General features: G+C 39.1%; 1 protein-coding gene and 2 long non-coding RNA genes across 6 annotated transcripts in view; 1 reads left to right on the top strand and 2 right to left on the bottom strand.

Moving 5' to 3' along the window:
* The first annotated feature begins 16,220 nt into the window (after positions 1-16,220).
* LOC136845581 (uncharacterized) lies at positions 16,221-29,565 on the top strand. The gene is made up of 3 exons (XR_010855194.1): positions 16,221-18,348; positions 24,238-24,288; positions 26,741-29,565. It is a non-coding gene; the product is annotated as an uncharacterized lncRNA (long non-coding RNA).
* On the bottom strand, positions 26,793-51,201 carry LOC136845573 (uncharacterized). Its single transcript, XR_010855190.1, has 4 exons — positions 51,037-51,201; positions 47,221-47,378; positions 41,031-41,168; positions 26,793-30,168 (listed from the first exon to the last, which is right to left on the bottom strand). It is a non-coding gene; the product is annotated as an uncharacterized lncRNA (long non-coding RNA).
* A 16,648-nt stretch (positions 51,202-67,849) lies between these two features.
* Positions 67,850-72,089, bottom strand: part of LOC136845601 (luciferin sulfotransferase-like) — a 25,036-nt gene continuing 20,796 nt past the window's right edge. For all 4 annotated transcript variants that reach the window (XM_067115779.1, XM_067115784.1, XM_067115766.1 and 1 more), the window contains exons 2-5: positions 70,414-70,597; positions 70,045-70,224; positions 69,186-69,466; positions 67,850-68,797 (exon numbers count right to left, since the gene is read on the bottom strand). In XM_067115779.1, coding sequence (XP_066971880.1) covers positions 68,593-68,797; positions 69,186-69,466; positions 70,045-70,224; positions 70,414-70,485 — 738 coding nt within the window. In that variant the 5' untranslated portion in view covers positions 70,486-70,597 and the 3' untranslated portion in view covers positions 67,850-68,592. The remainder of the gene's footprint in view (positions 68,798-69,185; positions 69,467-70,044; positions 70,225-70,413; positions 70,598-72,089) is intronic.

The raw sequence follows: 72,089 nt of genomic DNA on the forward strand, positions 1-72,089 counted from the left end.
TTTACCTAGGAAATTGATTTTTTCCTATGCTTTTAGTGTTGCTGATGAAGGAGGTGGTGGTGTTTATTGTCGGTTAATTATTATTAACCTCGTATCTCTATCCAACATGGTTGGGGACCCTTTGGGAATGAGGGGTTTTGGGTGGCAGAAATCATTGGGAGAAAGACTGGACTGTCGTGTTGTTATGGAATGGTTCCGCGCATGTGCAAGTTGTTAGAGAGCTATATGCTCAAGAAGGGACTGGCTAAGGGGTAGAACTAAGTATTAGCTCCGTGTCGGGTATTACCTTGGAAATTGACTTTTTCTGTAGTATTTTGGTTGCTTATCAAGAACGTACCTTTATTTTTTGTAATTAACCTGTAATTAACCTCAGAACTGATATTTTTGCCATTGCGCATGTGCAGTGTTACAGGGGAACTTTTGGTAAAAAGTGGTTTCCTTCACTGGGGGGTCTGGGGGGCAGATTCCCCCCTCCTGGCTAAGTAAAACAGCCCACTAGGTTAGGTTAGGTTAGGGTATGTTAGATTAGTATGGTTCCTCTTATAATAGACTTCCTTAGCCAATCCCTAATGTCTCTCGTATTTGAGAGTGGAGCTAATACTTATAAACACTAGCTAAGGAAACCTATTTATAAAAAGACATACTAAATCGTGCTAACTAACCTAAGCTGAAAGGCCATGCTATAGACCCTGGTGAAAAACTCATGTACAAGTTCCCTATAACACTGTGCCTGGATGATAGTATTCCAGGATGGCCAGCATACAATAACATATCAGTTCTGAGGTTAATTATAGTTGACCACCAAAAAATAACGATAAATTGTTAATAAGCAACCAAAGTACTATGAAAAGTCATTTCCAAGTAATACCCCATCTAGTTATTCTATCTATGGATTCTACCTTAAAATATATTTTAAGCATCATTTCATCAGTTTTAACCCTTGGGAATGACATAATTTATCAATGTGCAGCACACAGACAGGGAAACTTTGAGTCGGCAAAATAAAAAAATCACATCAGTGGAAAGAGTGACACGTACTATCGCCAGCAAATTAACTAACCACCAGTTTTGGCTCAAGACAGAAATTTTTTCTGAAGTAACATTTAGCTCCTCTCAACCCTATAAGCTTTATGTCTCCTTCACTTTCCTCCTATCATTGAATTATTTATGGTCTCTATTACCTTGGTAAGCATTTGTGAATACTGTAGTTTATCCATCAATTTAATGAAACTCTATTTACATTGAATTTATCATATTTATTGCTCATGCTAATACAGAAGTTTCTTATTGTCCTTTCCTCTCCTCCCCCTTTTTCTCTACTCGGCTTCTTCAGCCCACGCCCTACTCCCTCGCTCCGTTCAGGTCTCCTTCCCCCTCCCCCTCCTTCTCCTACTTAGAGCAAAATGGTAATGGAAGAAAGCCAGTACAGATCAAACCCTCTACCCACCCACCATTTTGTCTGTGGGTGTTTTAATTTTAATCAATATACTGATAATTCCATTCTGATAAAAATATGAGCATTGGTCATATTAGAAAACTAATAAGATTAGAGTAATTTCAACCTTGGTAATCAATCATTCCATGAATTAAAACTTACCACTTTCTACCTGCATAAACAGAATGTTCTTATATATGTTTTATGCTTTTTACAAGTAAAATCATATAACTGCACAGGTATAACTGAGGCCTTCTCATTTTAGGACATTGCCTGATATAAAACCAGGGGATGCTAATCGCCACCATTTTCTTCCGAAGAGGCATTTTAGGCTACATGGTGGCGCAGACTTTCATAAACATGGATTGTTTTTCAGGTTCACTAAGCTCCATTAAGGTGTATCATATTTCATTCTTGAAGAAATTTGGTGATTGGTGGTTGTTGCCCAGACTGTTTTTTTCTTCAGAGAAAATGCCCACGTACATGAGGCAACCCCCGCTAACACGATTCCTAAACTCGACAGCCAACCATGTTGTCGTCGATTTGTGTTGTTGCCTAATGGCTGCCCAAGTTGCAGGCAATCCACTAAGAGACGCTATTTCAATGTGTGAGGACTAACTCTTCTGGACATATTCTGTTTGGAGTGTTGTCTATCTGTTTGTAGGTGTTTAGTGATTGGTAATGACCACATCGAGAAGACCGTTGATCAATTGTCCTCCGCGGTCGAAATCTTTCGCAGGCTGTAGTTTCTTCACCGCTTATCTTGCACTGCCGAGTGATGAATTTTTGTCAGGAGAAGGTTTTACAATCGCTTGTCACGTCAGGCCAGTGATTTCTCTTTTTGTTTTGGTCTCGGTTTTCTGGTCCTATAAATGTCAGATATTTGCAAGCATGACGCAATGTCGTAGTTATACAAAGTGTTTTCGCCTGTGTGTTGGAGGTGGTCATTGTCGGAGTATGCTTGGGGTTTCCATCGTTGAATGCATGACTGAGTGCCAAAACGAATAACCTCTCATGTCCAGTGTTGCCTGATGGTAAAGATTGGTTTTTAGGCGTGTAAAACCCCTATTGAACCCCATTGTGTATTCCAGGATGATTCTGCATGGCTGTGTTTTGTCCATCAAGAGATTTGTTTAGTTGTGTGTTGGATATGGCGGAGCTGCACCTGGGAAATAGTTTATTATGGAGGAACGGATGTCAATGTTTTGTATACTGTGATCCAGGCCTTTCTTTTTGATTCCATCCAAATGTTGTGCCTGTTAAGTGCCTTAATTGCATTTTAGTCTGGTCTGATTTCTTGATGATATAAATAAGGCATGGCTTAAATAAAGCATTGAAGTGTTGTATGTGACTCTAGGATTTTTGTTTCATGTGTGACACGGTCCTCGTGGGTTGTTCAGCGTTGCTGTCCTCTGTCTGATATTCTTTGTTGTGACTAGTGAGTAGGTATCTTGTGGATTTTGTTGGTGCTACCTGTAAAGACTTTGTGTAGAGCCAGTTTTCAGTTTTTATGTAAGTCACATCCTCCACGTTTTGTCTCAGCACTATTGATATGATTATTAGATCGTCTGCATATGAGGGATGTATATGTTGTTAGAAACCTGTTGGTATGTCATGCCATGCTGGTTAAAAAGTGTTGGACTTAGGACGGAGCCTTGTGGGACGCGGGTCGTTTGGGATCTTTCTGATTTTGGATGACTCTCCATTGTAGTGTACCGGCAGGTTTTATCTATCTGAAGGTTTTAGTGAGCCAGCGTTGGTGTTGTGTAGTGTTGTTGTAAACTGTTGATTTTTTTTTTCTAGAGATCAGCGTCAAAGGCCCCTTTCTTATGTCTATTTGATTATTCAGTGTTCTTACGTGGTGGGCGTCTGGATTAATGCCATTTCATTTTTGTGTGAGTTGGTGAGTAGTGTTGTTGTGAGTGGTGTGGTCTGTAGCCATGTTGGCGTGGGTACAGTGGTATGTGTGGTGTGGTTTTAACGTAAGATGAGACCGTTCTACTACTTTTGATGGTGTGCAGAGTAAGTTATTGGGCTCTGAGGAACTGCTTGTGTAGGTGTTTTGTTTGGTTTTAAAGTGCTATTAACTTTAACCCACAGTTTCCAAATGTGTGGTATAATGCAGTGTGCTTGAGAGTTGGCTATGTTGTCAAGTGTTTGGCAATGAGGGATCCTAGCATGTTTTAAGTGAATGTTTTGATGCTATCGATGCCCAGCTGCCAGCTTTTACGGGGTTTAATGATTCACTTGTGTCTCATTGGCTATCCATGCCACCACGTGTAATCTAATGCCCGGAACTGTTTCCAGTCCTGCGTCTGTAGATGTGTCTGCCTTCTTTTCACGAATTTGACGAAAGTGGCTGATTTTGCAATATGGCTACTAAGATGTGGCTTGTTGTTTTTTCGTGAGGATCTTGTCAGATGTTTGATTGGATGAATATGTTCCTGTTTTGAATTGATGAGACTGTTGAAGCCGTTTCTTTGTAGTTTTGGATAGGTTGGTTCTGTAGTCCTATCTGCACCTTGAAAAGTTTGTCCAGTTCTCTGTCTGTTTTAAGAGTTATTTCAATTTTGTTATTTCTGACTTTAAATCATGTTGTATTTGTTGCAGATTTATCCAGAAGTACTTGTTGGTGTATTTCTTACAGCATTGTTTCGTTCTGTTATAAGTCTATGTCAAAGGCGTCATACTTTGCAGTTTGTAGTGTTTTCACCTTGCCTTTAGGAACGTTTCTTTTATCTGCATTGTTTATTATGTCGTTGTGTATTATTGTATTGTTTAGTGTCTGTGGCATGATGTTATGTGTGTGTGGTTTTTCCGGGAAATGATTCAGTGGTTTCAGCCATAAAAGCCAGCTTCATGAGTTAGGGAAATTGTCTTGTATGTGAGAAAGTGTCATGTAGTAAACGGAGTGTTATTAAAATAGGAATTTGTCTGAATGGTCTGTTTTGTGTTTCCATGTGAATGAAATGCTTGCTATGTTTCAGGTAAAAAAATGTTATGTCTGCACAACAGTGAGACTAAAGTTGGCTATGGTGACTGGTATGTGTGCAGTGCATATCTGTCTTGTTTAATGTGTATAAGCTGAATCTATGTGAATTAGAGATGTCTGTGCCTCTTTGTGTGATGTCTTGGTGGGCCTACCAGTCTGTGTGTTCCTAAGCCAGTGAAATCTTAGCCACAAGGAAAAAATATCTGGTGGGGAATTCAATGCCTGGTTCTAATTAAGAGATTTGCTAGTAAACAAAGAAGAATATTCTGGAGAGGATGTATGTACTGATGATTGTGATATATTTATTTTCCCCCTTTTTGATATTAAATGATTGTAGTTCTGCCTTATTGGGTCTACTTGTGTTAGCCTTCTGAGAAAATGCTGACTTCAGTTTTTTCAATGGAACGATATGTTATTAGTGTATGTGAGCCGGGGTTTTCCGCCATCACCATGGTGTCTATCTTGTCTGAATGAGGTGTTTTGTTATTTGAGTGCCCAGGGCATTTGTGTTTCAGTTTTTTTCTTGAATAAAGCTATGTGGATCTTTTGTTTGTGCATGAAATGTTTTAGTTCAATGTGTTCTATTGCCGTCAATGTTTAATTGTAAGATGTTTTATGGTTCCCGATTATGTCTAAGTGTGTGAGTGCGTGTATTTAGTGGTGCATTTCTGTGGGCGTTAGGTGAGTGATGTGCTATTGGGTGTTGGGGTTTGTGACACCCATGTTTTGATTTGTAGGAATGGGTGATGGTGCTCTGGGATTGGAGGAAAGTGTTAGATGTGGGAGATGGTGATCTGTGCGGTGTTGGTTGTTTGGTGTTTTGTTGGATAAGAAAACTTGTTGTGTATTGTTATTGTTTGTTTGTGTGTGTGTGTGTTACGCATCATGATGCACTTCCAATGTACATTGTAGTCTTTTAGTGTTCTCAGTGTGGTGCACCGAAAGGTATCCACCCACCAATCACCTGAAACACAGTGGACTGATCCAGCCCGGCCTCAGTAGCTGTGACTGGTGTGCTGCAGATGGGACATGTGTAGTGGCCTGGGTTTAATACTATGTCACCGGCTATAGGATTAATTGTACAGGATATAGTAGCGGGTTACCATATCCCTTCAGAGAAAAACTGGAGATCAGCTGCGCCGCACCACCCGGGGCACAGAACCCTGCGGGCATTGGAAGAAACTCCAGTCTTCTCCCTCCTTGTTTAATAATGGGGGTTGTATTGAGGACATTTGATTCAGGCGGCAGTCGTTCCACACGTCTCTGGAAGGTCCCATGCTTGTTTGTGTGAGCACAGCACTCCGGAACCATTCTTTGCATAGTAAAGGGTTTTTATGCTGCAAGGTTCCCATCTGTTCTGTCCTATCAAGCTTGCCTATCACGTCAAGTAATGCACCCAATGATGGCCTGGTATAACATTGAATATAAAACCTGAGGTTTCAACACAGAGATTCAACATTGAATATGAATCACTTGCTGCTGATGATGTTTTATATTTAACAATGTTTTGACTACATATACATATATATAAACATGTTCTGATAAGGTCAAATAGGGATAATGTATGATTGACATTACAGTTATTTGCAGGAATCATTTAATCTGATGAAGCAAGAATTTATTTCAATTCTTCTCTCCGAGATTTACACAAACATACAACAAAGTTCTGCTGGTGCATTTGATCAAAGACAAATGGACTAGGTTAGAGAAACCAAGATATTATAAAAATGTAATAATAATAATAATAATAATAATAATAATAATAATAATAATAATAATAATAATAATAATAATAATAATATATATGTATCACCGACTTAATAAAATTTTACAAATTAATAATGAGTCCAACTTCAGGTTTATCACCTCCTGCAGCCGGTCAGGGAACAGATGCAACAAGTTTGTATATGAGATCGGTATTCCTTCTAAGTAGTTCCCACTCAGTCATGGTATGTTGTAAAAGCTGCTGAGATGTCCTCTCTGACCTTTGCTCCCATGTAGTTGACAATAGCTCCCCAGCAGTTCTCGATGGATTGAGATCAGGACTGTGAGCTGTGTATCTAAGACCAGACGTTGGATGGTCTTCAAACCACTCTCTGACAACTCTGGCTGTTCACAGGCAACTTGATATATAACGTCAAAAGATTACCCTCTAACATATATTAGGTGCATGATGATGGCAGTGGTGATGATGATGATGATGATGATGATGATGATGATGATGATGATTTATTATTGTTATTGCTATAGTTGTTATTATATTATTATATTATTATAATTATAGTTATTATAGTTATAATTATTAATGATAATACTAATAGTAAATGACAATAATAATGATAATGATAATTAATAACAACAACAATAATAATAATGAATACTAAAAATACAATAATGATAATTACAATAATAATAATAATTGGAATAGTAGTATTAGTTGTGGTAGTAGTAGTAGTAATATAACATCACTGTTGCTGTTAATCAGGTAAATTATTTTTATATAACGATTCAGGATACTCAATGCATAAATATCATCTGTCCTTCAGGTATAGCCATGGCAAGGACAGTGGGCAGCATTACTTCATCCAAAAATTTCAATATATTTCTCTGCCGATCGCGGACGTTTATCTCTGCCAGTTCTCCTATACGTGAACATGTGAACCCATCCCCACATTTACAAATTCGTGTCCACTCCTGGCTTCTTCATAGATATTCTCTGTTATATCTAGTGTTATTAGGCCTCCAGCAGTGCAACCGGCTGTGGGAAACTGTAAACCTTCTTGGGATCACTAAGCTGAAACAAATTCATTTACCAAGACGGGTGTCGTTCCTACAGTTTCCCTTTCAGTGCTGGCCTTGTGATGAACACCAGACTTGTGAGACGCATACTCGCAAAACTGTATAACTGGATACACCAAGGTGCAAGGATCCACAACAATGCAACTGCATTTGTGAGGATTTCTTGTTGCAATCTAGGATCCCTGATCATCTGCAGCAGTGTTTTCCTAGGTCCTCACATCTGAATAAATCAGAGATCTCCTTCTTCCTCCATCTATTACACCACTTAAATACAGTATTCCTATGGTCCAATCCAAGGTCTCTTGCAATGCTCGATATTGATGCACCTTGCTCTAATGGAACTATCCAGTTGCTCTGTGAGATCTTGGTAAAGAAAGTCTCCATAGCTAAACAGAACAACAGGTAGCTAGAAACATCTGGGTAAAGAATGATAATGAAAGGTGAAAGAATTGTTGTCAACTTCGTTTCCTGGAGGAGGAGGAAGGGAGATAATCCCGGGGGAACGGGAGGTAGGCCTGAACGGGGAGCGAAGGGTCCATGACCTGAAGAATTCCTAGAAAATGGGGAGGAGAAGAAGGGATAACAAGAAACTTCATTTGCATTAGCAAAACATAAGTATATAAATTCAATGTAAATGATTTTGTTCATGACACTTACCTGCCAGATATATATATAGCTGTATTTCTCCAATCCGACAGAATTTCAAAACTCCGAGCACACGCAGTGTGGCCAGGTGGTTAGTACTCATTCCCGCTCGGCTGGGAGGGGAATCGAACCATTCCCATTTTCTATTCAGATTTTCTCTGTCGCCGTACTGTTAACATTTGTTACAGTACTCTCCGCCTCTGGATTTCGTTAACTTGCTTATTCCCGCTTAAGTATTCTCTTGACTTTTGGTTTTGATTCTTGGACTGTGGATTGGCACGCTTTTGTGGTCTGTTTTTTAGATTTTGCTTATGACCTGGTTTTAACTGATGTCTGGTTCTAGTTCTGCTAGTTTCCGTGTATGTTGTATGAATGATTGTAAGGTGAGGCTACCGAAAGCTCGGTAGACCCTCACTTTGTTTGAGGTGTAGGGGGTATGTTTGTCTTATAGATGATCGCTGCAAGGAGCGTGAACCTTTATCGGAAGCTGAAGTCTTACGATTCGTATGTTCACAAGTTGGAGCGTGACAGGGTTAGGAGGTCTTCTCCAGGAGTGTGTGCAAGAGTCAGGTTATTTCCTCTCCTGATAATCCTAAGCTAGAAAGTAGTTGATGTTGCACCTGTCCCTGTGGTTTTGCCTTCGGCCTGATTTTATTGTGTCTGGGAGGGTACTAAAATTGAACGTGATCATAATTATAAACTATCCGTGCTCGAGAATCAAAGTGACATCTCTCCAAAGTGCTGTGAAGTGTAGTGCTCCCAGTGTTGTGGAGGGGCATCAGATCGGCCCCATAATGCCTCGAGGCCTGGACCGGCTGTCAGACTCCCAGGACTCAGGGAGAAGGCATGTCGAAGCCGCAAGAAGGGCTACGGGGCTTCCCACCGATCTGGCGTCCCTTCGCAGGTCCTGTTGTCGCTTCCAGGCTGCCAGGAGATCGTGCCGCGCCGCATTCTCAAGGTTTACTGCGCCCTCCGGGCGCCCTCCCGGCAAGGGGTGGAACTTCGGAAGGACTCTCGCCTCTCTCAAGAGAAGCTGTGTTCAAGAGGACGCTTCGCCAGTCTTCTTCGCCGGCTAGTTATTTGAAGCTTTCCACCGGCAGAAGAAGTCTAGACCCGAGCGCTGATGAGGATGTTTCGAGCGCCCCAGCCGCTCTATGGAGAACTTTTCTTGCTCGCTGAGGAAGAATCAGGACGCCCCTTTGGTTGCTCATCGTCTTCCCAGAGGATTGTCTCTCCTCCCAGACATGATTCTTCTCCTTTCTGACGCTCGCAAGAGCTGTTGGAGATGCAGCGCTCAGGTGTCTTCTCTTATTGCAGAGATGGACGCTGCTCTCCAGACGCCATCAGGACTTGGTTGTTCAACTGACGCTCAGAGCAATCAAAGACTCCTTCTCCTGCTCGCTTTAAATGCCTCCTTCTCTGCGTCTTCGCCGCCTTGTAGCCTGTTAGCTCTGCTTGCTCCGCCGTGGACGCCACAACAGGACGCCGCGAGCTTCTTCCCGTGAGCGCCAGCCGCTCTTCAGGACGCCACTGTTCAGAACGCCGACAGGACGCTCTTCTCGGTTTTTTGGCGTGAACGCCTGTCCAAGACGCTTCAGGAGCGCTCTCAGGACGTTTCGGTTAAGATGACTTTCTCAGGACGAAGGATAGCATTCCGTTTCATCTGAGAAAAGAAGATCCCTTCTTCTCGTTTGGACCCTCGCGCCGTCCCCTAAAGTGTTGGGTGACTCGCAAGCCAGGCTTGTGGTACGGACCGAGGTGTCTGCCGATTCGGATCCTGCTGATCGAGCTCTCGTCTGCTTCCTCTTCTTCGGATTTATCAAGGTTTTAACCGGCTTGCCAAGGACTTGTTCGGGGACAAGTTTAAACCTTCGGCTCTCTTTCTCCTCCTTCTCCAGCTAATTTCCTCCAAAGCTTGAGAGACTTAGACATTGAAGATGACTTCCTTCTATCACCAAGAGGGAGCTTTCAAGAAGTCAACGTGTGTGGATGGAGGAACTAGAAGTCCCATGGCAAGAAATTTGTTTTTATGTGCCTCCGTCTAACGTTTTGTGGCAAGGCTGGAGAGAGGTAGAGAGAGAGGAGAAGATCTCAATTGCCCTAGAGTGGTTCCTCTTCTCAAGGATTTTACCAGTCTTGTCGACGCTTCCAGAAGGTCTAATCTGCCTACTGGGAGGTTTCTGGACAGTTGAGGTCAGAGACTGACCATCATCTCAAAGGTCTCTTCCGCACCATGGATGGTGTTTAATTTTTTGGACTGGTGCTTGGGAGCCTTAGATCTTAAATTTTGTTTTTGTGGACCTGTGTGCTGGGAGCTCTCAGTGTCCTTTTACCATGGACAGCAATCAGTTAGGGATGGATTTGTTTGAAGAACTGGCTGTCTCACTTGGCTCGGGCCTCTTAAAGAAGAGGGCCTTGTTTTGTGACTTCCACACTAAGTCTGTCTCTCCTTCGCAAAGGGCAGAATTATTGTTCGCTCCTTTGTCCAACCATCTGTTCCCCAGTCCTTGATTGGGGACATTTCGTAGTCTTAAGGAGAAGGCCCGCAAGATCTGTTGGCTCATTCTTCTAGACGTCCTCCAGCTTCTTCTTCTTCTGCTTCAGTTTTGTCCTCCAGGAAGAAGAAGCCCTTTAGGTGGAGGAACTTCTTCCTCTAGATCGTCTCCCAGCGAGGAAGAGGTTTCACCAGAGGAGCGGCCCCCCTAAACCTAGGGAAAAAGTGACTTCTTTCACCTCAGACACCTGTAGGAGCCAGGCTTTTTATTTGCGGGAGCCTGGAGAACAAAAGGAGGACTGATGGTCTCTAACTGTCATAGAGAAAGGTTGCAAGATCCCCTTTCTCATGTTTCCACATCTGTGCATGTCGCCCAGGGATCTGTCGCCCTTACCACCGGAGAGAAGCAACAGATTCTTTTGGACCTCCTGGAGCAGTTGTTAGAAAGAGAGCCGTGGAACAAGTTCTGAAGTTGGATTCTCGGGGTTCTACAACAGGCTTTTCTTAGTCCCAAAACAGTCGGGGAGAGTGGAGACCGGTCCTAGATGTAAGCGTCTTGAATCGCCTTTATTTCAAAGGACAGATTCAAGATGGAAACGCCCAGTCGGTTCTAGGGGCCTTAAGACCAGGGACTGGATGGTCTCTGGACTTACAGGATGCGACTTCCATGTTCCCATTCATCTCAATCAGGAAGTACCTGAGATTTGTGTGCTGGGGACGAGTCTTCCAGTTCAGAGCTCTCTGCTTGGGCTTGTGCTCTCCACATGATCTTCACGATCATCATGAAAAACGTTCAGGTGGCTTCACCTGGCGGGTGTTCAGGTGTCATTCTACCTAGACGACTGGCTCATTGAGCCTCTTCTCAGAAGTGTCTGGAGGACCTGACTTTCACACTGAATTTGACGGAAGTCCCTGGGACTTCTTGTGAACCAAGAAAAGTCCCATCTGATCCCGACGCAGTCCATCGTCTATCTGGGGATTCAGATGGATTCAGTGGTTTTTCGAGCTTTTCCATCCCGAGAACGCAAACGGCTTTGCTTAAAAAAGTTTCGTCCTTTCTGGGGAAAGAAACATGCTCGGTGAGGGAATGGATGAGTTTGTTGGGACCATTTCCTCGCTGGAGAAGTTTGTTTCCTAGGGAGGCTCCATCTCAGACCACTCCAGTTTTTCTTGGCGGAGAACTGGAGGAAAAGGAGAATCTGGAAGAGATTTTGACGATATCTCCCTTTTGTCAAGGATCATCTGAAGTGGTGGTTCACCCCCTTGAAACTTGCAGAAGGGTTTCTCTACGTCTTCAGAGCCCCAACCTAGTGTTGTTTTTCCGCTGGTCCAGGAAGGATGGGGAGCAACACTAGGAGGGGAGGAAGTGCGAGGCACCTGGAGGGGGAACAGGTGTCCTGGCACATAAATCTCAAAGAATTGGGTGCTATCTTTCTGGCTCTTCAATTCTTCAGAACCCAAGTTGCAGGCAGAATTGTCCAGTCAATTCGGACAATACCACAGCTCTAGCGTACCTCAAAAAACAGGGGGTACTCGATCTCGTTCCCTGTTCATCCCTGCGAAGGGAGATCCTGCTCTGGACTCATGCACGAAGGTCACTATTCTCACGAGGTTCATTGCGGGAGTGGAGAATATCGACAGGACCTTCTCAGTCGGCAAAATCAACTGCTACCCGAAAGTGGACTCTTCACAAGGAGGTATGTTTAGAGTTTGTGGAGGTATGGGGACGTCCTCTAGTGGACCTCTTGCCACGTCCAGGACGGCAAGACTCCCCCTTTATTGCTCTCCTGTCCTAGACCCAGGAGCGTTGGCCATAGACGCCCTCCTCTGGGACTGGAAAGGCCTCGACCTTTACGCTTTCCCTCCCTTCAAGATCCTGGGAGTGATAAGGAAGTTTGCAACGCCAGAAGGAACAAGGATGACTTTAATAGCCCCTTCTGGGCAGCGGATTGGTTCCCAGAGACCCTGTCCTTCCTGGTGGACTTTCAAGAACGCTTCCATGAGGGTGGACCTTCTCAAGCAGCCGCATTTTTGAAAGGTTCCACCAAACCTCTCCGCTCTGAGTCTGACTGCGTTCAGACTATCTCAAAGTTGGCAAGAGCAAGGAGGCTTTGAGAGCTGTGGCAAAGGCCATCACTAATGCCAGGAGACCTTCTTCAATGGCGGTCTACCAGCTCAAGTGGGTCTGTTTTAGAAGATGGTGCAGAGAAGGAGGTTTCGACCACGACCTCTGTACCACAAATAGCTGACTTCCTTTTTCTTAGGCATAAGAATAAACTGGCAGTCTCGACTATTAGGGTTATAGAAGTATGTTATCGGCAGTTTTTTTGGCACAGAGGCCTGAACTTGTCACGACAACAAGGATCTTCACGATCTACTGAGATCCTTGAGACTGTCAAAATTCCTCAACTCAGGACACCTTCTTGGAATCTGGATGTTGTCCTGAGTTTCTTATGTCTAGTACTTTGAACCTCTGTCTTTGCCTCACTCAAGAACGTGGCGAGGAAAGCTGTCTTCCCCTAACTGCTCTAGCGACAGCTAAGAGGATTAGTGAAGTGCAGGCTATTAGCAAACATATTGGCTTTAGGGTCCCAATGCTGCATGCTCCCTAAATCCTTTGTTCTTAGCCAAGAACGAAAATCCTTCAAACCCTTGGCCCAAGATCTTTTTGAAATCAAAGGTTTGACGGAAATACTTGGGCAAGAGTCAGAAAGAGTCTTGTGTCCTGTCAGGGCTCTTAAGTTCTACTTAGCCAAGACCAAGAAACTAGAGGCTCATCGGACAATCTGTGGTGTTCGGTGAAGAGACCTGATCTTCCCATGTCTAAGAAAATGCCTTAGCATTCTTTTTAAGAAGCACTATTCGAGAGGCTCATTCCTCCTGCCTAGAAAGGTGACATGAGACTTCTGAATGTAAAGGCTCATGAAGTTAGAGCTTGCTCACGACTTTATGGCTTTCAAAAGAATATGTCTCTGAATGATATTCTTGGTGCTACCTTCTGGAGAAGTAATTCAGTGTTAAACGCTTCGATTACTTGCGAGGATGTGAAGACGACATTTGAAGACTGCTCTTCGCTGGGACTGTACGCGTTTCCAGAGACACAATGTTGGGAGAAGAAGGCAATACTCATCCTATCCTTTAGGGGTTAGGTAGTATTTTTAATCTTGTTGTTGTTTTATTTCTGGTTGTTGGGTGGCCATTGAGGTGGACGCCCCAATTTTTAGCCTATGCTAGGTTTTTACCTTAGATAGGGCGGTCAGGTGGTTGGTCGTCGCTCCTTCTCCCTCTCTGCATGGTAACATGATCTAGTCCTATTGTGGTCACGCCCCTTGGACAGGTCATCTGGATCTCTCCAGCTTTATAGGTCCCTACCTGCTGGAGACTCTGGATAAGCAGAAGCAGGCTTGGGTGACAGATAACCTCAAGTCAGCTATGCTAACAGGTAAGGAACCAAGCGTCATTATTCATGCATTTATTTGTTTCCTAAAATCCTATTCTGTCTCTTCCCACCTCCTACGGTGGGATTCTGCCTATATATATATCTGGCAGGTAGTGTCATGAACAAAATGATATTTTAATAATAAAATAAGGTTTGTTCATACTACCTGGCAGATATATATTTTAGTCCCTCCCGCCTCCCCTCTTGAGACAGTGGCACTAGAAAATCTGAATAGAAAATGGGAATGGTTACGATTCCCGCCTCCCAGCGGCGGAATGAGTATCAACCACCTGGCCACACTGCGTGTGCCATGAGTTTTGAAATTCTGTCGGATTTCGGAGAAATACAGCTATATATATATATCTGCCAGGTAAGTATGAACAAACCTTATTTTATTATTAAATATCATTTCATTAAATTGATGGATAAACTACAGTATTCACAAATGCTTTATCAAGGTCTAGAGACCGTAAATAACTAAGGAATAGGGAGGAAAGTGAAGTGGGAGACGCAAGGTAAGCGATAGGGGTTGACGAGGAGTTCCAATGTTACCAGAAAAAATTTGCCCGAGCCAAGACTTGGGTGGTTACGAACTTATGCTGGCGATAGTACATTTTCCCTGCCTTCCACGAGAAGTTGAAAATGACTATTTACAACCCCTTGTGGGGCCTCATTTACATGACAATCGTAAATTTTACCAACTTGTATATGTTTTTTCTAATAAATAAATTTATTGTATATTGTAAAATTATTATTACTGTTCACACAATATCAAAACAGATAAGAAGTAAAAGCAGTAATAAATTTTTGGCATATTTGTTGAAAAATATTCATGTAAATTTGCAAGAAGGAAGATTCAGTAACTTTTTTTTTTTACATGCTTTTTCTAATATTTCTTTGCAATTTTCTATGTAAAATTACATTTACAACCGACATACTATCGTAAAAGACAAAACAAAAACAACAGCAACCTTCGTATATTTACAAACAAATTTACAAAAGACTCGTGAGAGAGAGATGCAGTACTTTCCCTTGAAGTAACAAGCATTACTGATACTGGCCTAACTCTCACGTCTGTATAAAAGTTGCCATTAGTGAATTTATAGCATATAGAAGTATTGGCACCTTTGTTTTGAATCATTATTACCTTAACGGTGCGTAATTCTGCTTCACACTGAAGCTCAATCCGTCCACCTCCCCAAACCTGTTTCACTTCACACTGAGGCTCAATCTGTCCCTTTAGGGTTAATTCACGTTGACCTGCTTGGTAGGGTGCAAGATGAGAGCATGGGAAAGTAAAATTATTTTGCTTAATCAGAGGTGACAAGAGAGTTGTGTTAGAAGTAGTGACCATATTACTTGTGAAATTTAGTGTTGCAGTTGCATGACTGGCGGTTTCTTAAGAGGGAATTTTCTGTAACTTTAATATGAGTGGATAGGCTTTTAAAACAAACTACACTAAACTCGGTTTTTTTACCGAGGCGCATTTGCACTCACTCAGGGGTGCCCTTTTAGCTCGGAAAAGTTTCCTGCTATAGTCAAACTCAGCCTTTTTGGCCACTAAGGCGGTGGCCGCGTTAAGCCGAGAATTTCCGTACAAATGCCACAATTCTCTAAACAGTGATGACGAAATGTCTCTTGATATTTTTATACTAACTAAATATAAGGTAATTACTCTGTTTTATAATAAACTCCATATGTTTAAGAATGACTAAGTTTTGCTGGGAAATTAAAATTATTAAAAATGTTTTCCCTGAGATTTGACAACACCAGCTGTGCTGGGTCAGTCTTCCATTGCCACCTCAGCCAGACAAGGTCATTCGTGTCACTAACCCACCATGTAAACATCTACTTCGCTGCCCCCGCCTGCACAGTCAAGCGGCTTGGAAATAATCTACAATGTCAATCGGTTTTTTTTTATGAAAAGGCCAACGCAGGCGCACCTTTGTTACCAACCACTCAAGCCCTTGCTCGGACAGCCAAAGCCACCAAAGTAAGCGAAAGGACAGTTAGAAGGATTTGCTCCAAAGCAAATCAAGAATGGTGGTCAGAGGCTGAACACAAGAAACCTATCTTCCATTCACCCACAAAACTCAGCCTACAACAGTTACAATTTTGATGACTTGGTAAGTGTGTCCTGAGAAGAACTGTAGTGGAATTTTACGAAAGAAATGAAATCCTATACTCTACAAAGTCACGAGAGAGAGAGAGAGAGGAGAGAGAGAGAGAGAGAGAGAGAGAGAAAACCTGGGAGACATTGGCAGCACGTGCAACGAAAAATCCAGGGTAAACAAAGGCCAACGCCTTAGCGGACTAAAAGGCTGAGTTTGACTATAGTTGATTGGTTGCAAGTATTTTGTCCGAATAGCATCATTGTTTTTAAATAATTACCAAGTAATGTGAATCAAAACTTATTTACTAACCTAAATTTCTCCCTCAGATATATGTTTTGTCAATAAATAATGTTAACAAATAAAGAGATTATAAAGTATTGTTATGGTAAGTCTAAATTTAATAACAACACCCGCTGAAGTCAATGACAGGAGCTTGTTTTCGAATGCACGCTGCATAATTTTTTTACTTTTCACACATTTTAACACCAATTGGGATAAATTACACTAAGCATAAGAAAGGGATTTTGACAAAGGAAAAATCTATTTCTTGGGGAAGACCTGTGTCACCCAGTGAAATTGGTTCCAATTAGCACATTTCTAGGTATAAGATTGCTATATATCCCAGAGAAAAAAGCTATGTAGAATGCTGGAGTTACTACCTCCAGTTCGATCATCTCAAACAGATGTCGATATATACCAGGGGTGAGCTATTACGCTTCCACAGGCCTTCGTCCAATAGACTTCTCAATTCTCAAGTACCAGAATCTACTAAAAACATGGAATTAAAACTCACTATTGGTGAAAACTTCTGGGGAGGTAAAAGGAACAGCCCTGAAATTTAGATTTGCAAAATCAGCATAGTAATTAAGATATTGGTAATACAAAATATTAGAATCATGAAATTATTAAGAGTAAAAAAAGGAACTGTTTATGAAAGGTATAAAACATATTAGATAGTATGTGATTTATGTAAATTTTGATCTAGTTGTGAGATCTAAATGCAGGCTGCCTAGTACTCTACTTTTCCTTGTTTTTTGAGGAAACTCCTACTAAAAAGTTTGAAAGGATTAAAAAAAATCAGTGCTTATAACTGAATAGATATAAGAGTACAGAAGTGTGCTGAATGAGTGTGGCAGTGTGTTTGGTTATTGATTTGTTGATTAGCCACTTTATTAGTGATGATGTTTTCGGTTTATATATAAGCTGCCATCTAATGTTATATAAATGTTTTTGTAAACAATCACCAGAGCAAGTGAATGAAGCCAATCAGAGATTGAAGAAAGCTTGCACAGCCAAGAAAGTTGATCCTGCAGAAGTAGCTACTGCTCAGGCTCTTCTAGAGTCCGGGAGTGCAAAATTTCAGATGAAATTGCTTCTCTAAACAAGAAGAAAAAAACTTGAGTGATAGTGCATCTCAGTGACTGACAAATTATCGTAGTAATTTAGTTTTGAGATGTTAATGTATTGTGAAGCTCATTATATACAGGCTCTATTTTTGTAACTATTGATATTTAATCTGATTGATTATACCTTTTTGTTTGCATATTACAGTACTTAAGTATTGCTGAATGCTAGTCAAAGGCATATTTCACTGAAAATGTGAAGTGGATAATGTTGTGTAATTGAATCAAATAATTTAATAAAAAAGGGTGAAACCAAATGCAAGGGCCTTGTAACTTTTGTTTTATAATTAGTTGTAGAATAGAACAAACTAGGTATTTTTTACCTATTGTTACTAGGTTGGTAAGGGGTGGGCCTTGGTGGGGTTTCCCCCCCTTTAAAAAAAGTCTTTATTTAGTATAATGAAGCAAGTAACACCTGCTTACTTGTACTGATTAATTATTCTTTGATAATGAATTTTAAACGTTCCTACATGTATGCATTTAAATGCTTAAAATGTCACATTTGAAATATCACTTTATATCCATGTGACACTCCTACATGTATGCATTTAAATGTTTAAAATGTCACATTGGAAATATCGCATATCCATGAGCCACTCCTACTTCTTTAAGATTATAGCTCCTACCTTTTTTTGGTCAGACTCCTACTTTTTTTTCAGGGCTGCTAGGAGGCCTGTAAATGTTTGTGCATGTGTTGAATGAGTGCTGATAAACACAGATGTGACAGTTTTGACAGAAACTCTTAAACATGTGAATAAATCACTGTTTCATTTATTTTTGTGAAATTAACTGGGTTGTATCAGATTGTTGTTGATGTACTGAAATTATTTCAGTTTTGATCAAAACGATGACGTAGTGAAACGATGGGATGCCCACCTACTCATGCAGTTTTCTTACTGTTTAGAACTGTGGAGGGAGCATTGTGGAGGAACCAGGACCCACTTTAACATCAAAATATGCCAGCTGACATTGAGGTATAATGCTGTTCAACATTCATAAGGTAGAAGTCAGCTATTGAAATCAGGAGGTAAGTTTATTTTTTTGTCTAATAAGATAATCAGGACCAATATGAGTGCAGCGATATATACTTTTAGTAAAATATGCATAAGTCATATTTGCCATAAACACTGACATTACTGAAGGTTTTTATGTAGTTCTTATAGAAATGCATGAACCTTGAAATAGAAATATGGTATGTTAAAAAAGATTGCCACAGTACAGCACAGAAGTCTAAACTTCACCAGAAGTATCATTTTCAATCATACAAATGTCACAAGGCAGAGGAACTGTATTCTTTATTTATTTTTTGCTCATGTATTGTACTCTGTACAGAAATGATATATTGATTTTGTAAGACAGAGTAGACTACTTAACCAGTGTGCAGAAATATTCCTATAAACCCCATTCCATTTAAGCTGTCATTTTGATTGATACTGTGAGGTCCAGAGCTGTTGCAGGGACCCTCAGGCCATCCTCACTTAAAAACAAAAATCTACATGACGCACTGAGACTCTCAGGTAACAGATCCAGTGTTCTTAATTCAAGCAATCTTTTATGCATTTTTCAGAAGATGCTTTATGTCCTTGTCAAAACTGTAATTACTAATGTATGTAAGGCATTGCAAGCTTTCTACCCATAAGTATTTGAAACCGCTTCCTAATTTGTATATAGAATTGTTAACCATTCTTCAGGTGTGAGAAAACACATCTGACTGTGTATAGACATCCCTCCGTTTTCTTCTAATGTCAAATTCTACTTTTCCCGCTTGCAAGAGTTCTTGACCTGTGAGAGATTTTGTATCATTAAATTAAATACACCTTGACTCTGTCTCTTACTCGCCGCCTCGTTATATTGGTGACCCTAAAGATAACTGAAGCAGCCACCCTCAGCACCAGCGACAATGCTTCAGCAGCAAACATCCACCTACTGCCCTTCACAACCCACAACCCAGAGGCCAGATTCTTCAGAGCAGAGACCATCTACAGGTCGAAGAATATCTCCTCTTCATCCTGCAAAGCTGACATCGTCCTTGAGTTCCTTCCAGACAACGTCTTCAAGCAGTTTGAAGAATGGCTCATGACCAAAAGGCAACCATCACCTACGAAATGCTGAAGGCCCAACTAAGGTCATCCTTCAGCATGCCGCCCATCCTCAGAGCTAGGAAATTCCTAGACAGTGTAGGGGCAGCAATAGGAGACCAACAGCCGTCGCATGCCTACAAGCAACTATGCCAGCTAAATATGATCCCCACCACAGATGGCTGCCCAGATACTACGTTGGACCTTGTGAGAGAGGTCCAACCTACAAAATTACCCTGCCAAACAGTCGCGGCCATCCCCAATGCGTCAACCACGGACTTTGACGATTTCCTAAAGACAGTCGACGCCACCCACCTGTCCCACAAGTCGATGGAGCCTATACAACCAACTGCAGCAACAGCTGCCCCCCAGCCACAGCAGCAGACTGACACAGAGACTGACAGCAATCCAGAGGGCCCCGCTGCCTCCATACACCACTACCAGAGCTCCAGGTGGAAAAACAAACCAGAATACAAGCCCAGAACAGAAGAACAACATCCCAGGGGTATTTCTACCACTGGAGGTTTGGGAGCAAAGCCCAAATATGTGAAAATGATTGCCGCATGTCAAAAAACATGCAAAAGGGTCGCAGCAGTGACCCAACAAAATAAACGTCAGCGGTGGGGAGACTGGTTTCCTTGTAAGAGACACTGCACCTGCTTTCCACTGTGTTTCTTCCAGGTACAAGCAAAAAGATTGTAAGTGTTTTTTCATTGTAGATGAAACTTCAAATATGGAGTTCCTGGTCGACACCAGCACATTCAAATCATTCATGCCAGGCAACCCGCACGAACGCCTCAGTCCAACACCCAGCACCCTACATATGTTAACTGTCAGTGGAGCCTCACTGAAAATATATGGGATAAAGGCCATGAAAGTGTCGTTTGGCGTGAAGAAGTACAACTGGACGTTCATCACAGTAGACATAACAATCGCACTTTGAGGAGCAGACTTCCTAAAAGCCCACAACATATGGGTAGGCAAAGCGAAACAGCAGCTTATCACACGACCCACCCCCGTAGCCCCACTCGCTGACTCCAGCACCGGAGATAAGTCTCCTCCTACAGGAATTCCAGGAGGTATTTACAGATGACCTACAGCACGACCTGACCAAACCCGTAAAGCACCACGCCCAGCACCACATAGTCACTGAAGGTCCCCCAGTGCACACCTGTTTCAGATGTTTGGCCCCAGAAAAACTCGCCCAAGCCAAACAAGCCTTCTGGGACATGGAACAGGCAGGAACATGCCAAAAAGCCTCCAGCCCCTGGGTATCTCCCCAACACACAGCACCAAAACCTGATGACACATGGCAACCTTGTGGCGACTACTGGAAACTCAACATTAAGACAGTACCTGACAGGTACCCACTGCTGAACACTGCCGACACAACCAACCAGATGGAGGGTGCCAAAATATTTACAAAGATCAACCTGGTGAAGGGATACTTCCAAGTCCTGGTCGAAAAGGAGGACATAGAAATAACGGCCATCATCACCCCCTTTGGCACATAACCTTCAACTACAGCTGCTTCTCCCTTCATAACTCAGGTGCGACCTTCCAATGTCTGATGGACGAAATCCTGCGCAGCCTACCCTTCTGCATCGTTTACATCGACGATATACTGATATTCAGCTCCAACATCAAACAGAGAGACGTCAGGCGGGTCCTGCACATATGTTAAGAAAATGGACTTATACTCCGAAGAGACAAATGCAAATGGGCAAAACTAGTACAGGCACTCCCTGCTTACCAGTGGTATTGGTTAATGGCCATCCAGTTTTATAGAAGTTGTCTAGCAACACTGTTAACTGGATTTTCGGCACCAATCTCAGTTAGCAGCGCCAATCTCTGGTTAATGGCGCTGTTAAGTGGGTCATCAGTGGCGCAGATCCCCAGTTAGTGGTGCCGATATCCAGCTAATGGCACCGTTAAGCGGATCATTACTGCTATTGTCACTGATTTTCGGTTAGCGGAGCTCAGCTGGGAACGGAACCCCCAACATTAACCAGGGACTGCCTGTAGTGAAATTCCTTGGCCACCAAATAAGCCCCAACGGTATCAAGCCCCTCCCGATGAAGGTCCAAGCAATCACCGACTTCCCAAACCCAACAACAATCAAAGCAGTCCAAGAATTGATGGGAATGAGTAGCTATTACCACCGTTTCATACCTAACCTTGCTGAAATAATGGCCCCAGTATATAAGTGTTTAAAAGGAAAACCTGAAAAACTATGTTGGTATGAAAAACAAGATAAAGCCTTCACACTAGCTAAAAAAAAGCAATCACCTCTGCTGCCACACTAATCTTTCCTTTACTCCATGGGTCCCTCACCTTAATGACAGACGCGAGTAGCACAGCAATGGGCACGGTACTTGAACAAGACACAGACAATGGTCGTCACCCGTTGGCATTCTTCAGCAAGAAGTTATCACCAGAAGAAAAAAAGTACAGTACTTCATGTTCAACTGAGAGTTACTGGCAGTCCACAGAGCCATCACCACTTCCAACACACGCTAGAAGGACGACAATTCGTGGTGCAGATGGACCACCAACTGTTGGTACATTCCTTAGCCAAAAGCAGAGACGGGTGGTCAGCAAGACAGCATCATCACCTATTGTTGATAGCAGAACATTCTTGCACTATCAGATACTTGAAAGGCCCTTTCCCCAAACTCCATCAACACCGTCCAGATCATGATATATCCTGAAATAGCACTGGCTCAGAAGGATGACATGGACCTACAGCGACTTTGGCGGGAGAACCCTGTCCTTACATGGAGTGACCTGTCCATCAACAACGGAGAGATGACCATCACCTTCGAGATGAGTACTGGACGCCCTCGCCCATACCTACTGTTAGGGTTGAGAAAGAAAACCTTTAACCTCGCTCACAATCTGTTCCACCCATCAGGCAGATCCACCACCTGAAACTTGTCAGAGCGTACACCTGGTGGAGAATGAAAGCGGACATCAAAAAGTAGGCAAGAGAATGCCTCCCATGCCAAACGTCAAAAGTAACAAGGCACACAGAGGTGGGGATAGGAGAATTCCAGACAACAACATCGACAACAGGCCCACATCCACGTTGACATCAGGAGACCCCTGACCCCCTCCGAGGGGTACAGGTATCTCTTCATGATCATCAAGAGGAACTGGAGATGTCCAGAAGCAATACCAGTAAGGCAGCAGACAGCAGAGAGTTGTGCAAAAGTACTAATAGACTGGGTCAACAGGCATGGAGTATCGCAGTACATAACAAGCGACAGAGGGCTAACTTCACCTCCACCTTTTGGAGCTCCCTTGCACCCAGCCTTGGGACAAAATTCATTCATACTTCAGCATACAACCCAGAAGAGGACAGCACGGTGGAGCAGCTGCACTGCTTCCGCAAATCAGTACTCACTGCCAGATGTCAGGCGGGAATTGGAGAAAGTAATTACCGTGGGTCATGCTGGGATTAAGAACAACCCCACACGCAGCATTCAATGCATCGCTGGCAGAAGCACTCTGTGGCCAATCATTGACAATACCGGCAGATGTTCGTAGAGCATTGGAAACATCATGCTGGCGAAAACAACATACAACATAGCAAGAAAAAAACACACCCCAAAGACCTTAAAATAGCAAGGTATGCGTTCATAAGAATAGACGCATACAAACCCCCCTCTCCAGCCTACTTGGGACCACACTGCAACACAGAGAGAAAGTGTATCAGCTGACAGTGGAAGGGAAAATCACCTGGGTCTCCACTGACAGATTAAAACTGGCCTATATCCCAAACTATGACCCACTCCCCTAGGTTTACTTTTGGGAGGGAAGCACTCTGAGGTCCAGAGCCATCACTGGGACTCTCAGGCCATCCTCGCTTCAAAACAAAAATCTACATGACGCACAGAGACTCTCAGGACAAATGGATCCAGCTCCTGATTCAAGCGATCTTTTATGCAATTTTCAGAAGATACTTTATGTCCTTGTCAGAACTGTAATTCCTAATGTATGTAAGGCATTGCAAACTTTGTACCCATATGCTTTTGAAACCTCTTCCTAATTTGTATATAGAATTGTTAACCATTCTTCAGGTGTGAGAAAACTCATCTGACTGTACATAGACATCCCTCCGTTTTCTTCTAATGTCAAATTCTACTTTTCTGCTCGCAAGACTTCTTGACCTGTTAGAGATTTTGTATCAATTAATTAGAATACACCTTGACTCTACCTCTTACTCGCCACATCGTTATAATACGTTTGTTGTGCAGAACATATTTTATAGAGATATTCATCCTTTGTGTTTAATTTGTCTCCAAAACATTCTGTTAACATAGTTTGTGAAGTTTTTTATGTAATGTGGGAAAAATAGAAACTCAACTGGTTTCTTGGAGGTAATTAGTTGTTGTTTCTTGTGAAGGTGTCCTTTTGACATTTATTGCCTGATAAACCAGTTAGAGACCACAGGCAATTTGGAGGGTTTCTACTGCATTGCTGAAAGACTTCCAGCATCTTGTTATTAAGACATTATCACAGTATCAACCACATTGGCTAAAAAAGCATAGACCTTCTTTCATATTTACTATTCTTATTGCATCCTACAACCTACCACCCTTATAACACAGCTCGTGGTAAAGTTCAATGTTTTTTATGTTTTGAGATGCTTATCTCAGAATTCACCTTTCCTTCTAACTTAATTGTGTGCTATCTTTTTTTTGCACACATACTATACTGTACACTGGGCAAAGGAAGCACAGACAGATACCTTTAGACATCTTAATCTTTGGGAAAGTGTTGGAAGTACTTTTGATGTTGTGTAGTTATTACTGAAGGAATGTATTTTATTTCAGACTCAGGACTGAATTGCAAGCAGCAATGAAGGTTGCTGGGATAGAATTAAGGTATGTCTCCTCAGAAATTTAAACATTTCCCAGGATATATGAGATAGTTTTTTAAATAAGAAAAATTAGCGGCAGTGGTTATACTGTATAGGCCTGTGCAGAAGTGTTACAGTATTAGCATTTTGGTGCTTGTATATCTAGAGATATTAAATTGTTGAAGTCGATAAAAAGAATTTTTTTGGAAGTTATTTAGTTCTAAATTTCTTAGCTTTTATAAGTGTAAGGCCTTGAACTGGCATTGCTAGATATAATAAAACAACTTTTTATAGTTGTTCCAATTTAGGTGATTGGATATCATAGATTCGTTTTAGATTATGGTATGTGGCGCACCTAAAAAAAGTTCTGTAGACCCCCTCCCCTAGACTCCAAGGCCTTTTTTGTGGATTGTGTACATAAGAGAGGAGCTACCTAAATCCAACTGACATTACAGTACTCAGATTTATGTATTTTCAAACTCCATTTTCATTGACTTGTTTTGCCTGATGATTTTCAGTTAATGGACCACATGTGTCATCAGATTTAATCAAGATAACTGAAGCGTGGGAAAATAGTTCAGTTAGCTTCAGAGCTGATGATCTTGGTTTATTGTAGTAGCTGATCCGGAATAGATATCTAGCCAGGATTCTTTTCTAAAACAAGAGGAGAATTCCAGTAACAGTTTCAGAGAAAAAGTCACAATTGTAGAGTTTAGGTTATAATCTGAAACATTTCATCACTACAACTCTTTGAATCTAAAATTACTGGCTCTACATTTATAATATTGAGGTTCTTATCTTCATGCAATAGACAATTTATGTCATGAAATATATCTGAAATATCCCCAATAGTATAAACCCTAGTCCATCAGTTTCAGGATCTGAAAACAAACATTCAGTAAATCTTGTAGCAACTTTTGAAACATTCAAAATTAGGTCTTGATAAAATTGTATTTATTTTGGCATTTTAAGGCCTGTAACACTCTCTGGTTCAGATAAAATAGACTTATAGGAATTCCCACAGTTCAGCGTAATGAGAGTCACCCATTTGGTTAATAGGCCTTTGAAGATGACCCAATATTAATAGATTTTGAACTCTCAGAGAGGGTAGGTTGATGGCCATTAACTATGACCATGGTTCCAGATAAAATGATTATAGTTGAAACTTCCAGATGTATGTATTTTCCATTTTGATATGGCTGGATTTTTAGAAATTATTGTATGTAACCTTGGAGTACAGTATAGAAAACTGATTCAGGTATAGATTTTGCAAAAACTGGATACCAGAACTTTTTAGCAACACAAGGTACACCGATTTCAGAATGATGGAGTCATCTGATATTGTACAGTATTTGATTAATCTTTTAAAGAATGTTTGGGTATAGGTGATGGATTAAACTTGAAAACAAAAAGTCTCCATGAACTATTGAAGAGATTGATACTGAGTTGCTGAAACTAACATTTACTGTCCATCATTTTTTTAATTGGAGATTTTCACGCAGTTGTAACCTGCAATGATATTAGAACTGCCTTTTAGAAACCCAAGAGGGCTGGGCAAGATTTTGGGCAATGTCTCTTGACTGATGCAAGGCAAGTATTTAAAGAACATGAAAATGGAAAAATTTAGTCTTCGAGAAATGTAGAACTACAGAAGTTTTAATGGCCTGTGTTGTGGTGATTTTACTTACCAATTACTAGAAAAAATTTGCATGAAATACTCATGTTTATGGAGAATGTTGATACAGGTATGGTTCTTTGCAAAATATTTTTTCTCTAAAAACTTTCCACCTCTATATATCACCTTTGTACAAAAGCAATATTTGTTGGAAGGGAGTAGTGTAGAGTTATTTGATGGAAACTCAAAAAAAGTGCAATTTAAAGTGTTGCACAGGCAACTGGGAATGACACCCAGAGACAGAAAGAATGTGGTTCTAAGTATAGGTTATGGACTTAGCACTCCAGTAGCTCTTAGAATAGTCGTCACAGAGGAAAGCTTATCACTGTACATAATTTTTATGTGAAAATAAATTGTTATTCTGAATCTAGAAGTTCGCTTTAATTTCAACTTTCCCACCCAGATTTTGGGAAATTGCCAAAAGCCTTAACAAGGTTATAACTAAGGCCAAGTACTTCTTTTTCCTGACACTCCTTTTGTTCAGAGAGATTGGCATCAGATGGTAGTGCTGTAACATACTTATTCGTAGCAAGCCTTGATGGAATAATAATAATAATTTATATGCATTAAAAAATGTCTGTCAGTTTGTAGTGAAATTTAATTCGAAGACCCAAATTGATCTTTTTAAGTAGTTACTATTGCAAAGACCCCATGTGTAACCCCCCCCCCTCTGCCCTCTGTAACTGAAACCTGTGTGTAGGCTGCTTTAGGCCAATTTCTAGCTACTTATGTTCTAACTTTGTTACCTTGTAATGAGAAGACCTCAACTTTCCATAATCTAATCCCTTTCTCAACCTTTCAGGTTATCCATCTTGAAGAGAGTAACTGATGACTTTTGAAGAAAATTACCCAAAGTTGTGTATCATTTTATTAAAGGTAGGTGTTTGATGGACACAAAATAATTATCTCTTGGGAGATGTGACTTGGATAAGATAAAAAAAGATTGTCCAGATAGAACTAAAACTACAGATTTTTCTTTTTAGAGCTTGGTTTTACAAAAACTCAAAGCAATGCAATTTTAAATTTTAGACTTTGACCCAGGGACTTTGACCCAAGGCAGAAAGGAAATAGTGAGATTAAAAGTGAAATTGAACCTTGTGAACTCGGTGCCAATATAAGTCTTAGAATATTCTTAAAGAATTAATTTTGATAAAGAACTTTAATTACAGTAGCAAAATGAACTAGGGAAGCAGATGATTTCAGGGTTTGTAACCTTTATATAAAACATCTTGGTACAGTATTATGAAATTTTGAATTCTGCAAGACTAGTTTGATTTTCTTTGCCATTTACCCTGTAGTTATGGACCAATTGTAGAGTACAATGAGAAATTCAGTTGGTGAGAGCTGTAAATGTCTCTTTGGAAAAGGATTAAGCCAAAAAGAGTACTTGGAGGATTTAAGACACATTGGAGAGAGGCGAGACATTGTTGATGCTGTAAAATTTTACCAGATATGTGAATAATTATATTTAAGGTGGGAACTTTTTGTTGTAATTTGCTGATTGGCACATTTTAGTGAAATTTACATTACAGTCCAGTTTTCATTTACCAAATATTTAGTGTCATGACCAAATCAAATTTATTTCATTAAGATGTCCTTGATAAAAGACTACAGGCATTTAACACTAGTCTTAAAAACAGCCTGCTTCTGTACCCGTTAATAAAAGGGGCTCAGGTGTAGGATGTTTGGGGTCTGTTTATAACTTAAGTAAAAAATCTCATGGTGACATAGCAAAGTAAAAAATCTCATGGTGACATAGCATCAACTACTTCCTCAACTCTCCAGGAAAGTGTGTAAGGCTTATAAGCTTAAAGGGAACAAATTTAAAGGGACTCAAGTCTCACTATGGAATTCTGCAGGTATCTGCTATGAAAGCAGTACATTAACATGAAGAGGCTACTAGTTTTATTTATCAATCTGTACAAATGTACCAGAATGTACTGATTACTGCTAGAGAGAGAATAATCTTACTTTGTTTGACTATTAAAACTAGAGTGGATAATAGTTCAGCTTTGCTTCTTGTACTTTCTAAATAGGAACTGCAGTTTTTATCACGTGTTAGTTCACATAATCTACAGTATCACTGAAACAGAAACCTGCTACTGGTTCAGTATTTCATGGTGTATATTTTCTCCATTCATAGTTTACTTTCAACTTTAATTTCTCTAACAGCTATAAAGTAGCTCTGTTTTTCGGGATAAAAAATACTTAATTTTTTTATCAGTTTTACAATAGCTATATGGCACCTCAGTATCCTTGGGGATTTTTGGTCTTTTTGATGTAGAATTGGCCATCAGGTGGCTCATTATTTTTTTTAGTGAATAGGTTTGTAATGCAAATTTCTTATCTGTTTGACATCAGTATTTAGGTATTCACTATGTTTTGGGATATATAATTTTTTATATGAAAGTAGTATATGTTTGATACCAGTTACAAGTAACCTAGTGTTTCTAGATATTATAGGTAATTTAAGTTTTTGGTTCAGTGTTAACTACCTGGCATGCTTCAGGTCATTCTTATACTTAAGAAGCATATCATCATCTGTTTGTTTCAGGATACATATTTTTTGTTTACTTAAAATATCTTATAAATCTAATACAGCTATGTTTCAGGCTACATATTTTTTGTTTACTTAAAATATCTTATAAATCTAATACAGCTATGTTTCAGGCTAAACTGTTTTCACTCGAATTTCTTAGCATTGTAGATATTTGCTATTAAGTAGCTTGATACATTTCAGGGTACAAGTTTTTTACCTAGAATTATCATCTTTTTAGTAACAGCTATCAGATAGACCAGGATGTTTCAGGTTACTTAATATTAAGCATGAATTTATCATTATAATATCAGCTGTTAGGTAGTCATGGCTATATTTTGTATACAGTATTTAATTTAAACTGAGAAGTCATGTATGTTTAAGAACAGATTTTTTACTTTCGTGTTACTTGTTTGTATTATAAAAAAGCATTCAAGTACATTAGTCAACTCAGTTTTGATTTGCAGTAAACAGGTCATTGTTTGATACTATACATTTGCCTGGGCTCAAAGTTAATGTGAGATAAATAGTAGGTTTTTCTGATTTTCACTCTTTTTCCCGAAGCTGATATATGATCAACAACAAATAGTTAATTAGTAAGGAGGAATGGGCCCTTATTGGTTTCATGGAATATCTTCATTGTGGGCAGTATAGTTAGAGGTAGTATTGTGGAATAAAATTTGTGAGGTATGACCTTCATAGAATAGAGATAATATTGTTGGCAGGAGTACAAATGATTCCTGATAGCTTTTCTATTCTCAAGAAGTCTTATAGATAATAATATCTTGTCATAATAGGGACTTGGAGTTGAGCTTCTTGAATACTCATTGCAGCTGTAACCCATAGTTTGTTTCAATTATTGAACTGCATCAGTTCCTTTAAAGAAAAATTCAGATTGGCTACAAGGGCTTCCTTTATTGTAATATTCAATAAACACTGGTCTTCCTTTATTGTAATATTCAATAAACATTGGTACTTACAGTTTAAGATTAAGGTTATCCACAGGCTTTTAGAAATATTTCTATTTTAAATACTATGTTTACCCTATGTAAAAGTCACCTGTGACCACAGTAAAAATATTTCCATTTTAAGTACTTTTATGTACCTAATATGAAAGTCACCTGTGACCACGTAGAACTTAACCAAATTATCTTACATTTTTGTACCTGGTATATCTCTTATTTTGCCTGTCTTATTACATTTAAACTGAAGCTTCTTATTAACACCTCTCCAACAGTTATTCTATTTAACCTGAAGCTTCTTAGTAACACCACTCTACCACAAAGAGTTTTTACCAGCCACTGCAGTAAAATGTAAGTCAAATCTGATAACTGAAACATCCGAGATTGATTCCGTAAATATACGCTGTCAAGCCAAGTGCTGGGGCACTATGGCCATTCAAGGCTAGACAGTGAAAAGTGGAAGTTGGAGTGGTTGGACAGCAAGACAGAGATCCAGAAAATACAGGACGTTAAGTAAGAGGAATAAAGGACATTAAGTAAGAGGAATTGAAAATGGAACTGGGAGAAAGCACAGTAAGTTGCACCAATTACAGTAGTAATAGTTTAAGTAATACTGGTGAGCAGAAATGGCTGTAAAGTAAAACGCTAAAAGGTAGGTAAAACTAGAGGCCAAAGGAATGCTGCAAACACCCTAGTAATGCCGACAAGTTGCTGATGAATTCCAGTAGTAAACTGTAATGAAAGAAATAACGATTATTAATTCAACATGTAATTTAAACATTCTTCATACAACATAATGTTATTTAAACATTCTTCATACAACATATGTTGCAATTACTCAACATAATCTGCCTTAATAGCTAAAGTCCTGACCAAAAATGTTTATTTTGTTAGTGCTTTTCAAATAAGAACAACTTGGGACAAATTTCATATCTACAAATATCAAATGCATTGAAGACATCAAATACCAAACTTGAATAGGTTTATAACAAACAAACCTTGTGTTTTAATTCTGCCTATTCTTCAAAAAGGAACAGCTGGCTGTATGTGCTGGTATGTCTTCATGAAAGAATGAGTTAAGTATAACTCCATTCTCAAATTTGTGAGTATAATGTCACCACTGTTGGGGAAGCCTCAATTTGTAATCTAATACTGTATTCAGTTTGGTTTATATTGCCTCTATGGATTGTGGGCCCAGTGTTTCATGCCATTCCTTAATATTCTTCCTTTGAGGAAACAGTTTAGAATGACATCACATTTTCTATTACCATATATTTCCATGTATAAGACGACCTTTAGATAAGACGAGGCAAAAAATTAAGGTAAATTATCATGACTAATTACAAAATGATGTGTGTACGCTAGCTTTTGGTTAACGTACATACTCGCATATCATGCCACTTTTGAAGACCTAATTTTGAAGCTGATTTTAAGGGGGTTGCATCGTACACGAGTTATAAAATTAGCGTATGTAATATTCACATATTGGTAACGTAATATAAAAAAAAAAATTAGTATGCATGTTTTCCATGGATCTTTAAAAAAATTTATACTTTACCCAATAATATTGCATGTACAGTATTTTCATATTACTATTGTATTATAAAATACAAACATAGCGTTCATGCACCATTTGCACTGTTTAGGTTTTTGTGAATGTGGCCAACAATACCATTCAGGAATTTTTGTTTAGGCATCAATTTCCATTTAAAGATAACCATGGGGGAAAATTTCATCCCATCTGCCATACACATTAAAACAACAGTAAAATGTGTTTTTTTATGCCCAGTAGTTTTGATTAAAATACTTTTCTCTCCAGTTTTATTTTACAGTCTAGTTTGATGGCACATCGAAGTTTACGGGAGTTTCATCTATGTTGCCGATGCATGATTATTTATAGTCATTAGAAGCTTGAACATTGTTTTTTCAGCTTCAGCTACAACTTGCAACTTAAAATTTAGCAGTATATTTCCTTACTGATCTTTTCTCCATAGTGAATAAGGGTATATAGTACTGAATGTAAAAATATCTTTTCTCCATAGTGAATAAGGGTATATAGTACTGAATGTAAAAATATCTCTATTATCAGGTTTGGGTGTTCATAGCAAAACAGCTTTTTCTCGTTTGGTTATTTATGGCTGTATGTGTTTACGCAACGAGCATAGCGTTACTAACAATACTTTTATCATTCTCTTTTACTTTAACTCATTCAACTAGAAGATGGGATAAAGAGGTGGAGGAAAAAGAGGTTAGTCTAATGTACGATAATGATTGTACACAATTATTGTTCATGACTAAATTATTCATAACAGTTGTATGTAATCCAAAATTGTGTTATTTCACCAAAATAATGAATTTTTAATAAAAATTTAATATATTTTCCTAAATGTTATTACTACCGTAATTACCCTACCATTAGAATTCCTGAAAGGTTACTGACAGATAAATGTTTCTGTGAGTGCAACCATAACGCGATGTTGACATTTTCTCAGCCGGGCTTGCATAGATAAAAGTCGATTTCAATGATATGGAATTATTTCTCTAATATTCCAATAATATATAAGGTAAAAATGGTTTTATTACCTTTATCAGTTTATTTCATTATGTGAATCTTTTCATTTAAGTGGGTGGTAATTGCACCGAGGCCGAGGCTAGCCTGCCGAGAAACATCACTAGAATTCAAGGTTTGATTTTCAGTTGTAGAAGATGACCTCCAATTTTTAGGGGTGAATTTTAGGATTTAAAGGTCGTCTTATACGTGGAAATATATGGAAGTTACAAGAATGTATACAATGTTTAACCACCTTCCTTCAACTTGATTTGCTACAGAACCACCACCTGTTTCATATTATAGGTAAACTGTATGCTTTAGGCAGGATCTAGGGACAATTAAAATTCAGTGCCTTTCATTTTCATCATCACCCCACTTTTCATGTCCATGAATACTTGTATTTGTGTAAAAGTAATAATAAAGTGTTTATGCTATGTATTATCCTCCTCAATCCTCTTCTTTCAAAATGTTTCTCCTGTTCTAATGATTCTATCCTATAAATGAACTTAATTTTTTATACCTTACATTGTCTACCTCACATTTTCTTCTTAAGCACGAGGATTGGAAAATCAACACACTTTCTTTGAGTGATCAGTGCAACTAGAGAAGAACGCCCATGGTCCCCTTGTTTTAAAATTTAAATCTTGGGAAGAAAAAAAAAAAAGTCTTGAGAGGGAATGGAAATAAAAAAAATTTTAAAAATACCACATTAGAAGAAACTTCAGAAATACTAATCAAACAAATTAAATCTGCGTTCAGTTAGAATGAGATGAAACCTGAAACAATGGGTACTACTCTAACTTGCTTCCAGTCACTGAAAGAACAGCAAACATAAACAGATTAAAGTTCTTACCAGCATTATAAAACCAAAAATACTCAACAGTATTTCATGAATATGAGACTTGGACTATTACAATGAGCACAGAACAAAGATGCATTGGTATTTCAAATGCAGAGGTATCTGAGGATCATGTACAGTGCTCCCCCATTTTTACGCGGGGGTTAGGTTCCACAACCTATCACGGAATTGCAAAAATCCCCTCTAAAAATGCTTATAACTGCCAAATATCTTGTACCCTTATAAATGCCTATTTTAACATTTCACTGCTTAATCTGATAGTTCAAAGAAAAATATACCCTTGATTATCACATTAAAACAATTTAATATTTCAAACAAAAATACACCCCAAACCATCATTCCGAAATACCCAAAGTAACCTAACATCACAGTACTCTCCTACTACTGTTACTCTTAAGTAGGCTATATACACCCCTAAAATGCTATTAACTGCCCATTTTAACAGTTCATCGCCAAACTTGACAGTTCAAACAAAAACATACCTCAAACTATCATCCCAGAGCACCCTAATATAATTTCAAAGTCATGTTACAAAATTAAGTACCAGCCTACAATTGTTACTCTTAAGTGTCCCCCATCATTCAGATGGACATTTTCTTTGGCCTACATAACTTTGCGCATCGTTCTGCGCATACTGTAATGCACTGGGTGTACATTTTACGTATGCTGATATTTTCCTATGTTGTAAGATGATTTTGAAATATATTTACTGTACAGGTATGTATTTTAGGATAGTACTAGTACTGTATAGAGCATATCTATAATACATGGGTAGTTTATAACGACGGAACACATACCTCCAAACAGAATGCTAGGTTGTTACATCATGTTAGTATTTTCGTTATTACGTACAAATACATTTATGGTAAAAAAAATTGTATACTACAGTAAGTTCTTGGTTTACGTAATTTTGTGGTTAGTCCTCACCATCCCCCATAAATTTATTAAAAAATTTTTGTGCCACTCTCTCTCTCTCTCTCAGTATACATATACAGTACTTTAATGAGAAAACATAGCAAAATACCTATAACATGTTATTTCACCAACAGAATCCATTTATATTGTATTGATCTAATCAACATAAAAATATTTAAAATCTGAATTTCACACATGAAACTCAAAACTTTAATGAAAATATCAATTGCTTTACCATAAACATAAAAAAACATGAAAATCAACAAATCCAGCAAGTTCAAAACAGATTGGCGTAAGTAGTGCTGCCATATTTTTTGCTTTGTCTGATTTATTGTACCGTATCTCATTACAAGTTTAGTTGACTATGATTATCACACATATTATAACAGTACATAAGAGAATATTTTAACACTGTTGATGTTTCATCTCTAATCACCTATTGATGTTTCACCTCTAATCACCGTAAAAATATTTAAAATCCGAATTTCATACGTAGGCAACTCTCAACATTCTCATCCTAGCCATAGTTTAAGTGCCTTTGAATTCTCCTCCCTGGCAAGTTAGTGTGCTTCGATGTATAAACACTTCAGTTCTGTTTCTCTCAAACAGTTTACATATACTTTAATGAAAAAAAAAAAACAGCTAAATATCAATGAAACGTTATTTCACTTACAGAATCCATTTATACTGTGCTTAGACTTCAATGTAAAAATGACTTTTTCATAAAATAAAGTTTTATATATACTTACTAAGTAATTACACAGCTAACAATTTCCAATAACCAGCAGCTAAAATTTGAAAATTTGTGGTAGCGATTCTTTTGTTTATTTTGGTGTAAGTAGCTAGCCCGCCCACTTTCAGGGAAGATGAGGAACAACATAGCAAGAAGGTTCAATTTGTTTATGTTGCAATGTCCATGAGAGGGGAGGAGGGAGGGCTCCCACTCTGTAATTACTTGTAAGTATATATAAAACTTTATATTATAATGTCATTTTTATATAAATAACTTAAGTAATTACATAGCTGATTCCCACATTGATACGAGATGGGATTCATGGACTTATTGTACCTCAAGTATTACAAGTAATAATTTGAGAATAGAAAGGAGTATTTAACATCAATACAATGTTTGTTGTTCCTTACCTGATAAGAGAGCTGCTGCAGGAAGATACTGCCTCTGATGGCACTCATCTTACCCTGTAGAAGTGTGGCAGTATAGCATAAGTGGGTACCTCACAGAGAAGGACTTCTCCGAATGCTAGCAAAGTATAGAAAGTTTGCCCCTGCCCTGGGCTCAGTACTGACACAACAACAGATAAAAAATGCTGATACTTACACCAAAAGATTAAAAACACCATCACTCATCCATTAAAAGGCCTGGAGGCTATCCCAGTACAGAGTACCCCAGGCTCCCCCAAACTCAACAAGTATCAAGGTGAAGAGTAAGGATGGAAGGAACTCTTCCTATACTTCCTTCCACAACACCGTGCCAGCCACCAATAAAGGATCCAAGGTACTGCAATCATTAAGAACTGTTTCAACATTGCGTAGATAATGTGCCAAAAAAACTGACTGACATTCCAATAAGAGGATTAGAGACTGGAGGCAAGAGAAAGATTATGTCTGAACGACAAGGAAGTTGCCACGGCTCTAATCTCGCGTGCTCTTACTCTTAGAAAGGGAAGAAGCTCTTCTCCCACTTGTGAATGAGATCTCTCAGAAAGAGAGAGGGCATTCTTCGAGAGAGGACGCGAAGGGTTCTTCACTGAACACCACATGTGATCAGACGTACCTCTTATTTTGTAAGTCTTATGGAGATAGTACTTTAGAGCCCATACCAGACAAAGGAATCTTTCCTCATCTAATGAACCTACCACCTGAGACAGGTTCTAAATGCTAGGAGAACGAAGCCAAGATTTGGCTAGATTTTTGTTCTTGGCAAGAAAACCAAGAGTAAAGGAGCAAATCGCATCTCCATTAGAGAAACTGATTCTCCTATCCAGAGCTTGTATCTCTCTCTCTTGGCTGTAGCTAAGGTTACTAGGTCTAAAGTCTTCTTCGTTAAGTCCTCAGCGAAGCAGAATCAATAGGTTCAAAGGTTGGACCTGAAGGCCATTAGTATCAATCACGTCCAGGTTCCATGAAACTTGCTGTGAATCTTTGTGCTTCGTGGTAATGAACGATTTAACAAGTTCGGATAAATCCCGATCCGAAGAAATATCTAGGCTTCTATTGCCCTATAACCTTTGATAGCGGATGAGGACAAGCCTTTAGAAGTTCTCAGGAACAACAGAAAATTGGAGATCTCTGTTAAAGATGTCTCAGAAGAAGAAAGTTAAGTATACCTAGTTTTGGCTCAGACCACTGAGCTGATTAACAGCTCCTAGGGCTGGTCTGAAGGATTAGCCTTGTTTACGCTGCATAAGAACCACTGGTTACTTAGCAATGGACCTACAGCTTATTGTGGAATCCGGAACACATTGAGAAGCTAGAAATGAATTTCTATCACCAGAATAAATTCTCTTATCCTTTATCAGCCGGCTATGGAATTAAACTTCGCCCATCGAATGACGGGTTCGAAGCTCAACCGATCGCCAACAAAGGGCTTGTCTCAGAAGAAGAATCATGATTTGCTCGGCACCAGGTGCGGAAACAACCACTTGCTTGCAGACACTGGCTGAAGACTATTCCTGCATCTACAGCCAGTCAGGTGCAGCTGTTTCCAAAATCCCTTAGCCCGGTGAGCTCTCTTGATAGTTTGAATCCTGGTCAGAGCTAGCGGATAACCCTGATGGAATTGCCTGAGATGGGGCTTGTCTCAGAAGCTTGCAGTTTTGGAGGAAGTAGTCTGGGAAATCGCTCAGAGACTTATAAGGTTCGAAACCATTCCCCTTTAAGAGGCCAAAAGGGATCTATGAGAATCATTGAAGCATTCTCATGAGACTGGAATTTGTTTGTCACTTCCCTTACCATCCCGAAGGGAGGGAATGCATGCAGGCTCTTGTTGGACCAGTCCAACAGCATGGCATCCATTGCCCAAGCTGCGGGATCTGGAACTGGAGAACAATAAAGTGGAATGTGGTGATTTTTGGAGGTTGCAAACAGGTCTATTGTCAGTCTTCCCCACAGCTTCCACAACTCTAAGCATAACACTGGGTCCAACGTCCATTCCGTGGGAATCACCTGGTTGCTGTGACTCAGCTGGTCTGCTAGTACATTCACCTTGTCTTCGCACAAAAACTCTACCATCCTTGTCTGATTTTGATGAGCCCAGAGAAGGTGGTCTTGCGCTGCCTCACAGAGGGAGAAGGAGCGAGTTCCCCTTTGCTTGCTTATGTAGGCCAGGGTGGTCGTATTGTCCGAATGCATTGCAATGGTCTTGTCTTGAACTTCCTAAGCGAGGCTTGCAATCCTGAGACTGACTCAGCAATGTTCTTTCAAGTTTATATGCCTAAGTTTCCTGCTCCGATATCCACCTTCCGGAGACTTCCTTGTTACCCAGGATCACGTCCCAACCAAAGTCGGATGTGTCTGCATAGAAGCTCAGGTCAGGGTTCAGAGCAAAGACAGACTTTCCTTCCAGTAGCCTGTTTGGATCTCCACCAAAGCAGATGATGTTGATGTCTTGGGTGATTAAACACAAACGAAGTCCGTGATTTCACGGTCCCAATTGTCTCTGAGGTAAAACTGGAGTACCCTCTTGTGAATGTCTCCCCGAGGAGACAAACTGCTTGTTGGAAGCCAATGTCCTAGGAGGCTCATCCACTTGTTGGCCGAAAACATTTGAAGAACAAGAAACTCATCTATCGTCTTTAGACAGGATTCTATCCCCTTAAAAGCAGTTAAAGCCTGAAAAGACAAGAATCTAGACTCATTCCCAAATACACTATCTGTTATGATGGAATTAGCTAAGACTTTTGAAGGTTGATCAAAAGTCCTAACTCCTTCGCTTAGGCAAGAGTCTTTTGAATGCCCCCCCGTGCAATCTTCCTTTGAGGGAGAACGAATGAGCCAGTCGTCCAGATAGATGGCAATGTTGATGCCCACTAAATGGAGCCAACATGCTACAGAGCGAGAATGTCAGTGAAAGCCTGAGGGGCTGTCGAAAGTCCGAAGCATAGTGCCCGGAACTGAAAAATCTGGTTCTGAAAGACAAAGCAAAGGTACTTCCTTGAGTCTGGATGTATGGGGACACGGAAGTACGCATCTTGCATGTCTATGGAGTCCATACAGTCCCCTTGATGAATGGATGCAAGAACTGAGAGGTTCGACTCATTCTGAATTTTGTCTTCCGCACGGAGACATCCCAGTGCACCGACATCCAGCTGGCCTCCATCCCCTCCTGAAAACTCGAACAATGAAAAGGCGATTGTAAAAGCCCTCCGATTCTACATCCGTGACTTCCTCATCACTCTTTTTGAAGAAGACCAGAAACCACCTTCTGAGAGGCCGAAAACCTTCTTGAGCCTTTCAAAAATGCGGCTAATGCGATGGGTTTCTTGACTAACGGTGGATAATCTATGAAGGGAATAGAGTGTCCGTTCTTGAGTATCTCTATTACACACTTTTCTGCTCCTCTCTTGCTCCATTCTTCCCAAAAAAGGAGGAGTCTGGGACCCACTGCTGCACGGGGAAAACTTTCCTCACTTTTTGGAAGAAGGTTTGAATGAAAACTTTTGATGGCCCTGGAGGAGAAACGGACGTTAGCATGAGGCCTAAACTGAAATCTTTGCCTTGCGCCTCGAAAGGGCTGGCACTGCGTAGGAGGGGAAGACTTGGTACTGAAGGAAAAATTCTCTCGAGCATGTTTAGAAGACTGGGTCAGGAGATCTTGCGTTGACTCCTTTTGCAAGTCAGAAGTGATACCATTAACCACTGCCTGAGGGAAAAGGAAGCCATGCACTAGAGGAGAGAACAGAAGAGCCAGTTTCTGTGCAGACAAGACCACATTGGATGTATAAGAGCACCAAAGCTCTCTCTTCTTAATACCCATATCGTGCGTTGAGATCAATTCCTGAGAGGCATCTCTAACTCCCGTCCATACAGGAAAGTAAGCCCAGAAGATCCGAAGATAAATCCATGGGAACAGAAGGAAAGTCCTGGATTTTCTTGGCCAGGGAGCCCACTGCCCAATCCAGGAAACTGGTCACTTCAAAACTTTTTGAAAATGTTCAACAGGTGATCAAGTTCAGCAGAAGAGAACATCACCTTTGCCGCTGAAAAGGCAGACCTACAGGACGTCAATGAGTCCAGAAAAGGCAGACCTACGGGAGGCTTCAAAGAGTCCAGAAAAGGCAGACCTATAGGAGGCTTCAATGAGTCCAAAGAAGTCCCCCTGGGTGGAGGCAGACACACCCAGAGAGGGAACTTCCCCGGTAGCATAATACAAATATCTGCAACAGGTGCAGACCCCACCGACCTTCCTTGGGCCTCCGGTATGACTTCTCCCAACTGTGGGGGAGTATTACAAGAACCTTCGCCTAGGACAGTCGGCGGGACAGACAGCCAGCTACTCCACTAACACTTCACTATGAGCACTACATTCATGGTTCATAATTTGATGAACTGAATCACCCAACTGAGACATGGGATGCATTAGTAATTCAAACTTCTGATCAAACTTCGCTTCATGAGTGGCAATGGCATTGGGGTTGGAAGTATGAGAGCTGGGAACGGGAACAGGTCGTAAAGCTGAAGGACCGAGATTAAGATACATAACAGAAATTACAGGAACATCAGATGATTTCAAAGAATGCTGACTAGCTAAAGACTTGTCACTCCTAGCACTAGCTTTCCTAATTGTGCTTTTTCCAATTTGAAAGGCGAAGTTAAAATCTTCCACTGTTTAGGTCCCAGTCAAAAAAGGGTGCAAGATCTAGAGCACACTTGGCCCTGCAACTAGCACACACAGAATGTAAATCGTACTTGGCAGAAGCCAACTCGGACGCAGCCTTTCCTGCAATAACGAAAGTGCTTGATGCACCTTGCGGCCAGACATTGTCAAAGTAAGTGAAAAGTAAGTCCAAACAAGAATCAAAATTCTGTAAATTGTCTAATTAAGTCAACCTGACTAAATAATACTGATCTTCCTAGGAAAATAATCAGTAAAGCCTACAAAAATCCAAATTACCATAGCTACTGCTCACCACCTTTGTTGAAAGCCAGCAGAAATTACCTACTTGCTATGTTGTTCCTCTTCTTCCCAAAAGTGGGCGGGGCTAGCTACTTACACCAAGATACAGTAAACAAAAGAATTGCTACTACAAATTTTCAAATTTAGCTGGTGGTTATTTGAAATTGTTAGCTATGTAATTACTTGGTAAGTTACTTATATAAAAACCACAGTTTCTCTCTCTCAAACAGTATAATATCCTTTAACAAAAGAAAAAAGTATAATATCCTTCAATATAAGAAAACAGTAGAATATCACTGAAATGTTATTTCACTTACAGAATCCATTTATACTGTGCTTAGACTTCGATGTAAAACCACAGTTCTCTTTCTCTTCTCAAACAATATACATATACTTTAATGAAAAAGAAAGAAGAAAAAAAAAATCACTTACAGAATCCATTTATACTGTCCTTAGACTTCGATGTAAAACCACAGCCTTTAGTACACTGTACATACATTTTAATGAAAATACAGTAATTAGTTAATAAATATTGTTGCTCTACAAAAAAAAAAAGAATTAGTGATCATTTTAGAGATACAAACCAACGAAAAATCTCCAATTTAGTGAAATTTCCCCCACGGACAAGTGAATGATGTGTTCCACAAAAGTCCAACAAAATGAAACACGGAAATGTGAAATGCATAAAAAAGGGAGCACTGTATATGGAAACTTGGATTATTACAGTGAGCAAAGAACAAAACTCCATTGATATTTCAGATGCAGAGGTCTGGAGATGGCATTATAATTATGAAGTAGGAAAAATAACAAAAACACCAGTTTCAAATAAAAAAAAAAAAAAAAATCCTAAAAGACTGCTAAGGGCAATGCATATAACATATATGGAGGAGTGGAGGAGGGTGGATTCTTGCAAATGATGGTGTGACTGCCAGACAACCAGAGAGCTCAGCGAGACAACCTGCTGGCAAATCTATATGCACTGTTACAATGGCATAAAGAAGTATGATATGAAGGGTGTGGTTTTATGTATTAATGGTAATTACTGAGGCCTATGAATTAGAGCGAGTGTGGTCTTCATTCCTCTTAATGATTTTGTAAAAAGAAATTGTGCATGAAATTCATGTATGAACACCTACCATTAAAGGCAAATTGCAAATTAATGCTGCTTTCTCACCAGCCTTTCAGTATGAAGCTTTGGTAAAAAGAACATTTCCTCTGTTTTGTAGTAATCATTTGGATGCTGAAGAAGTTTTTCTCACAGTTTTATGGGAATCCTGAAATGAAATAAAAAGCTATTCACTGAAAACTGCAAAAATCTCTTCTACTCCATTAGTCAAGCTTTACTGAACCTTTAATAATAACACAGGAATAAATTTTAAAGAAATCTGTTTTATGACACAATACGAACTTATTGCAGCTTACAGAAGCAACTGTAAAAGACCATTATCAATTATGAATGAAATAAAACTGACCAATCAAACTTTATGGAACTGATGGACATCTATCATTCAGACCTCTTAAGAATATAAAATTGTTACTACTCTTTTCGTTACAAACTTCGTGAGACTACTCAGTTCCAAAAACTTATTCTTAAATGTGAAAACAGCAACAAATATGACAAATTAAACAGACATTTGTATTTTTCCTAACCTACAAACCCACAACATCATGTGATTAGGCATTGGACAGCAAAAGAAGAAAAAGAAGAAGGAGAAGAAGACAATAAAGGTGAAGGGCAAAGTGACAGTGCAAGGAACCTTAATTTCCATCGCAACTGTTATGGTTCAAGTTTCAGATAATGAGAGGACAGTGCCCAAATGCCTCAAGTGTAATCCTCTTTTGTCCACCTTTCTGAGCGACAATCTAACGATGACCCTGGGGGAGATTCTTGGGCAAAAATACATATTGTGGAAACATTCGGCTCAGTACCTTCCACTTATTCCAGGCATCTACAATGAAATACACTGCCTCTTCAATCATCGAGTTCTTTTCAAAACTCATTTCTTGGTCCAGGAAATTGGACCATCATCTTCCACTTCAGACATATAGTAATGCTGTGGTCCACAGGCTAGACAAAATTGGTGGTGTTGGGAGGAAACAATCAGGCGGTCCATTGCCTTGGGATGACAAGGTATTATCTAGAAGACAGATGAATCAATTGGTTTTATTCCAGCAATGTATTATCCAAAAGTACAAAGAAACATAGCCAGCTGTGTAGGAATGGTTAATGGGTGTTGTCATCAACACTTTGACTTGAGTTTCCCGTCACACAAAGCTGCTTACAGGCAACCCCACTAAAAGTACTGGAATTTCTGATAAAAGGATATTAGTTTGAGATCTACAACTAAACTGGAAACAAACACAAAGGCAATATTCTCATCTACCTTGAATGCTGAAGAAGTCATCTCATCCAAAGGTAAGAGCACATACAGGAATTTTACATCTTCCAGAAGAGGTCTAACTCATCCATACTAAGGATATGGCTTGGCATTCACATAGCCCCAAAAAAGATCTTACAGGATACCTGGGGACACTTTAAACAGCCTCCTCATCGTCAATCATAGCTTCACCCTATGTGGTTACAAACCAAACTTATCACATTTCTTGAAGTCCTACTTATACCAAAAATAATCTACAACAAGGGTCCCCTTAAAATATTAACCAACAATCCAATCTTGATGCTTCATATAGACAAAACCATTGTCATGATCATCTAGGTAGAAAAGAACAGTATTACTGTACTGCATGCAAGCACATAAATCAGTATGCAACACCATTTTTTCTTTATAAATTCCTAATAATGATACAACACAATCAAAAAGAGAGAATTTGTTATATCCTGTATTAAGCATGGATAGTACTGTTGTATAGTACAGTCATGTACATATAGAGCAATACGCACAGGAATAAAACAGCTATGATAGGCAGACAAACAATAGGTACTATCCAGTGCAGAATTCACATTTTTTTGTCACAGTTATTCACACTTTACACACTGACAGTATGCAAGGAATGGAATGAAGAGTCAGAGTAAAAAATGTTTTTCCAACACTTGTTCAGAAAAAAATCTTGTCCACATGTCATTTATTGAGTCAATGTAGATCTGCTAATCAAAAGACCACTAAACAGATCAATAGAACCATGACTTCAGATGGCTGATCTAGCACAAATGAAGAAAGTGCACATAAGACAACAGAAGTAAATGAATTTGCATTTCACAATTCTGTGAACAAAGTTGCACAGGAACGTCTTTTGGCATGAACAGAAATATATGGGAAACACACCCATGCAGATACACAGAGCTGCAGATGTGACAATTTCAGAATGAGTAGCAAACACAATACCTAACCTGGTGATAAACCGGACAAAGCCAAGAGTTACAATGGTACAGACATAGAAGTTATTGGTTCATCTAAGTGGCACAGTAAAATAATCACGATGCATCCAAGAACAGAAGCTCGGGAGTGAAATGTGAAGAGAGACTCCTATTACAAGGTACCTGTCTTCCAGCCACCAGGCTTAGTCCTGTCTCACTTCCTTTGAAAGAAGAATGGGAAGGTATGGGGTCCATTGCCGGAGACCAGAACTCCTTCATTCTCCACTGCAGGGAATGAAGGTGAAGCCGCCCTGAGGGACCAGCTTGTCCAAGGATGACAGGTGACCATGAACAACTTGTCACTGCCGAGCTGGCTGTTCCTGCCGTGACAGGAATGATCGCGCCACCTCCCTGAACTTGCTGATACAAGAGTCTGAAGGAAAGACTCTTACTACTGCGGTATCTATCAGCATGCCCAGGTACATTATCCTCTCCTTTGCAGGTCAGACTTCCGAAGTTTATTACAACTCCTGTGTGGCAAAACTGGAGAGTCTATCTTTGTCCAAGAGCAAACCAGAACAAGAACTTACCAAGACTAACCAATCATCGAGATATCTGGATATATATCCCATGTGAATGGGCCCAAGTCAAAACAAGGGTGAACACTCGTGTGAACACCTAGGGAGCGGTTGAGAGCCCAAAACAATGCCCTGAACTGGTACATTGTTTCCCGAGGATACATAGGAGGTACTTGTGCGAGGACTGATGGATGGTTATTTGGAAATATGCAACCTTCAGGTCCACCGAAAGCATGAAGTCGGACTCCCTGATGGCCATTAGCACTGAATATGTCGTTTCCATCGTGGACCGAGTCTGGCGAACAAATTGATTTGGGGAAGAGAGGTCTTGACCGGTCCCCATCCCTCTGATGCTTTCTCGAAGAGATAGAGATGGCTGTAAAAGCCTGAAGACCAATCTGTCATGACTTCCACCTCTCCCCACAGGGTGAGATCCTTCAAGTGAGCCGGGAACATATGTTTGGAGGTGACTGTGGGTTCATCATCAGGTCTCTTGCCCATATCGCTGCCATGTTGCCCAATGGCTTGACAGACAACTGCCCCCATTGACAGCCATGGGGAGGAATGCAATATTGTCCTCCCACTCTTTTGCCCTTGCCCTCTCCCCGGTTACGGGCTGAAGGGGATGCTGCACGCCTTCCTGGTGGGGGCAAGAAGGCTGGGTATTCCTGCCAAGGTCCTTCGAAGCCTGGGACTTACGATCCGCAGAGGAAGTGCCAACCTACCCGAGGTTGGCCGGTGGCACGTGGAAGGCCTGGGAGGTCTTTGCCACTGCCTAGTGGACAAGACAGTCATTGTCATTGGCTCGTCATCTGTCTATCAGCGCATCCACTCGCCTCTATGAAAGACGCATGTGGAAACTAAAGCAATGGTTCATTCCTCAAGGCCAGGCCGACTCAGACCAACGGATTTTGAGATCTGAAACAGGACTGGCGCCCCTCCTCCTCAACACCAAGTTAGCTCACAGGTTTGCTGTCTGGTGGGCTAAGTAGGAAACTGCCCTACCTCCAGAAAAGAAAGCATCAGTCTCTTGAACGTAGCTTCCTCTTCAGGGTTCCTTGAACTTGAAGACGAGGAGAAAGCGATCCTGGACATGGACAGAGTCCACCAATCTAGCCAAGAGACTGCTTGGAATGCTGCCATGGTAGTCAATTCCAAGGCTGCTGACTCCTGCTGTGAGAGGTAGACTCCCTCTGCACAGAGTTGGTCTAGTGACAGACCCAGACCTAGGCAAACCAGGTCTGGGTCAACTTGTTGGTCTGCAGTGGCCTCTTCGGGGACCAGTATTGGCTACACGGGTATCTATGGAGGCCGGTGCACCTGTTGTTCCTGCGACAAGTGGATCCGAAGAACCCCATGGTACAGTTCCCATCTCCATGGACATGGGGGAGCAAGCAAGAGACCCCAATGCCTCTTCTGTGGAAGAAGGCAGATCGTGCAAAGGCCTTCTTACGGTAGGGAGAAGCGACCTCCTCCTTCCTTCATTCTGTCCATGTAAAGGGACCTTTGGAAGAAGGGGAGAAAGAGCTGGAACTTGACGATAAAGATGAACTGCATGGTCTCTTCTTCGACTTCTTGTTATGTTGGTAGTTTTCCACCAAGGCTTGGAGGAGTACATCCCCTGAGGAGGAGGATGTCGGAGGGAGCATGGAGATCAACGGAATCAGCACCAGGTGATTGGCCATGGCTGTGGTCCCAGTCGACGTTGTAAACGTGGCCGTAGTCATGGTTGCAGAAGCAGCAATCAAAGGAGTAGACTTGGCAGCACTGAGGTGTGATATCAACTCCCTGACTGAAGGCTCTCTGGGGAGAGCTAGGGAGGGCCAGAGCTCCCAAGTTCCCCTAGCGAATGTTGAATCTCCCCAAACCTGAAAAAGTCCGGTTAGATAAGACTGTCTCCATTCACTCTGAGGGGGATTCCCCCTCCCCAAGCAAACAGAGACCGCCTGGGAGACGTCATCCTGGTCCACTGTCCCCCCCCCAACAGACTCTTTATTGACTGGAGAAAAGGAGATTGTGAGGGAGTGACTCTCTCTAAGTAGCAATGAGAGGCAGCTCCACCAGAAGGAAGGAAGGAACTAGACGGGTTGGCGATCGTCAGTGTCACCGGGGGCGTGTAACCCTCCAACGACATCCGGGAAGCCGCCTTCCTCTTGTACTTCCTTTTCCTGGTGAACTGTACCCATTACACCAAGGGCCAAACACGACACTCATCACAAGGGTTATCTTAACTGCATTCATGCCATCAGCAATGGGTGCATAACAACTGAGGATCAATTTCGATGGGAGAGAGGAAGGGTTTACAAGGCACACTGCCTATGCCAGGGCTTTGCCACATGACATGAGGCTTCCCCTCCTTTGGCTGATATGATTCACGGGTTTGCATATTAAATATACACAAAATTTATACAAGAATCAAACAAAGAACAAGGAAAAAAACTAAGAATGGTATGGCAAAAACCAACCAGCAGGCAGAGCAGAATGAGTGTGTGCAGCTCCGGAGACAGCCAGATGGTAAGTGAATGCACTGCATGACAGAGGGGTGGGTATCCCCCACCCAACCATCTGGTAGTTAACTACCTAACAACCTTGTTAGAATTGAATGGCTGGTTTCCATCTGCGCTGAAGGTATTTCCATATGTGAAGACCAAGGGTTTGTATTTGTGTAGGAACAAATTGTCTTCCAAGGTTTGGCAGGCTTTTCAAGTCAAGGCATGAAGGCAAGGGAAGACAAACCTCCCTACCAATGCAATCACAGAATAGCAATGCTAATCTCATTCTATCACCATCACAATACAGATTTCACAATCATCAATGATACTATTCTGCCAGGAGCAGCAGCAAGGTAAATTAGCCAGTACTAGACAGATGTCTTACTAACTGATCATTCTGATAAGCTGCATCAGCTGAAAAGCAAACAATCTGCAACTACTGGTGTGATGAATGATTAGGAAACAACTGAAACAGCTGCACTGCAGGCAAACTAAACCTAGTGCACACAGGAAAGGCTTTACCTGTCACTACTACTCAGCTTCCTCACTTCCTATAAAGCTTTAATTAGCTTTGTCGGAAAACTGTGTGAAATGATGATCTCAATCAACAAATCAAGTACTTTCAAAAAACCTGTGAACATGAACCACTGGCCCTGATAACCTATCAACAGTGGCATTATCTAACCTTGGGGGAGGGGCTGCAGGGAGGGGAGAGGTGTATGCAGGAAGCTACATACAAATTTATGGGAGACAACCATCATGTACTGACTATGTAAATGTATTGCTAATGGATGCAGGCTAACTTACGAATCTGAGAGAAGAAACCTTGATTGATAAACTTTCTAATGTAGTAGCCTGAAATAAATGTTGAGCTTATACACAACAAAATTATGAACGGATACATAAGGATGCTACAGATGTTAAAACTAAAGGTACATACCATCACAGATCTTGAGTTCTGATTCAGAAGGTAAACTGTTTCTATGTTCATCCTCCCCCTTTATTTTGTACTCCTCTGTCACTAGCGTCTGTCATTTCACCCTCTACAACACTTTTGCACTTCACAAAACATGGACACTTTGCTTGACCACTTTTAATCTGTTAAAGGATGACAATAATGAAAATGTTATTACCCTCATTTTTAATTATGTTCGTAAGAAATTTAATATTTAAAGTAATTTCACAGATTATGAATAACAAAAGTACAGAAGCAAGTGACGTTGAAAGAAGAAATGTTCACACTTTCACAAACATTATCAGGATCGTTACAATACAAACAACAGCAAACTTCTCTTATTATTTGGTAAGAAATCAATACAGAATATAATGAATGTTTATAGGACTTATATTACTACCATATGAACACTTCTGAGGACATGATGTCTAAGGATGATTACAAACACCAAAAATGAATCTTAAGAATCTCGTGATTACCATGCAGTCCCCTGCACTCACGCCACAGCATGACTGTTTAGGTGCCAGTGAGTGGTCTCAAGACATTTACTGTAGGCAGGTCAATAAGAAATTTACATGTAAGCAAAACTGATTGGCCTCTCTCATTGCCTCCAACTGGAAAGGGCGCAGCAATTCATGGGGGGTTATACAGCCAGTGATGCTGTGCCACTGTGGCCCACCAATGAAAATAGTGACTGATCTTGCTGGCAAACAAAGAACTCCCTAGATGCAAGTACAGTTTCAGTTTTACTCCACTGCCAGGTCAAAAAAATTCCTAATCCTGTCATAGAACAATCGGCCCATCTGACTACTTATTTACACTGTTGCCAGACAGACATATATATACTATACAGGAATACTCCCTGTGTAAACTAGTACATTATCCTAACCCAACACATAGCCTATTATGAATACTGATGTCACATAACTTTACCATTTAGCAATGACTGTTAACTTACTTTCAAACACCTGGCAGTCTTTGATGATTGAATTTCTGTTAATGTATTAGCAAAAGTTTAAAAACCAAAAACTACACAAAAAAAGTTCTGAACAAATGAGAGAGTAATTCTTCTGGCTATACAGTACAATGCCTCACCTACTGAATCTAACCCAGGCCCCCCCCTTTTTTTTTCTTTAAATCAGTGATTGGGTTTGACAACAGGAATAACTACATTAATTTCTCCTGGAGCCTTAAAAATGTGCTACACCAACACCCAAATATTGCAAGCACTGTACAGTACCATCTTGATACTGAGCCACAGACTTCAGCCTCTCATATATAAGGCAAGAAACCCCTTACCTATTAGGAATGAGTGGGGAAGGTTAGGTTTGGCTGTATCCCTGTTAGTGCCCATCCCAAAACTTCATGCTTTTTGTTGGAACTATATACAGTAAACTGATACCTCAAAAGATATAGCTCATAGTCTTCCAACTGTTTTATTACTCTGGTGCAAACCATGCATTACTGTTCCCCTAACCCCTGTAGATGACAATTACTGGGGGCCCACATGGGAAATGGGACTTATGAACTGCACTAACAGGAAATGCAGATAAGCATTCACCACAAGATCAGCAGTCAGAAGCTTACATGGTTCAAAACAAATTGTAATGCACAATGCAGCAAGGGCAATTACAAGGATACATCCTAACCTAGCTTCCTTAATATAGGCTACACCTTGGCCAATAGGTCCTACTGACAAAATGGGGGTAATTCTAAGTTGATCAGACTGTGAGCTAGACTGTGGCAATTTGCGTTTCTATGTTATTTACTTGCTTTTTTACAAATATTTAAAGTAATATTTTGTCGCCCAATTGTAACTAAAGTGCAGATTGACCTTGAAGACTACACTGAATTGAATTACCAACCAGGGTAGGTCTAAGCCCGTAGTTCGCGCAAGCCCCCTCTCCATATACGCAAAAATTGCAACAGTAAACACCTCTAGGTACGTTATGTTGGTATTTTTAGGGGTTTTACTAGTTTTACAATTTTGTCGATTAGCTATGGAGGGTGGGGGCTTGCCGCGGGAATGCTGGCTTAGATCTACCTAAATTAGGGCAATCTCAAAAATAGCGAAGTCTTCAAAGGTCAATGACAGCTTAGTTACAGCCGGCCAACAAAATATTACTTTAAATTTTGTAAAGCAAGTAAAATAACATAGAAAAACGTCAATTGCCATAGTCTAGCTCACCGCGGACAGCCGGCTTAGAATTACCAAAATGTGTTTTGCCACCCATCAGCCTGACATGGCCTATTTTGCTGTATATCATGTGTAAAACATAGTACAGGGAAACATCCTATCCTAACCTACCATAATATTGGGCACTGCGTCCTAATCCTAAAATGGGGTGGGGATGTCTTTACCTTCATAAGATCTGCTCAGTTTAACCTTACCTATGGTGTTATAATCATATCTGGCAGATGGGAAACTTTCCTTGAATTCATAGATCTCCATACATTTGTTACAGCCCTTTGAGTTTGGCTGTGGTTTGCCAGGATGAGGTTGTACTGTGCTTGCAATATTCAGCTGTTAACAAGAAATACATGCATGTATTTGTTTGGCTTGTGCCAATGTCAGTCACTGCATGTCTATAAACATATAGCTTTAGGGGGGTACAGCACTAGACTCCTGACGGATAAGTATTCTATTTAAAAATTGTTTTAGATATTGGTTACAATTACTAAATATATACTGAATGTTTCATAATACAACAGAAAACTATATTTATGTTCAATTAATGCATATGAAATAATTCACTGGTATGTTACTTTTATAAGGTAACTATTATGAAGACAACTGGTATGAAGTTTAAAAATATCTGGGCGCTCAGATAACCATGAAAAATTCGGCTGTATTAACTGATTACAAATAACAAACCTATGTCCTTAAACGCAGGAAAGAAACAGTGCACGTACTGTTAAGCGTGAAAAGGGAGCTTGCGAGTTATCGAAACACTAAACATTCAAATCAAAATAAGGCTTCAAGAAAGCACAAAGGCATGTTACAATCCCTGGTCATTACAGTGTATTGATAACTCGCCCCTTGACCTATATTCGGTAATTTCTCGGAAGACCCCAGCCAGCCATTTCAAAGGACTCCAGCTAGCCAATTTTGCATGAAAAACCATTTTGGGTTTTTCATCCAAAAATGGATAGGAAATGATAAGGCACTAAAAGAACTTAAAAATGTCAACCTAATGTAACCTAGGGGTGTTTACTGGTTACAATTTTGCCGTATTAGCTTTGGAGGAGGGTGGGGGACCGGTATTGTCTTACAAGTAGTAATTTGATTATTTTTCTGTTATTAGGCATTTGCGAAGGTTATGCATCGAAAAGAAATTTCGTGTTTTGATGTGTTTTACCAAAGAAAAATAGAAATTATAATGTGGGAGGTGGCTGGAGTCTTCCGAAAAATAACCTTATATTCACTAAGGGAAAATAAGCACCAAAATTGTCCACCTTCTTTTGACCCCCGATTATGTTGAATTCTGTTTGGGGTGGCAATATTTTTACCATACTTGTCTGTCAAATTCTCTCCATAGGACAGCATTTAAGCTAGAAGGTTTGAGAAAACACGAACACACGTAGTTTGTACATATTGTAGCAACTATGTAAGCACAAAATATAAGCTAAGCACTTAAAAACATTTATGGCTTATGTCTCGGCTGTCATAAATTTACATATTTACCATGACTTCGAACCCACCAAACTAGGCTAGTTACCTAGCCAATATGGGGAGGCTACCTACCAAGAGGTTGAAGCAATAACGTAAAAAAAAAAAGAAAAAAACCGATTTATGCAAACCTTAATCTCCCATTGGAAGTTGAAATGTGGCAGTGCCATGTATCTACAATTTCTTATACATCACAAATGTACGTACTGTACATTGTAGACACCAAGTTAACAGTCGACGAGGCAGGGAGCAGAGACTGTACAACTTCCCAAAGTGTAAGTTGAAATAACCAGTATTAATAACAATAATTGGCAACTGTCAACTCCCATTATCAACTGAAAACCCTCATTTTCTTTTATAAAAGATTTCCTGATGCCCATCAAAATTATGGATATAAAATTCTATCCGTATCATGATATTATGACTAAAATAATCAAATTTCTAAACAACAGATAAACTAAAAGGTTTTATTCAACCTCTGGCAATACATAAAAAGGTGGCGTTCACTAATGAAAAGAGGGAACCCCCCTTGAAATCATGATTTTTTTTTCTAATTGTGTCTATCGTGCAAGTAATTCAGCTGTAACCTCGGAAACTTATTATCAAGGACACAACTGCAATAAAAGACGTGAAGTGAATTTTCCCTTGATTCACAGTTGAATGCTTTTGGATATCTTTTGCTCAAAACTCAGTCATTGATAATGCATGTGCTTTGAAATACGCTATACTTCAAGCCAGGAATTCCCCAGTTTACCCAGGTATCTCAATAAAGAGATAACTGACCTAAACAGGGATGATAAACAATATTATACATCATTAACATACGATCGACAGCATAATAAATTATGTAACTACTCAAACTAACTCTTAATGAGGATTTACTTTCCTTGCCGGGCAGATGTAGCATTTACAGCCGTCATTTCTTATTATCAAAGTTTAGGAAAATATCACTTGCGGGTTGCTTTCATTGATTTAAAATTTGATAAGTGACTGATTATGTGTACCATGACAGACACCTGGCTGTATGGCTCCGCGAGATATATGAATTCGTTCCTTGTAATGCATTACTTCAGAATCTATATAATAGTTCGTTACTCCTGAGTAACCAAATTTAAACCACTAATCTAATTAATGTAGTTTAGGTATAGTGTTAAGTTGGCCGCCATTGTTTTTTGTTATTTCTAGTGGTAGACAGGAGCTGAAAAAATGTTTGGTGTAATTACTGTATATAAAAATGATGACAATGAATTCAATATCAATCACTTGACTTAATAATTGTCTGTTGGTTTGTTACATAGGATTATCCTCCTCTCTAACCACCATGACGTCATCTGGAAATATCAAAAGATGGTTTATCGAGGTTACTAATGTTTACATTAGTGGTGGCTTAACATGCTGCTGCCTATTACGGCAGGCAATACCAACAGTTTTGCCGGATATAATTTCTTGTATTCGAAGTCATTCCATCATAACAGGGACGTTTATGATTCAATTAATGTGAATATCATTACCTAATAACCGGAGATTCAACGACTTGGCTGTCTGAGCATTATGACGTCATCTTTAAATGCTTAAAAATTTTGTTTTGTTACACTGTTTTACATTGGTGGTGGGCAGAATTTGCCTGCCACGATGGGCAAAGGCCAGAAACACCTGACCTGTTAAAATCTTGCACACATGAATCAAGTCTATCACAATACCTAAATCTATGCTGCATAGTTAAACTGATGTTATATTTTCAAACAGGCGATAGATGAGTAACTTACTGGAAATTTTGGCCATCATGACGTCACCTAAAAACTACCTAAAGAATGGAGGGCTTCCATACAAAGGACTCTGGAATAGCAGCTCCATGGATTACAGAGTTTCTACCTCAATTCAGAATCTTCACATGAAAACTTATCATAGTCTCTTTGTTGTGAGTTTAAAAATGATATTTAGCCTTTACCAGAAAAAAACAAATAACTCACTTTTTAATATGCATATAATGGCAGAGTCTTCATTATTTGGCTAAATTCAAGAAGTCTGTCATTAGAATTAGTTTTACCAATTTTGGCAATACTTAAGGCGGCATATGAACGTAGGACTGCATGCAGACTGCATGAGAATTTTTTTTTTTTCTTTTATTAGTTCAAAGAACTGGGATGGTTCAACAGTGGAATGGAATGCTTCAAAGTATAAAATGTTAAAGGGATACAAAGGTTCAGAATCACTATGTTTCACTATCATGCAGGGTACCTAGAAAACGTGAACTGAATCATGCTGAAAGCAATCAATATTATCCTTACAGGAAAATGTCGCCATGTTAAAAATACAGCCGACTATCAGTTCTGTGAACACACAAAGAAAGCAATGAATCATGCAAATGATAATTTACGAAAAAATTTCCTCAAGGTGTAACAAAACCTCTTGGGTAGAGGTACTGAGAAATATTCTTTTGCAGAATCAGGTTCCTTCCTGCATTAGACAAAATAAACAAAACCTCAAGACAGTCTATTTGATTTCATTACACCAGTAGCCTAAAGCAAAGTTACCCCAAATCTCATTCGTGCACATTTGAGAATAAACACCAATCTACTACCATTGTTTATTTTAAGTGACGAGGAAGAATTTATGCATGGTAAACAACGTTAAAGATATTGATGCATACGAATTTCCTTACAAACTCACGTTCACCACATGTTTAAGAACATTTAATTAAGAGTCAGACAGCAGACTCCCTTAGACTAAAGCTACATGTTTGAGTTTTCGACTTTGTGATTAACGTGACAATACAGAATAGGTATAATGTTAAGTTGGCTGCCATTGTTTTTTGTTATTTCTAGTGGTAGACAGGAGCTGACAAACTGCTTGGTGTAATTACTGTATACAAAAATGATGACAATGAATTTAATATCAATCACTTGACTTAATAATTGTCTGTTGGTTTATAACTTAGGATTATCCTCCTCTCTAACCACCATGACGTCATCTGGAAATATCAGAAAGACACTTTATCGAGGTTACTAATGTTTACATTAGTGGTAGGCAACATGCTGCCTATTACGGTAGGCAATACCAAACAATTTTGCCAAACATAATTTCTTCTTGCATTCGAAGCCGTTCCGTCATAACAGGGACGTTTATGATTTAATTAATGTGAATATCATTACTAATAACCGGAGATTCAACTACTTTGCCGGCTGTCTAGGCATTATGACGTCATCTTTAAATGCTTAAAAAATTTTGTTTTGTTACTGTTTACATTGGTGGTGGGCAGAATTTGCCTACCACGATGGGCAAAGGCTGGTAACACCCTGACCTGTTAAAATCTTGCTTACATGAATCAAGTCTATCACAATATGCTAAATCTATGCTACATGGTTAAACTGATGCTGTTATATTTTCAAACAAGCGATAGATGGAGTAACTTACTGGAAATTTTGGCCATCATGACGTCACCTAAAACTACCTAAAGAATGAGGCTTCTATACAAAGGACTCTGGAATAGCAGCTCCATGGATTGCAGAGTTTCTACCTCAATTCAGAATCTTCACATGAAAACTTACTGTAGTTCACTTTATTTGTGAGTTTAAAAAATGAGATACTTAGCCTTTACCAGAAAAAAACAAATAACTCACTTTTAATATGCATATAATGGCGAGTCTTCATTATTTGGCTAAATTCCAAGAAGTCTGTCGAAGAATTAGCTCTTGCCAGTTTTGGCAATTTTGGCGGGGCATATGAACGCAGAGACTGCATGCAGAATTGCCACGAGAAATTTTTTTTTCTTTTATTAGTTCAAAGAACTGACAGTTCAAATAGTAAGAATGAATGTTTCAGTTATAAAATGTTAAAGGAATACAATGTCTCAGAAGCTACTATGTTTCACTATCATGTGCAGGGCACCTAGAAAACGTGTGAACTCGAATCATGTTTTCCAGAAAAACAACTGGTTGGTTATCCTTACAGGAAAATGTCGCCATGTTAAAAAATACTGCAGCCGACTATCAGTTCCCTGTGACTGACGACAAAGAAAGTTAAATGAATCATGCAAATGATAATTTACGAAAAAATTTCCTCAAGGTGTAACAAAATCTCTTGGGTAGAGGTACTGAGAAATATACTTTTGCAGAATCAGGTTCCTTCCTGCATTAGACAAAATAAACAAAACCACAGGTCGATCTATTTGGTTTCATTACACCAGTAAAGCAAAATTACCCCAAATCTCATTCGTGCACATTTTGAGAATAAACACCAATCTAACTGCCATTGTTTATTTTAAGTGACGAGGAAGGATTTATGCATGGTAAACAACGTTAAAGATATTGATGCATATGAATTTCCTTACAAATTCACGTTCACCACATGTTTAAGAACATTTAATTAAGAGTCAGAAGCAGACTCCTCTTAGACTAAGCTACATGTTGAGTTTTCGACTTTGTAATTTATGTGACAATACAGAATAGTTATAACGTTAAGTTGGCCACCATTGTTTTTTGTTATTTCTAGTGGTAGACAGCTGACAAAATGTTTGGTGCAATTACTGTATATAAAAGTGATGACAATGAATTTAATATCAATCACTTGACTTAATAATTGTCTGTTGGTTTATAACTTAGGCTTATTCTCCTCTCTAACCATCATGACATCATCTGGAAATATCAAAAAGACACTTTATCGAGGTTACTAATGTTTACATTAGTGGTAGGCAACATGCTGCCTATTACGGTAGGCAACACCAAACAATGTTGCCGGACATAATTTCTTCTGGTATTCGAAGCCGTTCCATCATAACAGGGACGTTTATGATTTAATTAATGTGAATATCATTACTAATAACCGGAGATTCAACGACTTTGCCGGCTGTCTAGGCATTATGACGTCATCTTTAAATGCTTAAAAAATTTTGTTTTGTTACTGTTTACATTGGTGGTGGGCAGAATTTGCCTACCACGATGGGCAAAGGCTGGTAACGCCCTGACCTGTTAAAATCTTGCACACATGAATCAAGTCTATCACAATATGCTAAATCTATGCTGCATAGTTAAACTTATGCTGTTGTATTTTCAAACAGTCGACAGATGGAGTAACTTACTGGATTATTTGGCCATCATGACGTCATCTAAAACTACCTAAAGAATGAGGCTTCTATACAAAGGACTCTGGAATAGCAGCTCCATGGATTGCAGAGTTTCTACCTCAATTCAGAATCTTCACATGAAAACTTATCATAGTTCTCTTTATTTGTGTGTTTAAAAAATGAGATATTTAGCCTTTGCAGAAAAACAAACAACTCACTTCAATATGCGTAGAATTGAGTCTTCATTATTTCACTAAATTCAAGAAGTCTGTCGAAGAATTAGCTTCATACCAGTTTTGGCAATACTTAAGGCGGGGCATATGAACGCAGAGACTGCGTAGAATTGCCGCATGAGAAATTCAAAGAACTGAATGAATGTTTCAATTATAAATTGTTAAAGGGATACAAAGGCTCAAAATCTACTATGTTTCACTATCATGCAGGTACCTAGAAACGTGAACTCGAATCATGTTTTTCTAGAAAAACAACTGGTTGGTTATCCTCATAGAAAATGTCGCCATGTTAAAAATACTGCAGCCGACTAACAGCTCCCTGTGATTGACGACAAAGAAAGTTGACGAATCATGCAAATGATAAATTACGAAAAATTTCCTCAAGGTGTAAATAAAACCTCTTGGGTAGAGGTACTGAGAAATATACTTTGCAGAATCAGGTTCCTTACTGCATTAGACAAAATAAAACAAAACCACAGGTCGATCTATTTGGTTTTATTACACCAATAAAGCAAAATTACCCCAAATCTCATTCGTGCACATTTTGAGAATAAACACCAATCTAACTGCCATTGTTTATTTTAAGTGACGAGGAAGAATTTATGCATGGTAAACAACGTTAAAGATATTGATGCATATGAATTTCTTTACAAATTCACGTTCACCACATGTTTAAGAACATTTAATTAAGAGTCAGACAGCAGACTCCCTTAGACTAAGCTACATGTTTGAGTTTTCGACTTTATTTATGTGACAATAGAGAATAGGTATAGTGTTAAGTTGGCCACCATTGGTTTTGTTATTCTAGTGGTAGACAGCTGACAAAATGTTTGGTGCAATTACTGTATATAAAAGTGATGACAATGAATTTAATATCAATCACTTGACTTAATAATTGTCTGTTGGTTTATAACTAAGGATTATTCTCCTCTCTAACCATCATGACATCATCTGGAAATATCAAAAAGACACTTTATCGAGGTTACTAATGTTTACATTAGTGGTAGGCAACATGCTGCCTATTACGGTAGGCAATACCAAACAATTTTGCCAAACATAATTTCTTCTTGCATTCGAAGCCGTTCCGTCATAACATGGACGTTTATGATTTAATTAATGTGAACATCATTACTAATAACCGGAGATTCAACTACTTTGCCGGCTGTCTAGGCATTATGACGTCATCTTTAAATGCTTAAAATTTTTGTTTTGTTACTGTTTACATTGGTAGGCAGAATTTGCCTACCACGATGGGCAAAGGCTGGTACCACCTGACCTGTTAAAATCTTGCACACATGAATCAAGTCTATCACAATATGCTAAATCTATGCTACATGGTTAAACTGATGCTGTTATATTTTTCAAACAAGCGATAGATGGAGTAAACACTGGAAATTTTGGCCATCATGACGTCACCTAAAACTACCTAAAGAATGAGGCTTCTATACAAAGGACTCTGGAATAGCAGCTCCATGGATTACCAGAGTTTCTACCAATTCAGAATCTTCACATGAAAACTTACTGTAGTTCACTTTTGTGAGTTTAAAAATGAGATACTTAGCCTTTACCAGAAAAAAACAAATAACTCACTTTTAATATGCATATAATGGCGAGTCTTCATTATTTGGCTAAATTCCAAGAAGTCTGTCGAAGAATTAGCTCTGCCAGTTTTGGCAATACTTAAGGCGGGGCATATGAACGCAGAGACTGCATGCAGAATTGCCACGAGAAATTTTTTTTTCTTTTATTAGTTCAAAGAACTGACAGTTCAAATAGTAAGAATGAATGTTTCAGTTATAAAATGTTAAAGCGAATACATGTCTCAGAATCTACTATGTTTTGCTACTATCATGCAGGGGCACCTAGAAAACGTGTGAACTCGAATCATGTTTTCAGAAAAACAACTGGTTGGTTATCCTTACAGGAAAAATGTCGCCATGTTAAAAAATACTGCAGCCGACTATCAGTTCCCTATCTGACGACAAAGAAAGTTAAATGAATCATGCAAATGATAATTTACGAAAAAATTTCCTCAGGTGTAACAAAATCTCTTGGGTAGAGGTAACTGAGAAATATACTTTTGCAGAATCAGGTTCCTTTCCTGCATTAGACAAAATAAAAACAAAACCAGGTCGATCATTTGGTTTCATTACACAATGTAAAGCAAAGTTACCCCAAATCTCATTCGTGCACATTTGAGAATAAACACCAATCTAATGCCATTGTTTTATTTTAAGTGACGAGGAAGGATTTATGCATGGTAAACAACGTTAAAGATATTGATGCATATGAATTTCCTTACAAATTCACGTTCACCACATGTTTAAGAACATTTAATTAAAGTCAGAAGACTCCCTTAGACTAAGCTACATGTTGAGTTTTCGACTTTTAGTAATTTATGTGACAATACAGAATAGTTATAACGTTAGTTGGCCACCATTGTTTTTTGTTATTTCTAGTGGTAGATACTGGACAAAATGTTTGGTGCAATTACTGTATATAAAAAGATGACAATCGAATTTAATATCAATCACTTGACTTAATAATTGTCTGTTGGTTTATAACTTAGGCTTATTCTCTCTAACCATCATGACTCATCTGGAAATATCAAAAGACACTTTTTTGAGGTTACTAATGTTTACATTAGTGGTGGCAACATGCTGCCTATTACGGTGGGCAACACTGTCAATGTTGCCGGACATAATTTCTTCTGGTATTCGAAGCCGTTCCATCATAACAGGACGTTTATGATTTAATTAATGTGAATATCATTACTAATAACCGAGATTCAACGACTTTGCCGGCTATACAGGCATTATGACGTCATCTTTAAATGCTTAAAAAATTTTTGTTTTTGTTACTGTTTACATTGGTGGTGGGCAGAATTTGCCTACCACGATGGGCAAAGGCTGGTAACGCCCTGACCTGTTAAAATCTTGCACACATGAATCAAGTCTATCACAATATGCTAAATCTGTGCTGCATGGTTAAACTGATGCTGTTATATTTTCAAACAGTCGACAGATGGAGTAACTTACTGGATTATTTGGCCATCATGACGTCATCTAAAACTACCTAAAGAATGAGGCTTCTATACAAAGGACTCTGGAATAGCAGCTCCATGGATTGCAGAGTTTCTACCTCAATTCAGAATCTTCACATGAAAACTTATCATAGTTCTCTTTATTTGTGAGTTTAAAAAATGAGATATTTAGCCTTTACTAGAAAAAAACAAATAACTCACTTTCAATATGCGTAGAATGGCGAGTCTTCATTATTTGGCTAAATTCCAAGAAGTCTGTCGAAGAATTAGCTCTACCAGTTTTGGCAATACTTAAGGCGGGGCATATGAACGCAGAGACTGCATGCAGAATTGCCATGAGAAATTCAAAGAACTGAATGAATGTTTCAATTATAAATTGTTAAAGGGATACAAAGGCTCAAAATCTACTATGTTTCACTATCATGTGCAGGGTACCTAGAAAACGTGTGAACTCGAATCATGTTTTCTAGAAAAACAACTGGTTGGTTATCCTTACAGGAAAATGTCGCCATGTTAAAAAATACTGCAGCCGACTAACAGCTCCCTGTGATTGACGACAAATAAAGTTAAATGAATCATGCAAATGATAAATTACGAAAAAATTTCCTCAAGGTGTAACAAAATCTCTTGGGTAGAGGTACTGAGAAATATACTTTTGCAGAATCAGGTTCCTTACTGCATTAGACAAAATAAACAAAACCACAGGTCGATCTATTTGGTTTCATTACACCAATAAAGCAAAATTACCCCAAATCTCATTCGTGCACATTTTGAGAATAAACACCAATCTAACTGCCATTGTTTATTTTAAGTGACGAGGAAGAAATTTATGCACGGTAAACAACGTTAAAGATATTGATGCATATGAATTTCCTTACAAATTCACGTTCACCACATGTTTAAGAACATTTAATTAAGAGTCAGACAGCAGACTCCCTTAGACTAAGCTACATGTTTGAGTTTTCGACTTTGTTATTTATGTGACAATAGAGAATAGGTATAGTGTTAAGTTGGCCACCATTGTTTTTTGTTATTCTAGTGGTAGACAGCTGACAAAATGTTTTGTGCAATTACTGTATATAAAAGTGATGACAATGAATTTAATATCAATCACTTGACTTAATAATTGTCTGTTGGTTTATAACTAAGGATTATTCTCCTTTCTAACCACCATGACATCATCTGGAAATACCAAAACGACACTTTATCGAGGTTACTAATGTTTACATTAGTGGTAGGCAACATGCTGCCTATTACGGTAGGCAACACCAAACAATTTTGCCGGACATAATTTCTTCTGGTATTCGAAGCCGTTCCATCATAACAGGAACGTTTATGATTTAATTAATGTGAATATCATTACTAATAACCGGAGATTCAACGACTTTGCCGGCTGTCTAGGCATTATGACGTCATCTTTAAATGCTTAAAAAATTTGTTTTGTTACTGTTTACATTGGTGGTAGGCAGAATTGCCTACCACGATGGACAAAGGCTAGTAACGCCTGACTGTTAAAACCTGCACACATGAATCAAGTCTATCACAATCTGCTAAATCTATGCTGCATGGTTAAACTGATGCTGTTATATTTTCAAATAAGCGATAGATGGAGTAACTTACTGGATTTTTCGGCCATCATGACGTCATCTAAAACTACCTAAAGAATGAGGCTTCTATACAAAGGACTCTGGAATAGCAGCTCCATGGATTACAGAGTTTCCATCTCAATTCAGAATCTTCACATGAAAACTTATTATAGTTCTCTTTATTTGTGAGTTTAAAAAATGAGATATTTAGCCTTTAACAGAAAAGAAAACAAGTAACTCACTTTTAATATGCATATAATGGCGAGTCTTCATTATTTGGCTGAATTCCAAGAAGTCTGTCGAAGAATTAGCTCTACTAGTTTTGGCAATACTTAAGGCGGGGCATATGAACGCAAAGACTGCTTGCAGAATTGCCATGAGAAATTCAAAGAACTGACAGTTCAAATAGTAAGAATGAATGTTTCAATTACAAAATGTTAAAGGGATACAAAGGCTTATAATCTACTGTTTCACTATCATGTGCATGCCTAGAAAACGTGAATTCAACTATGTTTTCTAGAAACAACAACTGGTTTGGTTATCCTTACAACAGGAAATGTCGCCGTATTTAAAAATACTGCAGCTGACTATCAGCACCTGTGACTGACGACAAAGAAAGTTAAATGAATCATGCAAATGATAATTTACGAAAAAATTTCCTCAAGGTGTGACAAAACCTCTTGGGCAGAGGTACTGAGAAATATACTTTTACAGAATCAGATTTCTTCCTGCATTAGACAAAATAAACAAAACCACAAGACGGTCTATTTGATTTCATTACACCAGTAAAGCAAAGTTACCCCAAATCTCATTCGTGCACATTTGAGAATAAACACCAATCTAACTGCCATTGTTTATTTTAAATGACAAGGAAGAATTTATGCATGGTAAACAACGTTAAAGGTATTGATGCATATGAATTTCCTTACAAATTCACGTTCACCACATGTTTAAGAACATTTAATTAAGAGTCAGACAGCAGACTCCCTTCGACTGAAGCTACATGTCTGAGTTTTCGACTTTGTGATTTATGTGACAATACAGAATAACCATCTTTATTACTAAAGGACAACCGAGCACGTCAAATTTTCCCACCGTCTGTCTGAAGTGATACCATTTGGGAATCTGGACTGGTCTGAACTTTCAAGGCAGGAAATACTCTACTCAAAGATGTTACAATTTCAAGGACTATTAAATTATAAGCTAAAGCATTCTAAAATCTAAATACATCGTAAAATGGCTAACTATAACACTCACTTAGTTTAACGAATGATTGCAAGAAGGTGAGATGCCTGCACTGTTTAATGGGAGTCTGCCGGTACTTCTTCATTCAGCCCGGGTTATGAACGAGAAATTGTCTGTCGAAGAAGATGATGACGAAGTAGAGTGTCCATGTATGGAAACTTCTATATACGTTTTATGTTGCTCCCGACCAATTAAAAGTATTCACTGACCTCAGTCATATACTGTATACCATATATTCTTTGGCCACAGGATTGCGTTTTTGTTTATGTTTGTGGTAAGCAGAAGCTGTCGTAACATAGTAGGCAGAATTTTAAGACTTCCCTACCACCAGTTTTTACAAGTATGCGTTCTCTTAGTTTCATGCAGACGAATTTTGTTTTATTGTTGTTCATTTGATTAATAAAATGTCTCTGATGTTTCATTATTCGGATAAGGATTTGCCGCGACTCTAAACCCCGTAACGCCATCTGGAACTGTCTAAAGACATTATTTCTTCTTGCGCCTTCGAAGCCTTTCCATCTTGATAGGCAAATTTATGATTAAACTGGGGTGAATATGATTAGTAACCGACGATTCTGCGACTTGCCCGTTGTCAAGGCATCATGACGTCATCTTCAGCTGCACATAAAGTTTCGTTCTGCATTATTTATATAGGTGGTAGGCAGCAGTTGCCTATCACGGTAGTCAAAGGCTTGAAACAATACTTGACCTGTGAATTTCTTGAGGGTATGAACATTATTTTATCATAAATGCCTAATGTATATATATGTAATCGAAATGAAGCATGTATCTTTTAAAATAAACGATGAATGTAACCATTTGCCGGATTTTTTGGGCATTATGGCGTCATCTGAAACTCTAAAGAATAAATTTTTTCAAGACAAGGACTCTGGAATAGCAACTCCATGGATTACAGAGTTTCTACCTCAAATTGGAACGGGTCACAAGAAAATGTATTACAATTTTCTTTCTGTAAGCATTAAAAAATGAGATACCTACTCTAATTAAGAGAAATAACAAAGCATGTTTCCATATTTCATGCATAGATGTCCGAGTCTCATATTTTGCTGAATTCCAAAAAGTCTGGCGAGGAATTTCCTCAGTCGGTTTTGGCAATACTGTAGGCGGGGATTATGAACGCGGGTAAAGCAGTTAGGATTGCCATTCCAAATCTAAGGACTGATATTTCAGGTGTAACAAATAAAAGGTCCCGTTTAACATAACGGTAAAAGGCTACACCAGGATTAATCCTGGACTACACAAGGTTAAAAATTACTGTGTTCCAAGAATAAAAATTGTATCTGAAAAACGTCCTGAGTCGAGTTATGTTTTCCGAAGTCAAACCAATCGGTGGTGGCCGCTGAGAGGAGCTCTCCCCAAAATGTATCGTGTTAGTCTAAATATTTCTGTCATTTCTTCTTAAAGAAATTGCTCTTTTTAGAGACATGACCAAAAACCTAAAAGACAATAATGAAGCCGGATTAAACACTCGGGCAGGAGGCTTTCATCGGTAATAATTCTGGTTTATCCTTGTTCTCTTTTCTTCAATATACATCCGATTTCAATACCTTTCTTTCCCTCCCTCTTTAACATCCACGGCGATCTCTCTCTCTCTGTTATAAATACACACATACACACAAACACACACAAACACACACACACATATATACACACACACACATATATATATATATATATATATATATATATATATATATATATATATATATATATATATATATATATATATATATATTGTGTGTGTGTTATTACCTGATACGAATATTCTGGTAAGACAGAAGTATACTGTAGTTTTTGTGATGAAACTGATAAGTTTTCTTCTGAATACAAGAAATAGAATATACGATTACTTTGCCATTTGTTGATGAAAACTGAATATAGGAGAATGGAAAGAGGAGATAGCATTACTGCTCCCACTACTACTGCTCTCTCTATCTCTCTCACACAATGCAGTACATTACACATGACTTGCATTTATATCCTCGTCCAAAGTTTACAAATGATGTCGTTGGGGACGACTGTCTTAATGTCTGAATTAGAATTACCCTAGTAGGCTAACATTTGTCATGAAATCTTCAGTAGGCGTCAATATATTCTGAGAAAACGCTTTTTTTTTTTTTATAAATGTTCCATTGTTTTAATCTTATAACATTTTGCAATGAAACAACACATTTCTACGATATGCCCAACTCCTGCCTTTAATGAAACCCGGTCTTCAAAAAAATGTGAACCGTTAGGTAGCTATGAGGAGCTTACACTGTGACCATAGTTGACTGACGTCGCTGTTGGTTTGCAGAGTCCGGAGGTCGACACTAGGCCTCCTATTTCCTTTCACAATTTACGATATGTATAAGCGGTCCAGAGCAAGAAGCAGTTCTATCATGAATAGTCTACACTAGAGTAGTAGTAGTAGAGTCTAGACCAACGTCACCAACCGTTGACCGAACTGTTCAGGCGCAGGTTTGTGGCGTTACCTTTGTCACGGCGCCTCTGTTTCACGGTGAATTTGCCTAGTATGTTTCTCTTCTTTTCAATATTGTTTCCACTAAAACGAAACTTTATCTGGTACCGCTTTAATTACATCCTCTTCTTGCGGTTGTTGCAAGTCGAATGTTTCATTTCTCTCGCTCCTCTGCTCTTGACAACCAACAAAAAATTAAATTAATCTTTTACTTTCTCACAAAAACGACTTAACATCTGGTAAAAGAAATGTTGATCATGGTTGAGCGTCTGCATGAGGTTATTTTAGCGCCAACGTGTTGCACCAACACACTGGCTGGTTGTTTAGCCGAGTGTTAATTTTGTGGGTGGAGCCTACTCACCCACAAACCTGTAGAACTCTGGGCAGGTTCCTCCAATTTATACCTCATACATCCTCTAGCATTCGAAGTGGAAAGAACCTAGACCTATTTTATTCAATGAGTGAGATTGTTTTGAATGACAAAGAATAAAAAAGTTATTTTAGGCTTTACCCATATATAAAAGGAAAACGCATCGTGGAAAGTAAAATCAAAAGAATATTAAAAAGAAAAATTAAGAAATAAGGTTATATCTGAATTGCACGACAAACTTACACAACTTGACCCATATTGCACACGTGATGATGTGAAAGAAATAAACAGCCTCCTCCATAGTTCTTTTCGAAGGGAATTCTGCTGATGATATTCACACTCAGTCACTTTAGCATTTAATATGAACTGACTTGAGCTGAGGACATCCACAGATGCATAGAGCTCACGTGCTTTCTGTTCAGCTGATCCCCTTCTCTGAGCACATGCCTGCCAACTGTTACACACAAGAGACGTGTCTTTGTTTAATTATTTCTCACGAGTTTAAATTTTCATCAAAATTATTTTGAAGAACTTGATACAACTACAACTGCTTTACTATTGGCAATTCTTTAATGCTGTTGTGGAAGTTCGTGGGTCCGAGTTAACCCAGCTGCCTAATTCGAAAAGAAACTCTTATGGTCTACGAAGCCAGAGGCCAGAAACAGCTTACATCACAACAGGTACCTCGGTGTATCTGAAAACTAGCGTACAAAACCCCACACATTTTCCAGCATACATTAAGGGTATCCTGGGGCTAAATTATATTTTGTATGCAAAGATGTTTCTACTGCAAACATTTTTATTGCATAAGATATTTTCTTTGCATCCTGTCTGTAAAATATGATCGTTTCTTTCTCGATGGATGGATGCATTTAAATTTAGCCAGCCTTGTGGTGGCACGGGCTCTTGCTCTTAGAGCAGCCCGTAAGATTAAAAATTAACAATGTGATCATTGAAATTATGGCCAAAGAAATGAAAAGTTCGGCAGGCAGGGTTACAAACCCTTTTAAACCATAAGGTACCCGTCAGTAGGGGAGAAAGTGATGATAGCAATTCCTGACAAGCAGTAGACGGGCAGGGAGTGAAGTCTTCAGCGACGACTGCGGCTCAGCGACGACTGCGGCTCAACGACGACTGCAACTCAGCGGCGACTGACGACGACTCTACTCTACCTTTGTCGATCCCTGGGAAGTATCTTAACCTTAGGCAACTACTAAACTCACCGCCACCACGAGCTGTTGATCTTCATTTTTTTTTATTTAAAATCTTCAGTGTACAATATTTTCATTATCATGTTTACATAGTTCCACAATTACCATTATAATATTAATAAAAAAAAGTTTGATCAAATCCTTCAAATCCTAACAATTTTTTTTATTACATTAAATTTTCAGTGTCCTCCTTTATAAAAAAAAGTCATTTAATTTTTCAACGTTTCGAACAAGACCACTCTAGTTTTTGACAGCTTGTTTTCAATAGTCAAAAGCAAATTAATGTCATGAGTCACCATTCCCAGGGAGCGAAAACCAAAATCATGCTTAAAAAATCCGATACTCGAACTTTTTCGAAGTCCAGTTTCACTATTAGAACACTGCCTGGGAAGTAACTCAAGCCAACACATCATTCTTCAAGATATTGGACAAAAGTATATCAAATGAACACTATTTTCTACTTATTCACCAAAGGGGTCAGTTATTTGTATTTATGTTCAACACATATAATCTATCATTTGTATCAAGTATTTCATAAAGATACCTATAAACTATTTCCTTGCCGTTCTTGTCCATATATTTATTGTTAACTTACTTCCAAATCTTTTTCCAGTTGAACAGAGGACACAAATGCTCGATCTTGGGCTAGTATTCTGTACCTTCCATAAGCCACTAACGAATCTCATTAGCCGATACACTCAGATAATTGCTTAAGCAATAAACTTTCCTATGAATAGCAATCATTATGCTATAATAATGTGGGACAGGCATTGTATAATCTGGATAATTAATTTCAGTTTCAATAAAGAAACTTGCTCTGATTTTAGAAAAGAAGTAGAGCATTTCATAACCAAAACCTTTGTTTACATTGCTTTTGAGAAGAGTGGGGTACATTATGGCTCTTAATTTGGCTCACAAATATTCAAAATTCCAGCTCCAACTCTCAGTAATTGCTAATACGTGGCTTCCCTGGCAAGAGGTTCACAACTGCTATTCCACAATTATTTAGATATAAAAGTCTCTGAATTCTGTGAGCATAGCCATTTGAAAAAGTTAAGTATAGCTTAGTTTTACCAGACCACTGAGCTGATTAACAGCTCTCCTATGGCTGGCCCGAAGGATTAGACTTATTTTACGTGGCTAAGAACCAATTGGTTACTTAGCAACGGGACCTACAGCTTATTGTGGAATCCGAACCACATTACAGTGAGAAATGAATTTCTATCACCAGAAATAAATTCCTCTAATTCTTCACTAGCCGGCTGGAGACTCGAACTCGGGCCTAGCGAGTGCTAGTCCACAACTCTACCGACTCTCCCAAGGAGGAACTTAGCCAATTGGGACTTTATATGCATACGATATATGTATATTTATGTTTTTGCTAAAATCTTACAATCAATTAATTATTAGAGATTTTTAAAATATTGTTAATTTCCTATTCTGAATGATATCAGTGATCACATTCATCTTGTTTTCCAGACTAGACCATTTGAAATCAACATTCTTCTCATAACTGTTGCTGTATCGGACACCTACTATTTTGGAAGAATCTTGAAGAAATTCATACCCAACAACAGGCCTTACAGTACTGATTTTCCAAATGCCCAGGACCTAATGCTGAGGTTCCGCATTTATTTGAAATCGCATCTGACGCATTTTCATATCGATGACAAGTAGCCTATGTGTTATGATGGTGGTTTAATGAGACCCAATTTGTAGTTTTTATTTATTATAAAAATAGCTGAACGTCACGGGGTTCTGATCGGAGAGAGTGTCCCCTGGGTTCTCTCTCTCTCTCTCAGTCATATAACTAGCACCTTATATGGAACCCATGAAGATAGTTACCAAGTATTGCGTTATCAATTAGAAGAGCAATACCCGTTTAAACCAAAAGCGATATTAACATAAATACCACATGATAAAACCAATATACATTCTGCAATTAGTTATAACAATGATACGATAATGTGTATCAACACTACTTTACATACGGGTGCACTCCCGGTCATGTGACCACTGAATGGTTTCCCGCGCCTTGTCACTATGCCAAAGTTGAGAGACAAGGGAGCACCAGGGTCACAGAAGTCAGCATGTCAGTACACAAACACTCAATTCACTAGATAACCTCAACAAAAACCTGGCAGTTATTTCTTTATCATTCTATAAAAGGGCTCCTGACAAACAAGAAGCAAAATCATAGATAGGGGCAAGAGCGTGACACCTCTTCAGACATGTTGGCAATACCATTTGGCCAACACGCCGTAATGTACTTAGGATCGAGTGCAGGGTCCTGTATGTGGGGAAATGTCTTAGGCTGATGGAGGGAATGTGTCAGGTTATGTAAATTGTTATACTAAAGAAAAAAAAAGTTTGGCTCTCATATTTTATTTCTTAAACATGGTCAAAGCAATGGGTTGTACTCCACTCAGAATTTCCAGTTTGCTAAAAATTGTTTTTATGAGACATATCTGAAGGCAGGGTCCACTTTCACAGCATTTTCCTTGATCCAAGCATCCACCTGCGCATCAAGTTCCGGCGGGAATTGTCCCTTCGATGATCCCACTTGTCCTGTGTGAAAGAAGGACCCTTTGAAGCTTACGAAACTGGGGGCCATTGTAGGATGCTCTTTCATGTTGTTGAATGTGGTGTGCTCTGCTACCCTGTGGAAGTGATCATAACTTCAATGATACATTTATTTGTGCACAAAGTCGCTGAGTATTTTCATGATATTATGTCCAAATATCGTATTACATTTTGCAGCACCCCTTCTCTCTGACTGTGAGCTCACCTCTCTGAGATCACTCAGTCGGCCTTTATTATAACAAGTGATTCTGTTTCTGTCTTTTCTTGTCTGTTGAACTTAAAATTCTCTATTTACCTCACATCACCTTCAGGCTATCTTTCAGCTCTGTTGGGCAACCTACCTCACTCTGTTCTACTAACGCAACACCCCAAACCAAGGCAGTCTGCATATTTTGAAGAAGCTACAGTATATATTCTCAGAGTATTCGCCAGGAGAATGGCCAAGAAAGCAATGCAAGTATTTACCTCTTTAGCTGATCCTCGGTAAGATTCGTTCCCAAAAATACGTTCAGTTTCTTCAGTTCTGACATGATATCCGCTTTCATATCCTCATAGAACATGATGTGCAAGTTCGGATGGTCCCTCCTTTTCCAAGTCTCATTGACGTGATGCCAGTAACTTCCATGGACTGCTCTCCCAGTTAAAAATGTCTCTACTATAAACTGAAGATCGGCACTTCCAAACTTGTTGTTGAATACGTATCGAGAAAACAAATTGTCCTTTGGGTGACGCATCACAGAAACGACCTGTTTTGGAGAAGTTGTTTGAGCTTCTAATTTAGAAAACGGAGAGGGACAAGGAAAGAGGAGAAAAGTAATAGACAAGCAAGTTCCTGATGTAATCAAGAGTATTTAACCCCACTGCAAAGCCACACGCATGGAGAGGTGGAGTATTGTGGTTTAAACCTCCAACTAGGAAGGGATTAAAATGTTAAATGGGAAAGAAATTGAAAGAACCTACTAATTCAGATGTAAGAAAATATTTCGTTCAGGTATTCTTAGGTTAGTGCACAGATTTAGTTTAACAACTGACAAACACAATGAAAAAATCGTCATTACTTTTAGATAAAAATCCCTTTCTTTTATGAATCCTGCGCATAGCCTTGAATCTGTTGTGGTACTTGAATATTATGGAAAACCAAGACTTGAGACGTTCCGTTGTGCCACAGTAAAAGACAAGACAAGAAATGGCAATAACTTAGTCTATGGTCTTGTACAGGTAGGATACTTAACCATTATCATGAGCTTACAAGCTTATTTAATTAATACTAATTTAAGCCTCTTTCTTTTTTCATACAAGGGAAATCACATTATTGTTTACTAACTTTACATTCATCAAGGACATCAGGATTCTGGAGATCAAAAGGCAGATGACTCCATATTAAGCGACGCCCTTTTTCCAGGGCTGCCAACTGTAAGACTAGACCATCTTCTTCCTTTGCGTCTGGACACAGATTTTTCAGCTTTTCCCTGTGGCCGTGTTCTTTGAAAGAGTGAACAAAATCCTGGAATATAGTGAAAAACAGTGAATATTCCTTAAATTCAAGACTACATACGAGAATAAAAGGATCATTGTAAACTGTACACTGTGTACCTGCAAAAAGACAGGAAATGAGAAACGCACAATAATAGAGAGAGAGAGAGAGAGAGAGAGAGAGAGAGAGAGAGAGAGAGAGAGAGCTGTTTAAACTCACATTATCAACATAGAAAACTCTGCTATTGAGACTCTCTGTCATTGCTCTCTCCAATTCGCCTATGTGCGTCATGGCCCAGATGATTCCGGCTGTCCAAACCGTCCCACTTTTAGGAAAAGTGAACAGGCAGATATCGTCTCTCCTGTACTTGAAGTTGTAGATGATATTGGCAAAACTTTTGTAGCTGTAAAGAGATAAATATTATTTCAGCTACTTTCCACAGAGCTCCTAGGTCTTTCAAAAGTATGTTGATAGAACAGGTGTACAAAAATAAGTACCAATTTACAGGTTCTAGAGCTTCCTTTAGTTACTGAATGAACTACCTCTCGATGTTATCAATGTCATAGCCAAGCAGCAACTGAAATTGAACTGATATGCAGTATTGTCAGATGTGTGAGCAGAAAAATGGACAAACACCTCCCAAAAATATGACAGAACAGGACACACGCATTTTTTATATATTTCCTCTTCCTTATTGATAGTTTAATATTTATGTGTGTATTCTTATTTTAAGTCACCCTCCACTCTTCCAAAAATTGTTTTTGAATAAGAAAAATCAGAATTGTAGTATGGTAATGATAATTACTAGCACAACGAAAGTACTAGACTCGTCTGTAGCTTATTTGTACGAGGATATGATTAAAAACACGATCACATAAGTTACTTACCTGTCTTAATACCGAATTGATAAAATTTCCTCGAAAGAATCAGCTTCACAGTCTTCATCGTCATCAGGCACTGTAGATGTGCTAGCAGAAACAGACACAGCTGATGTACCTACTAGCTTCTCCATTTTCTCCAAATGCTGTTTCCTTCCTCTTATACATTTGGCTTGTGAAAAGAAACAGCATTTTATTGCTTACTTCAAAGCTTCGGCAGCAAATTCCTTTACGATGTAGATGTGTTCTGATTCTAAGAGTGGCCTCAAGAGAACTTGTACTTTGCCTGTTTCTTACTGTGGTTTAAACATTTGTTACATGGGAAAACATCCGTTCAACAAAAGATGCACTGAGAGGAATACAGTAGGAGTTCAGTGCAATAATTGTCAGTTCTTCATAACATTTTTCTCTAATTGCATTTTCATAACGCAATACATCCGTCCAAAATTTCACTGGGTCCGTAGGTATTGTTTTCAGTGAGATTTTTTTTCATACTGGTTGTCAACTTTATGCACACCAAAACCCTCCTCTCTTGCTAAGGGAAGATCATGAAATCTTGATTTCATTTGACAGAGACATTTCTCTGGACTAAGATATTTTATGCAGTTAATTTTCATAGTTGTTTTATCAAGCCCTTTATCAATCTGGTTTATGGCCTCATGCATAGAATTATGATAACACTGCTTAATTGCTAATTTCTTCTCAGAAGTAAGAGAGCTAGATTTCAAGTCATACTCAAACTAGTCCCCAAGTCTCTCATCACTAAATGACTGGGGCATCTGCCGCAGTCGGAAATCTATGTAGACTTTTTTGGAGTAAAAAGTTTCTTAGTTCTTCCAGTTCTGCAAATAATATGGTGGGATCTGGATTTGAGGCTTGGAAAGCAGCATTGAGAGTTTCAGAATTTTATATAATTGGGCAAGCAAAAGTTATTGAAATAGGACAGAAAAGGAATTTCCTCAGGTTGTCCTCTTTTCGTGAAAACTTGAGGTCAGCCAAATCTCAAAAAGGACACTG

Source organism: Macrobrachium rosenbergii, chromosome 2, assembly GCF_040412425.1.
Source record: "Macrobrachium rosenbergii isolate ZJJX-2024 chromosome 2, ASM4041242v1, whole genome shotgun sequence".
Lineage (NCBI taxonomy): Eukaryota > Metazoa > Arthropoda > Malacostraca > Decapoda > Palaemonidae > Macrobrachium > Macrobrachium rosenbergii.